Source organism: Triticum aestivum, chromosome 4A (genome assembly GCF_018294505.1).
Source record: "Triticum aestivum cultivar Chinese Spring chromosome 4A, IWGSC CS RefSeq v2.1, whole genome shotgun sequence".
Classification (NCBI taxonomy): Eukaryota; Viridiplantae; Streptophyta; class Magnoliopsida; order Poales; family Poaceae; genus Triticum; species Triticum aestivum.
Window position 1 is genome coordinate 206,046,258 of NC_057803.1, and position 72,089 is coordinate 206,118,346.

The following is a 72,089-nucleotide window of genomic DNA, read 5'->3' on the forward strand; positions in this document are numbered from 1 at the left end:
CTGCCCTTTCGAAGAGGTTGATCCCTTACGTTGATGTCTTCATTTCTTTATTCCAAAGCATCATGATGAAGTTGTCGTCCTTTCTTCAGGGAACTCCATCATACTTAAGAATAGGTAAGGGGCAGCTCTACAATGATAGGATGTTATAAGGGAAATTCATCTGGGGGTATCCCAAGAATGAACTCATGAGTATCTCTCGAGTTGAACAAATGACACACATCGAGAGCAAAGTAAGACAGTGCGATAAGAAGTTTCAAGCGGATAGGCAATCGTTCATTGCCTGAAGCAGAGTGCGAAAGGGGTTCAGAGCAACGGGAATAAGTATTGTGTCCGATACCAGAATAGATCAACAGGTAAGTGGCCCGTGAATTACATACATAGTCAAGCACGAGGAATAACTCTGACAACAGGGTGTACAGGAGAGTCAGGTTTCGATCCTGTGGAACTGTGGGTTATGGGCCCACCATGTGGGTTAAAAATAGGAGCGGTGACATCTCGCACGGTCACAATAGCAAGGCATGTCAGAGGGTAGCCTATCAGTTATGTCGGCACAATGTCGGTACCAGGGGCGAGGGACGAAGAGAACCATTTTCCTGCTCGTTGAACGAGGCGGACCAATAGGCAAAGTTCTCGTCCATCGGTGGTGACCGGAATGCTATCGACAATTTCAACAGGGTCTTACTGACAGAGTTGTACAACGAGGTGTTTACATAAGCAGGAGAATTACCACTGCTCGATTAAGTAGTTTACAAGAAAGTTTGAACAAAACAAGGGGAAGGAAAATGTGCTTAAACACGTATAACAGGGGTATATCCTTCCCAAGGACAAGCAAAGCATGATATCCATGACAGGATATTATGTAGAAAACTCCTTAGGTAGGGGAGAGAAATTTCATGACATTACCCATACAACGGTGCTTGGATAATTGAGCAAGAAACATTTAGCATTGAGCTTCAAATGTTCTTATTGAAAATCGGAGTACCACAGGCATGCTTGGAGATAGCATTGACATGGTCATTAGGTGAAGATCAGACTTTGGGAACACAAAGGATCCATCAGGAACAACTTATAGAATAAGTCTTCCAATTTCCTCACGGAAGAATGACTAACACTGCTATAAGGAAGAACTATAACAATAGGCCCTCCGGGCAGGTGTGTTAGGATGACATCACCTTATCGGGTTAAAGACCAATGAATATGTTCAAACCATCACATCTGACCAAGGTTCAGGTATGATTGGTGTCAGGATACCTCGGGCTCAGGATGCCTGAGAAGAAAGGTGCAACACAAATTGATGGGATAACACTGTAAGATTCTCGGGAAATGAACCATGAAGTGATTTCCGTTAACAAGAGTTCATCATTATCCCAAGGAGATTGACAAGGAGGTGGATGATGAACTCAACGGCAATTCTTCGAGATTTCCAAAAGATGGATTTCCACAATTAGGTGAACAAGGAGATAACATTTGTCAGATCAAATGATATAAGGAAGTAAGCTCGAGGAAAACATACACAATTAAACATTGGTTGAAAGGTGCACCCGAGATATGGGTTGGGTTGCACGACCAATGTGAGAATGGTGATTCAATAATCAACAGTCTAAGAATGAACGACCGACCATTAACTTCAAAGCAATAGGGTTGCTAGAAGTTTTGGGATTACACATCACAGTCTATTTGTCGGTGTTTAGAAATAACACGGTGACCAGGAAAAGAATGGTGATGGTGATAAGTATCACTATACCAAGAATTCTTAAGTGGTGGAGCAATCCTCACAACATTCTTGACATCAAAGATGGTAATACTCCGCGGTAGAACATAACATAATTTGGATAGCAAGGAACTCAAGGTACAGCACAAAACAGGAACAAGTTTTGTGTTGGAGGGAATGCAATAATGTTGTCGATGATAACCCAAATCATCGAGGGCAAAGGATGCTATTTCTCATCAAGAATTAGATAGATATCTTGGAAGACCTCATAAGGTTGATGATGTTCACGACACATTTGTCGAGAGATTTCAAGATATAAACAATCAGCAACGACATCGAGTCAAAGAAATGATGAAGCGGAAGGTCATTGGAACCATGGGTAGGACACAAACTCGAAACCAAGCTTGTTGTTCAAGGCGAAATGATATGACGATGATGATCGACGTAAGGTTAGTTCATCGTCGAAAATTGTGCTCCGGGAAGAAGGACCGGGTAGCACAGTTAAAATTAGCTCGATAATGATATAGACGATCAGGCTAGGAATGACTTGAAGGATTAATAAATTTGTAAGCAGTGATGGATTCAAATACTTGTTGAATCGCAATGCGAACTCGATTCAGTTATCGGTGTCTTTGAGTGTATAATAACTCAGAGCCCGTGAAAAATTGGAATCAATGAGAATGTAGCACTTGATGAATAACTCATAAGAAGTTATGCAGTTCCGTGATAACCTTGAGATACCAGGGGGATAATACTCGACGATAGATCAAAGTAGAGGTTGGACTGGGGTATTGCTCTACAGAAGACAAGTGCTTAAACCCGCACGAGAAATGTAATTTAAAGGAGAACATGGTCGGAACCACGATTGCAAAAGGCCAGATCCCAGATATAAGAACTTATACCAAAGAGGGTTTAAGAGGAGCACCCATGATAAGATTAGCATCGTGTACATGGGCATGAACGCAAGGTTCAAGGTCGACTCCCACTTCTCCAATGCATACCTTTTCATTCACTTCTCATTTTCGACGAAGTCGTAGTGTTGAAATTTTATCTGGTAATCACCCGAAGAATATAACTCGTGAAAACTCTCGGGTTTGCACAGTTTAGGGAAGGCCTTGGTACAACCCATCAGGTATCTTAGGAACATATACTACAAAGTTCAGAAGTAAATAACTCAAGCTCGAAAGCAGAGCAAGGTTGGCCAAGCAGACAATACAATTTACCGAAGGCATTATGTATCCGAGAAAAGGCTCACAAGTTTATTGAATATGAAGGGCGTTGTCAGAGAAAATCCAACAAAGGATCTGGTGGTCCACAAGGGATCTGACGTGAGCATCGGTACTCAACTAGAGTAAGCAGATTATAGAAACAACTGACTAACTCAATTGTCAAATGCAAAGGAATTATGATTTCCAAATCAAGAGATCAGAAGCAATGCTCTGATTAGGGGTGGATAAGTTGAATAGCCGTAGGGTACAATCAAAGACAATTGGATTGGTCGAGAACCAATTCCAGTAAAAAGAATGGCAGCTCAGCCGGAAAAGTAATTTATAAGGATCAATGCTGATTGCGTGTATTCGCAGAATATTGAGTCAACAGACTCAAAATGATAATGACAAGGAATGTCATTAAGACTACGAGACTTATGGGATTAACCATAATGCAAGCAAGCAAGAATTTCAAGAGCCAAAGGCTCTAGAGGATTTTCGGAAGATCGAATATTATTTTGAAGACTTTCGTGAAACACATGAACAACTGGGGATAAGCGGTTACTCGACAAGTGCGAGAATTATCCATAGGGGTATTCAGGTGACAAGGAATTGCAAGACAGTAGGCACAAGATATTCTCGGATCAATGGAGAGAATTTCGGGGTATCTTGTAATAACAAAAATAATGGGGAATGATCGTAAGAATGGCAAGTGTAAGTAGTTATCCATAAGGATTTATCAGGGGTCGGGAATAGCAAAAGTGATGGGCACAAAGTCTCGAAAGAGTTTCGGCGAGTAACTTCGAAATCTTCTGGTGTAGCCGGCGATCACCTGGACTGAAGGGGCTCTCCGGGAGAAAGTATTTTCGAGAACCTAAAGTCAGATTTTAGTAAAAATCGTTTAACCCGAATAGAAGAGATGTCAGAGTCCCAGAGCATAGGTCGAGGAATAAAAGATCCTACTACCACCCAATGGCGACGTGGGCCCGTAAGGCACACAGCCAAGTTAGTAAAAGTTTTGTAATGACTAGTCTCGACTTCGGCCAAGGAGTTGGAAGGGGGATTCCTACAGGCAGTCGGCTCTGATACCAACTTGTGACGCCCCCGATTTAATCGTACACTAATCATGCACGCAAATGTGTACGATCAAGATCAGGGACTCACGGGAAGATATCACAGCACAACTCTAAAACATAAATAAGTCATACAAGCATCATAATACAAGCCAGGGGCCTCGAGGGCTCGAATACAAGTGCTCGATCATAGACGAGTCAGCGGAAGCAACAATATCTGAGTACAGACATAAGTTAAACAAGTCTGCCTTAAGAAGGCTAGCACAAACTGGGATACAGATCGAAAGAGGCGCAGGCCTCCTGCCTGGGATCCTCCTAACTACTCCTGGTCGTCGTCAGCGGGCTGCACGTAGTAGTAGGCACCTCCGGTGTAGTAGGGGGTCGTCGTCGATGGTGGCGTCTGGCTCCATGGCTCCAGCATCTGGTTGCGACAACCAGGTAGAAGGGAAAAGGGAAAAGAGGGAGAAAAGCAACCGTGAGTACTCATCCAAAGTACTCGCAAGCAAGGAGCTACACTACATATGCATGGGTATATGTGTAAGGAGGCCATATCGGTGGACTGAACTGCAGAATGCCAGAATAAGAGGGGGATAGCTAATCCTGTCGAAGACTACGCTTCTAGCAGCCTCCGTCTTGCAACAAGTAGAAGAGAGTAGATTGAAGTCCTCCAAGTAGCATCTCCAAGTAACATCTCCAAATAGCATCTCATAGCATAATCCTACCCGGCGATCCCCTCCTCATATCCCTGAGGTAGAGCGACCACCGGTTGTATCTGGCACTTGGAAGGGTGTGTTTTATTAAGTATCCGGTTCTAGTTGTCATAAGGTCAAGGTACAACTCCAAGTCGTCCTGTTACCGAAGATCACGGCTATTCGAATAGATTAACTTCCCTGCAGGGGTGCACCACATAACCCAACACGCTCGATCCCAATTGGCCGGACACACTTTCCTGGGTCATGCCCGGCCTCGGAAGATCAACACGTCGCAGCCCCACCTAGGCAAAACAGAGAGGCCAGCACGCCGGTCTAAACCTAAGCGCACAGGGGTCTGGGCCCATCGCCCATAGCACACCTGCACGTTGCGTACGCGGCCGAAAGCGGAACTAGCCCCCTTAATACAAGAGCAGGCTTACGTTCCAATCCGGCGCGCGCCGCTCCGTCGCTGACGTCTGAAGTGCTTTGGCTGATACCACGACGTCGGGATACCCATAACTACTCCCACGTAGATGGTTAGTGCGTATAGGCTCGTAGCCGACTCAGATCAAATACCAAGATCTCGTTAAGCATGTTAAGTATCCACGAACGCCGAACAGGGCCAGGCCCACCTGTCTCCTAGGTGGTCTCAACCTGCCCTGTCGCTCCGCCACAAAGTAACAGTCGAGGGCCGTCGGGAACCCAGGCCCACCTCTACCGGGATGGAGCCACCTGTCCTTTCAGCCCCCTCGTCAGAATCACTTGCGGGTACTCAATGAGCTGACCCGACTTTAGTCACCATCTGTATAGTATGTATGTATGTATAGTATATACCCGTGATCACCTCCCAAGTGATCACGGCCCGATAGTATAGCAAGGCAGACTGACAAGAATGTAGGGCCAATGATGATAAACTAGCATCCTATACTAAGTATTTAGGATTGCGGTTAAAGGTATCAACAGTAGTAACAAGGACAGGCTATGCATCAGGATAGGTATAACAGAAAGCAGTAACATGCTACACTACTCTAATGCAAGCAGTATAGAGTAGAATAGGCGATATCTGGTGATCAAAGGGGGGGCTTGCCTGGTTGCTCTGGCAAGAGAGAGGAGTCGTCAACTCCGTAGTCGAACTGGTCAACAGCAGCGTCGGTCTCGTAGTCTACCGGAGAGAAGAGGGGGGAGAAACAGTAAATACATAGCAAGCAAGTGCATAACAGGATAACAGGCAGAGCTAGACGTGTTCTACACGGTAGGAGGTGATACCGGTGAAGGGGGGAAGCATCCGGGAAGTATTCCCGGGGTTCCGTGTTTTCGGGCAGAGGAGCCGGAGGGGGGGAAAGTTGCGAGTTCGATAGGTTAGGGGGGTGTGGCGGACGAACGGGTTGCGTATCCGAAATCGTCTCGTCGTTCTGAGCAACTTTCTTGTACAAAGTATTTTCATCCGACTTATGGTTTATTTTATATGATTTTATTTATGAAGTTTTAAACATTTCTGAAGTCCTGGAATTAAATTTAATCCAAATAAAAAAATGGCTATGGGTACAGAGGAGTGTACCCAGGAATGCGTGCGTGTGCATGACATGTGGGGCTGGAGGGCTCAGTTGACCCAGTCAAGTTTGACTGGTCCACTGATGAATAGTGACAATGGTGCCCAATTGTCATTGTCTTAGTTTAACAGATTAATTAATCTAGCTTAATTAGAGATGGGAGCCACACATCATAGACAACAACTAAACTATTCTAGTTAATTAGATTAATTAGCCTGGGTCCACTTCAAATAGCCTTAGACTAATTAACACCTAATTTAGCCTAAACTAATTAGACCTACTAATTGGGTCGGCCATTGGCAGCGGCACACCCGGGCCTTGGCGGTGCTTGCCATGGCTAGCACGCACGAGGCACAAGCCACGGCGGCCATGGCCAACAGCGGCAGCAGCACAAGGAAAGCAGTAGCAGTGGCCGTGAGCAGCAGCAAACAGAGCAGCAGTGCAGCGACAGCAGTAGCAAGCAGAGCAGAGTAGCGGTATGAGCAGCAACGCATCGCAAGGAGCAGCAGGGGCGCGCTACATGGCCGCGGCCGATGGCCGGCGAGCAGCGGCAGGCAGAGGCGAGGCCAGGGCAGGCGCGCTTCAGCAGCAGTACGCCGCCGCAGGAGACGGTGGTTAAGCAGCAGCAGCTCACGCATGCGCTTACACCAGTACGCGTACGCGTACACGCGACGCGGGCTAGGATGTGCTCGGGGAAGGCAAACGGTGACCGAATCGAGGCGGAGGAAGGGGGATCCGGAGGAGGGCTCACCGGGGAGAACGTAGGCGAGCTCGGGGAATGTCGGGGAGGCGCCGGTGGTGGAGATCGACGGCGTCGTCCGACGGCCGTGGCGGAAGAAGAAGAGATATGCGTCGTCGATGATGCTCCCAAGCCTCAATCTGGTGGTGCAGACGATGAAGTAGACAACGGAGAACCTCATGGACATGGCAAGGTAGCGATGGGGAGTCGGTGGCCGCGGGATCGATGAAGGCGCGGTGACGAACAAGCTCGGGATCGAGGGGATCAAGTGTGGGGAAGGGGAGGATTGAGCTAGGGTTGTCCAGGGCGTCCGGGGTGTCGCCCTTATACTCCAAGGAGACCGGGGGATGGCCGGCACCTGGCCGGGGCGCCATGGATGGCCTCCACGTCCTCTGATTGTCTGATGAACAGAGAAAGGGGATGAGGGGAAGTTGGGCTGGGCCTAATCCACTAATGCACTAGGGCCCAAAACAAATAGTCCTACTTTGTCTATTTTCCTTTTTCTATTCCGTTTTCTTTTATTTCTAAAACGGTTATAGTTTTCTAAAATACACAAATGGTTCCTAAATTAGTATTACTATATTTACTACTGCCACATCAATTTGGGTAACTAAATAAAATAGTTTTGTAATTATTTATTATTTAAAGGTATTTAAATAATAGTTTTTACTATTGCTTTATTATCATTTGAATATTTAAACATTTTATTAAAGTGTGGTTTCTCCATTATAATTACCTATGCATTATTTGGATCACTCAGAACATTTTAGTTTTAACATTTGAAAACTTTTATTGTTTGCTTTATTTTGAATTTGAATTTGAATGGGTTTCGAACTATCTCGAGATTAGCAACTATAATTGAGGTGACATGGCATCATTAATGTGGGGTTACTATAGCCTAATTATCCGGGCGTCACACTCTCCCAAGCACACACCCGTCGCGGCCATCATCGCACCTTCATCGTCCCCATGGAGTCCAAGGCGTCGAGAAGAACCCCCGGGCTCGTCGTCGTCGTCTACAGCACCTAGATCGTCATCAGGAACCCCTACAGCGCCACCATCACCTTGTTCCCCTCCACCTCGGCCGTCGTCGATCCCCGGTGAACACCACCGCTCCGGTCCTCCCCGAGCCTACCTCGAGCTCCTCGGGTATCCTCGGGCCTTCTCGTCAATGCTGTGAGGACCAGCGCACACTCCCCCTGCTTCCCCCTCCATTTTACTATCGTGGCTAGCCCCGCCAAGTTCAAAAATTTCAGACGAATTGTGGATTTACTAGCATTTAGAAAATAGGTATCTCAACGTTTTGCCGGCAATCAACAGTGCCCTCGTGTTTGAGAATCATTCCCATTTCTTGCATGGGACCTAAGCATGCACCCAAGGACATAGATTTTACTGTTCAACCAATTTATATGCCCTGGAGCATGTGCATGTATTTCAAATTTGAATTATGCACATAAAATGCATAGAAAACCCAGTTAATGTATAAAAATGTCCAAACGAACCCCGAAAAATTCCAAAACTTAACACAACTCTCATGTTGTTCTATGTTGGCACTATAATTTTTTTGAAAGCAATAAGAGGCAACGGATATCGTTTCGTCCCCAAAGGTGGCACATTCCGTACCGAAACCATCAGGCCTGTTGTGACAAGCTCTGGTCTGTCAGAAGCTTATACCCAAACCTGCCCCCAAACGGGACAATTTTTTTTACCATGGCATGTTGATGCCATTCCATGATACCATGCAAAGTTTCATGAATTTCAGACGCGTTATGGATTTACTAGAATTTAAAAAAGAGGTATGTCAAAGTTTTGCTGCCAATCAACAGTGCCCTGGTGTTTGAAATTCATTCCCATTTCTTGCATGGGACATAAGCATGCAGCCAAGGACACCGATTTGAATTTTCAACCAATTTATATGAAATGGATGATGCACATGTATTTCAAATTTGAATTATGCACATAAAATGCCTAGAAATCTCAGTTAATGTATAAAAATGTCCGAACGAACCCCAAAAAATTCTAAAACTTAGCACAACACTCATGTTGTTCATTGTTGGTGCTAGAAAATTCTGAAAGAAATAAGAGGCAACGAATATCGTTTCGTCCCCAAAGGTGGCACGTTCCGTATTGAAACCATCAGGGTTGTTGTGAGAAGTCTGATTTGTGAGAAGCTTAGACCCAAACCTGCCCCAAACGGCACAAATTTTTTACCACGGCATGTTGATGCCGCTCCATGATACCATGCCATGTTTCATGAATTTCATTCGAGTTCTGGATTTACTAGAATTAAAAAACAGGTATCTCAATGTTTTGCCAGCAATCAACAGTGCCCTGGTGTTTGAAATTCATTCCCATTTCTTGCATGGGACCTAAGCATGCACCCAAGGACACAGATTTGACTTTTCAACCAATTTGTAAGCACTGGAGCATCTGCATGTATTTCAAATTTGAATTATGCACATAAAATCCCTAAAAACCCAGTTAATATATAAAAATGTCCAAACGAACACTAAAAAATTCCAAAAGTTAACACAACACTCATGTTGTTCTATGTTGGCACAAGAAATTTTTTGAAAGCAATAAGGGGCAATGGATATTGTTTTGTCCCCAAAGGTGGCACGTTCCATACCGAAACCATCAGGGTTGTTGTGGGAAGTTATGGTTTGTGAGAAGCTTATACCCAAACCTGCCCCAAATGGGACAACTTTTTTACCATGACATGTTGATGTCGTTCCATGATACCATGCAAAGTTTCTCTAATTTCAGACGAGTTCTGGATTTACTAGAATTTAAAAGACAGGTATCTCGATGTTTTGCTGGTAATCAACAGTGCCCTTGTGTTTGAAATTCATTCCCATTTCTTGCATGGGACCTAAGCAAGCACCCAAGGACATAGATTTGACTTTTCAATCAATTTATATGCACTGGAGCATGTGCATGTATTTCAAATTTGAATTATGCACATAAAATGCCAAAAACCCAGTTAATGTATAAAAATGTCCAAACGAACCTTGAATAATTCCAAAACATAACACAACACTCATGTTGTTCTATGTTGGCACTAGAAATTTTTTGAAAGCAATGAGAGGAAACGGATATCGTTTCGTCCTCAAAGGTGGCACGTTCCGTATCAAAACCACCAGGCTTGTTGTGAGAAGCTCTGGTTTGTGAGAATCTTATACCCAAATCTGCCCCAAATGGGACAACTTTTTTACCATGACATGTTGATGCCATTCCATGATACCATGAAAATTTCACGAATTTCAGACGAGTTCGGATTTACTAGAATTTAAAAAACAGGTATCTTGATGTTTTGCTGGTAATCAACAGTGCCTTGATGTTTGAAATTCATTCCTATTTCTTGCATGGGACCTAAGCATGCACCCAAGGACATAGAATTCACTTTTCAACCAATTTATATGCACTGGAGCTTGTGCATGTATTTGAAATTTGAATTATGCACATAAAATGCCTAAAAACCCAGTTAATGTATAAAAATGTCCAAATGAACCTCGAATAATTCCAAAACATAACACAACACTCATGTTGTTCTATGTTGGCACAAGAAATTTTTTGAAAGCAATGAGAGGCAACGGATATTGTTTCGTCCCCAAAGGTGGCACGTTCCGTATCAAAACCATCAGGCTTGTTGTGAGAAGCTCTGGTTTGTGAGAAGCTTAGACCCAAACCTGCCCCAAATGGGACAAATTTTATACCATGGCATGTTCATGCTATTCCATGATACCATGCCAAGTTATATGAATTTCAGACGAGTTCTAGAATTACAAGAAATAAAAAACGGTATCTCAATGGTTTGCCGGCAATCAACAGTGCCCTGGTGTTTGAAATTCATTCCCATTGCTTGCATGGGACCTAGGCATGCACCGAAGGACACAAATTTGACTTTCCAACCAATTTATATGCACTGGAGCATGTGCATGTATTTCAAATTTGAATTATGCACATAAAGTGCCTAAAAACCTAGTTAATGTATAAAAATGTCCAAACGAACCCTGAAAATTTCCAAAACTTAACACAACACTCATGTTGTTCTATGTTGGCACTAGAATTTTTTGAAACCAATAAGAGGCAACAGCTATCGTTTCATCCCCAAAGGTGGCACGTTCCATACCGAAATCATCAGGCTTGTTGTGAGAAGCTCTGGTTTGTGAGAAGCTTATACCCAAACCTTTCCCCAAATGGGACAATTTTTTACCACGACATGTTGATGCCGCTCCATGATACCATGGCAAGTTCATGAATTTAAGACTAGTTGTGGATTTACTAGAATTTAAAAAACAGTTATCTCAATGTTTTGCGGGCAATCAACAGCGCCCTGGTGTTTGAAATTCATTTCCCATTTCTTGCATGGGACCTAAGCATGCACCCAAGGACATAGAATTGACTTTTCAACCAATTTATATGCATTGGAGCATGTGCATGTATTTCAAATTTAAAGTATGCACATAAAATGCCTAAAAGCCCAGTTAATGTATAAAAATGTCCAAATGAACCCCGAAAAATTCCAAAACTTAACACAACACTCATGTTGTTCTATGTTGGCACTAGAAATTTTTTGAAAGCATTAAGAGGCAAAGGATCTCGTTTCGTCCCCAAAGGTGGCATGTTCCGTACTGAAACCATCAGGCTTATTGTGAGAAGCTATGGTTTGTGAGAATCTTAAACCCAAACCTTCCCCCAACTGGGACAATTTTTTTACCACGACATGTTGATACCGCTCCATGATACCATGCCAAGTTCATGAATTACAGACGAGTTGTGGATTTTCTAGAATTTAAAAAATAGGTATCTCAATGTTTTGCGGGCAATCAATAGCGCCCTGGTGTTTGAAATTTATTCCCATTTCTTGCATGGGACCTAAGCATTCACCCAAGGACACAGATTTGACTTTTCAACCAATTTATATGCACTGGAGCATGTGCATGTATTTCAAATTTGAATTATGCACATAAAATGCCTAAAAACCGAGTTAATGTATAAGAATGTCTAAACGAACCTCGAATAATTCCAAAACATAACACAACACTGATGTTGTTCTATGTTGGCACAAGAAATTTTCTGAAAGCAATGAGAAGCAACGGATATCATTTCGTCCCCAAAGGTGGGACATTCCGTATCAAAACCATCAGGCTTGTCCTAAGAAGCTCTGGTTTGTGACAAGCTTAGACCAAACCTGCCCCAAATGGAACAGATTTTTTACCATGGCATGTTGATGCCACTCCATGATACCATGCCAAGTTATAGGAATTTCAGACGAGTTCTGGATATACTAGAAATAAAAAAAGGAATCTTAGTGTTTTGCCGGCAATCAACAGTGCCTTGGTGTTTGAAATTCATTCCCATTTCTTGCATGGGACCTCGGCATGCACCCAAGCACATAGATTTGACTTTTCAACCAATTTATATGCACTGGAGCATCTACATGTATTTCAAATTTGAATTACGCACATAAAATGCCTAAAACCCAGTTAATGTATAAAAATGTCCAAACGAACCTCGAAAAATTCGGAAACATAACACAACACTCATGTTGTTCTATGTTGGCACTAGAAATTTTTTGAAAGAAATAAGAGGCAACAGATAACGGTTCATCCCCAAAGGTGGCACGTTCCGTACCGAAATCATCAGGCTTGTTGTGAGAAGCTCTGGTTTGTGAGAAGCTTATACCCAAACATGCCCCAAATGGGACAAATTTTTACCATGGCATATTGATGCTGCTCCATGCTACCACGCCAAGTTTCATGAATTTCAGACGAGTTCTAGATTTACTATAATTAAAAAAAGGTATGTCAATGTTTTGTCGGTAATCAACGGTGCCCTGGTGTTTGAAATTCATTCCCATTTCTTGCATGGGACCTAAGCATGCACCCAAGGACACTGATTTGAATTTTCAACCAATTTATATGCACTGGAGCATGTGCATGTATTTCAAATTTGAATTATGCACATAAAATGCCTAAAAACCTAGTTAATGTATAAAAATGTCCAAACAAACCCCGAAAAATTCCAAAACTTAACACAACACTCATGTTGTTCTATGTTGGCACTAGAAATTTTTTGAAAGCAATAAGAGGCAGCGGATATCGTTTCGTCCCTAAAGGTGGCACGTTCCGTACCGAAATCATCAGGCTTGTTTTGACAAGCTATGGTTTGTGAGAATCTTATACCCAAACCTGCCCCAATGGGACAAATTTTTTACCATGACATGTTGATGCCGCACCGTGATACCATGCCAAGTTGTCGGGGAAACTGGATCCACGAGCAAAGATGTCGGGGAAACTGAATCCACGAACACCTATGGGGCCAGGGGACCGAGCCCCTTTCGGTTCAGCGGGGGGCGGAGATCGCACGAAGAGCAGATCGAGGCGAAGCACACGAGCAGTTTACCCAGCTTCGGAGCTCTCCGGAGAGATAACACTCCTACTGCTGCTTATTTGATTATCTTGTGTTCTTGCTCCAGAGAGGGAGCGTAGTGTTTTTCTGGGTTCCGAACTAGTCGAACTTCGCGAACCAGTCGAACCGAACCTCCTCTACATTGCGCATGGGCCTCCATTTATACGCTAAAGGGGTCACCGACAGGTGGCAACGCAGAGAAGGGTACAAATGTAAAAAGTGAGGTGGTTGGTACAGTTACTTGTACAGTGCACCCTACCTAACCCTGACGGCAGGGGACAAGGGCATTAAATGCCCGTCTGAGTCGCCCAAATAGTGCAGAAAAGGACCGTTAGGGGCACCACCGTACGCCATGATGGCGATCTTGTCAGCTTCACATGCCACTGCGCACCGCTGGCTGCACAGCCTCCCGCCATGCCCGCCTGGAGAGGCCCCCAGGGCGACACATTGGTGGATGCGCTGGAGCGTGGGCACAGAGTGGCCGCCTGCCGCGGCAAGCGCCTTGCCGCTGTTGTTATCTTGTCGGGTCCGGAAGCTTGTCGCTCACCGGGCCTCGAGGTACTTTGGTTGGTCTTCCCGGCAAGCTCCTCTTGTCGGGGCCTTGTTGCCTTGCCGGAGCGCGTGGCACGTCGCAGCAAGTTCCTTGGAGTGCCTTGGTTGGCCTTCCCGGCAAGCTCCTCTTGCCGGGGCCTTGTCTCCTGTGCTTAAATACTTTGTTCTTGAATGGCTCCAAGGGAACAACGGAGGATCTTGGCGTTCGCCCGGCAAGCCTTGCCGCGGGGTGCTGCAACTGCCCGTGCACAAGTTTGGGGTACTAGGGTACCCCTATTCTAGTACACCGACAGGAGCCCCCGGGCCTGGGCCAGACACGGTGCCGAGCGCTGTTGGGTCAGACCCAAGACAGGGCACGGGCACACGCTGAATCTCGCTCCGTATCCACCATGCTCTCCCCTAACGGCACGCGTTGAATGCGGCGTCGTGGGAGAGATCGTGGGTGGTTCTTTATTTTGAAGGGCGAAACGTCCGCCCCGTCCCTCTTTATAAGCAGGGGAAACAGGGGCAGTTCGTTCCCCCTCGCTGGTTGCTACTACTCCATCTTCACATACCTCCGCCGCTCCCCCCCTTCTCCTCGAAGCCAAGAGAGCAGCGCTTCTCCCCCCATTGCCACCAGCATCACCAACGCGGTCGACCTCCGCCACAACCTCCGCCATGGCTCCTAAAGCCGACAAGGGAAAGGGCGTGAAGTCGGCCGAGGCGCAGCGGCTCGCGGCGCTGCGGAAGGAGCGGGCGATCTTCTCCCCCCAGCTCGGCGTGAAGGAGCTGAGGGAGTACTTCTACCTCTTTTGGGCAATGGAGACGCGGGCGCATCCGCGCACGAGGGTACTCCCGGCCGCTGCTTCGGAACTGGCTCCAAATGGGTACCCATTCTTCGCACTGTTCTTCTATTGCGGGCTCTGCCCGCCCTTCTCGGAGTTCTTCTACGATATCATGAACACCTACGGCTTCCGCCTCCTTGATTTCACCCCCAACGCCGTTCTGACCATAGCAGTTTTCGCACATTTGTGCGAAAACTTTGTCGGAGTCCACCCCAATGTTGCCCTTTTCCGCCACTTCTTCATACCTCGGGTAGAGAGAGGAGAGCCCCTTGCCGGAGGATCGCCTGGATCTCGAGAGTCAGCAAGAAGGAGGCGTACTTGGAGGGTGAGCTCCGCAGCAAGTGGGAGGAGTGGAGAGCGGAGTGGTGCTGGATCGTTGAGGAGAATCCACAGCCCTTCACCGCCGTGCGCCAAACTCCAATAGTGCGCGGCAATGACTGGAGCAACGTGGCCCCGGAAGACGAGAGGCTGAAGATCGCCATCACTAGGATCCTTCGTCTCAGGCTTGCCGGGCTCACTGTATGCGCTGTAGGCGCAGATTTCCTCCGCCGCCGCATCGCCCCCTGCAGGAGAGGGGGAGGCCCGCCTGGGAATTCAAGAACTCGGCGGACATCATGAGGCTGCGGCCGGGCCTCAACTACAACTTCACCGTCATGGAGCTGGATGCAATGCTCCTGGATTTGTTCAAACGCGATCCCCAGCACCCATTCACGCTGCCGAGGGGCGTCGTTCCATTGTGCAATAATTCTTCGCTTGACCGGATCCGCGCCATGATGCCGTTGTGCGATTCACACGGAATCGTTCCAACTTGGCAAGAGCCTGCGGATGACGTCGTGCAAGCGTTCTTCGACAACTTGGAAGAAGTGCTGGTCCACGCTGACGAGCAGAAGAGCCTCACCCGTGACACCACCGACGAGGAGCTGCAGCGCATCGCCACTAGGGCGGAAGAGGTTGCGGCCGCAGCTGCCGCGGGCGCATTCGGGTTCACTATGGAGGAGGCGGAGGCGGCAGAGACGGCAAACCTCACTGAACGCGCGGAGTTCATTGGCGAAGAAGAGCCTGCCGGCTCTGAAGCTGAGCCGAGCGAGGCCGGCGAGGAAGAGCCCGAGCCTTCAGAAAACTTGCCGCAGGTGGAGCCCCCGGCCCCGCCAAGAAGGCGTCTTTGCAGGGCCGCGGACGTAGCGGGGCAGCAGCCGGGTCAACAGCCGCCGAGCCGTGCGACACGCTCTACCGCGGCAAGCAATGTTGCCGCGGGAGTGCCTCACGCAGCAGCGGCAACTGGAGCGTGATCTTCCCGGGCCACCGCCACCACCCCCGCCAAGCGGGCAAGGGATCCTACTCCTCCTCCTCGCCGCACCGGAGGGGAGCCGGACTACGATCTTTCCGCGCTCAGCTCTGACGAGGAGGAAGAAGAGTAAGCTTCTTTGGTGCTCTTGTAGTTCTTCAATCTTGCTGTTTTTATCTCGTATCTGACTTGCTTCAATCTGGACTCCTTTCTTTTCAGGACGCTGGCCCAGAGAGCGGCGAAGAGGGCCAAGGCCGCGGTGATTGTCATCGAAGATGACCCCATCGTGTCAGCAGGGGGTGGGTCCGAGACCACCTTGACAGACCCGGCAACCACTCCTCAAAGCAGCCCCCAGCACAACCCCCAGCGTAAGTTCATAGTTAGCTTTCTGCTGTCGGGCGCGCATGAGTGCTTTTTCCTTTGTTGATATCTTGCTTGTTGATTTGTGTAGGAGCAGAGCAGCCACATCAGGAGCGCCCGGAAGCTGGTCCCGAAGTGCCATCTGCTTTGACTATGCCGCCAAGGGAGGAGTTCCCGGTAAGGGAGCGCTCTCCGGCAAGGGGCAGCACTGTCGATCCTGCGGCGGCCGAGACCACAACTGCAGATCTTGGCACAGGTAATTCACTTGTCCAAAAACTTTCCCTTGGGTTCTTCTTCTTCTGATTTTTCATTGATTTTTCTCCCTTCTTCGTTCTTCAGACCCATCTGCGGCTGAGCCAATGGAGACAGAGGGCGCCGGCGAGGAAGGGACCGGTGCTGATGAGACCGCCGGTGAGGAGGCCACCAAGGCTGTCGCCGTAGAAGCCGGCGAGGGGTCGGGCGATCACACTAACGACCCTGAGGCCGTAGGAGCGCCAGGCACTGCGCCGACCGCCGATCCCTCTGCCGCTGCTGCGGAGCCCGGCGCCTACTTGAAGGCCGGCGACGATATCTTCATCAAGCTACCCTAGGCGTCGAGCTCCAAGGCACCGGTCGAGGGGGAAACTTTCGATGAGGAGGTGCTCGCCTCCGCCGGGCTGTCGTTGGTCGACGCGCCCAGCAGCAGCAGTGGCGAGCCTGAGGAGGAGCAGCTGCTGCGGAAGCTGCTGTCACTCTACCGCGCACGGCAAGCCAAGCTGGCTTCCCGGGAAGCGCTTTTCGTGAAGGCGGGAGTTGATATGGAGAAGCGCGCGGAGGAGCTCCGGGGCCACAATCAAGAAGCTCTCCGGTCCCTGGCACAGGAGCTGGAGCGACTCGACGAGGAGCGCACGGCCTTCCTTCTCGAGAAGGCCGAAGCTGAGGAGGAACAAAGGCTGGCCGCCGAGAAGCAGTCCGCGCGAGAAGGCGAATTGGTGCAGCGGAAGGCCTACCTCGACAGCTACGAGGAGGAGCTCGCCGAGCGCGAGCAAGCACTTGGCGGGGCGCTCAAGGAAGCAAAGGATGCTGCCGCGATCGCAGAGGCCGCCAAGAAAGAGCTGGAGGAGAAGGTTGTGCAGCTGGAGGCCAATATCGGGAAGAGCGGCGAGGAGCTTGCCGCGCTCAAGCGTGAGCATGAGAAGGATGCTGCCGCCCATGGTAAGCTGCAAGGTCTTCTCGCTGAGAGGGGCAAGAAGCTCAGCGCCGCCAAGGATTCCAATGCAGACCTGGAGTTGAAGATGGCCACGCTGACGCAGACGCTGGACGCCGCCAAGGTGTCACATCCCTAGCTTCTGGTGCTGCCTGGTGTGTGCATCATGTTTAAATTCTGAAATTTGAACTGAGGGAAATTGGAAGCCTCAAAACCCTAAATAAAAGAGGGGCAAGAAACCCTAAAATTGCAATCAGTAAATCCAAAATGCCCTAGAAATAGCTCTGACAATTTTGGCAAGAGTTATAAATCAAACCAAAATTTTGGGACATTTCTAAGGAATTATTGGGCTCTGATTTTTAAATCAATATTTTATTTGAATTTGGAGTTATATTCATAATATATAATGAATATATTTTCAAATGACCTGAGATATTTTTTGTATATGTGGAGAAGTCCATTAAGTGACTTAAAAATATCCAGGGGAGTTTTGGCACTGTTTTCAAATTCTGTTTGAATTAGAATTCAGTGCCAATTATATAAAACAGGACAGAAATAGGAAAAACAGAGAGAGGGAGAGAAACCTTACCTGGCGCTCACCTGGTAGCCCACCTGGCCCAGCAGCACGGCCAGCCCGCCACCGCTACCCCCCTGTCGTCTTCCTCCCCTCGCACCGAAGCAGCTGCGTGCCTGACGCTCGCCGCGCCACCTCCAGGCTGCCTGCCTATGCCCCGACTCCTCTAAAGACGCCACGCAGCCGCCCGGAGCCGTCCAGCCCTTCCTCTCTTCCCTGGAGCTCTTTCCCCTTCCCTGGCTCTCTCTCCCTCGCTGTTCCCCACCTCGCCGGACCGCGCCGACGCTACCGACGAGCATCACCGCAGCTATCGCCTCCCCCTCGTCCTCTCGAGCGGTCCAGGAGCTCCGCCATGACCTACTCTTCATCTTCGCTGAGACAAACGACACTGGAGCGCCCCGCAGCGCCGTCATCGTTGTTGCCTTCGTCCTCTGCACCGACAGCCGTCGTCGTCGATTCGCAGCAACCCGACCGCCCCCGACCTCGCCGACGACGCCATCGGACGCGCTGTGAGCACCCGCATCGTCTCCCCCTTCTCCCCTGGTCGCGCCCGCTCTCTACGCTGTAGCCCCGCCATGGCCGAGAGCTTCTCGCCGCCGCGCTCGTCACTGCCAGCGCTAGCAAGCCCCGACGACCAAATCGAGCTCGCAGACTTCTTCCATGTGCTGTGTAGATGCAGCTGCGCTGCTCAGCTCCCTCGCCCGCGAGCTCTAGCCCTCTCAGTCGCAACCACCGAACTCCGGCCGCCGCCGCAAGCTCCGCTCCGGCGAGTGCTGACCACTCCGCGTCCTTCCGTCGCCTCCTCCGGATGCGCACGAGCGCTAGGAACCCACAGACCCTCTCCGCGCGGCGTTTGGTCGCCGGAGCAAGAAACCCGAAGGCCTCCGCCGTCTCGGCCTCGCCGGCGTCAAGCCGCCGGCGGGTTAGGCCCTGTTGACCAGGGTTTGACCTCCCCCTGGGTCCATGACAGGTGGGACCAGCCCCTGTTAATTAGTTAGTTTATTTTAGTTTATTTAGCCACTGTTTCACTGCCATGTGGGCCCGAGGCCCTGCTAATTTGGTTTAGGTACTAATTAAATTTTAGCTAACCCACTGACCCGCTGACTGTGGGCCCCAGCCCTTCTAATTACGTTAGTTAAGAATTAACTAAACCCTGATTAGTTCCTGTGTCACTGACGTGTGGCCCCCACACGTCAGGTTTGACCTGGGGCGCCCAGTTGACTCTGCTGACGTCACAGTGACGTGGGGCTGACGCAATAAGTATTTTCTGGATTTAAAAATAATCAGGAAATTCCAGAAAATAGCTAAAACTTCAATAAATCATAGAAATTCAACCGTAACTCCAAATTAAATAATTTATATATGAAAAATTATCAGAAAAATTCAAGGAATCCATCTGTACCATTTTCATGCATGTTAGAACAACTTATCACTACTGTTTAGGACAAATGAAGTGAATGACATTTAAATAACCACATATGGAGTTTGAATTTGAATCTTGGATTCAAACCAACTTCATTTAATCTGGTTTTAGGTGCATTAGCCCAAAACACATTCATATTGCCATGTCATAGCATGCATCATATTGTGCATTGCATTGATCGTGTTTTTTCTGTATTTGCCGGTAATTGTCCCCTCTCGATAGACGTGTACCGACGATGTGATCGATGACACCGATGAAGAGCTATATTATCTTCAGAAGTGCCAGGCAAGAAAAACCCCCTTGTTCATTCCGATAAAATCCCACTCTCTCGCTCCTGCTCTCTTTTACTGCATTAGGACAACAACGACATATTTGATACTTGCTGCGGTAGCTGAACCCTTTATCCTTTGCATGACCTGTCATTGCCATAGTAAATAGATGAAACCCACTAGCATGAGTAGGAGTTGTTTGAGCCCTGATGTGCCTACTCATTCATGCTTGTTTGTCATGCCTGCTACTGCTTAGAGTTGAGTCAGGTCTGATTCATCGGGGATGAATCAGAGGCATGTGAACATGTCCTACTATGGGTGAACTAAGTGTGTGAACACGATTTGGTAAAGGTAGCGGTGAGAGGCCATGTAGGAGTACATGGTGGGTTGTCTCATTGCAGCCGTCCTCAGGAACTGAGTTCTGTGTTTGTGATCCATGACCAGTTACTACCACACATTGGGTTCCGGTAACTCGACCCCTCTCGACTTATTAATCAACATGATCTCTGTCCAGGAGTTGCAACTAGTTTCTGGTGTTTGTAGGTAGTGTTAGTAGTCTACCAAGTGGCACCCGGTACAGGTGGGCTTGGGACAGACTAGGCACAGTGGCCCGGTGTACCAAGTGGCACCCGGTTGGTGGGCTTGGGAACCCTGCACACATCGTTTGGGGCCGTAAGCGACACCCCGGCCGGATCTCCTTGCGGATGGAACCCGAATAGGCGATAAACCTGGACCAGAGACTTGTTCGGTTAGTCAGGTCGTGGCCGACTCCCTCGCCCGGCTTCCGCTTGAAGGTTGCCGAGGTACATGACATGTACAGGGCGGTAAGTGGCGAGAGCGTGTGTGAAGAAGTACACCCCTGCAGGGTTATCATCATCTATTCGAATAGCCGGATTCCTCGGATATGGAAACTTGGACCCCTTGTACAGTTCATAGACAAGTGAAAGTGGATACTCTAAAACACGCAAGATAAGCGTGAGTGCTATGGATGGCGTTCTTGTAGGGAGACGGGAGCGGATCCATAGTGGTGTATTGATATGGTGAATATGTGGACTCGTGTGCGCCACCTCAAAAGAGTTACTTGCAGTCGTAGTTCAGGATAGCCACCGAGTCAAAGCTGGCTTGCTGCAGTTAAACCCCACCATCCCCTTTGTTGATAATGATGCATATGTAGATAGTTCTGATGTAAGTCTTGCTGGGTACATTTGTACTCACGTTTTCCTATTTTATGTTTTTGCAGAGAGACTTTAGTCTCACTAGTAATTCCGCGTGGTCTTCGACGTTTAGCTTGTTACCTCAGCTACGATCTTGTGCCCTCAGCAGGATCTGGTAGATAGTCAGGCTTCTCAGCCTTTTTCATTTATAGTTGTCTGTACTCAGACATGTTAAGCTTCCGCATGTGCTTTGACTTGTATGCTCTGATTGTTGGGTCATGAGACTCATGTTTGTAATATCTCGCTCCTCGGAGCCTATTGAATAAACTACTTGAGTCGTAGAGTCATCTTGTGATGCCATGTTGTATTGCACATATCGAGCATATTGTGTGTATGTTTGAAATGCTTGGTATGTGTGGGATCTGACTATCTAGTTGTTTATCTTTAGTAGCCTCTCTTACCGGGAAATGTCTCCTAGTGTTTCCACCGAGCCATGGTAGCTTGCTACTGCTCCGGAACATTTAGGCTGACCGGCATGTGTCCTTCTTCGTTCCTGTGTCTGTCCCTTCGAGGAAATGTCACGTGATGAATACCGGAGTCCTGTTAGCCCGCTACAGCCCGGTTCTCCGGAGTCCTGCTAGCCCAGTGCTACAGCCTGGATTCACTCGCTGATGACCGACACGTTCGATGCTGGGTCACGGATGTCTGTCCCTGTAAGTTAGTGCCACTTTGGGTTTACGACTAGCCATGTCAGCCCGGGCTCCTTATCATATGGATGCTAGCGACACTATCATATACGTGTGCCAAAAGGCGCAACGGTCCCGGGCAAAGGTAAGGCGACACCCGTGGGAATACCGTGCGTGAGGCCGCAAAGTGATATGAGGTGTTACATGCTAGATCGATGTGGCATTGAGTCGGGGTCCTGACAGCATTGGTATCAGAGCTTGACTGCCTGTAGGATTACCAAGCCAAACTGGTCGGAGTTGAGTCTAGAAACTCTTTAGTTATATAAGGGAATTGATTGTGGGATGGAACGTAAGGCTCTTTTTACTCCTTATACCTTATGCCCTTCTGATCTGAGTCATCTTATCTTTCCTACGGGGATTAAGAACTAGGCTATCTCTTCTTTCTATCAGGATCACGTGTTACTAATCCGTAGACTTATAGATTGTTGGATTTAAGCTTGAATTCAGTTTCTACTACTTCCGTACGTTAACTGTTGATCTCGAAACCTTGATATTGTGCTTCTGAGTGGTTATGCCACCATTTTTGTGAATGTCTCAAATCTTTTCTGAGCATTTACAGCCGTTATGCTGTCCGAGTCATCCCAGGTTTCTAAATAGTCGGATGCATTTGCAAATCCCTTCCTCCTGTTTCCGATGTGCCTTTGGTCAGATTAATCACACAAATCAGTGAGTTGAGGTACTTTATTGCCTTGACATATATGTTGGAGCTAGTATTATGACCCTAGGTGTCTTAGGGGATCATCTTGTAATTTAGCCATGATTTGTGTTCCCAGTGTGATGATTCTGGCCATCATTCTCGAAAGCATCCCGTGATGCTACTTAGTAGTAGGTATTCTATTCCTGGGTTCTTGAACCCGAGATTCACTCTACTTACTTCATGTTGATAGTAATTGCTAGCGCCTTTAGGATATTAGTAACCTTTGCGATAGTCCTTAAGGTCCGTGGTATATCCTTCTTCCAAATACCATGAACCACTTACGGCAAAAGTTTGTTGGATCAAAAGATCACAACAGGAGTGCTCTCGATGGGTTCTCCATTCATAATTGTGACTCTGCCAGTTCTACCTTTCCGCATGGATTGTCCAGAAGAAATATGTTGAACTCGTTCGACATGCTAATCTATGCATTCACAACTCAGAAAATCATATGTTCCTTTGAGTTGTCCCTCTTTAGTTGTTTTCTGGCCCTCGTCTATCAATTGATAGTCAGGAGTAATTGTGCATTCGTGTTATCAATGCTTATTACTCTTGTGGTCCGTCAAGCCATTCTGTCCTGAAAGACTTGGAGAAACAAACTCCAGTACCTCATCCATATTTAGGATTGGGTCAAAGTAGTTGTGTTCCGCAGATCAAGTTACAATCCAGCTTCTGGTCTGCTCTACCCTGAAGTATTACCTTATTTATGACAGGAATTTCATGAGAATTGCACCACCTTTTGTGAATTCTTGACATAGTGATACTTCTCGCCATCCTTTTTCATTCCTCGGTTCCGTGTTGTTGCAGCCGGAGTGCCGACAAGTCACTCATGGTGTGTGAAATCAATTCTCCCAGCAACCTTGTTGCTTGGTAGCTAAAGGATAATAATTTCATTCTTAGCGTGTTGGTTTTTGAATCATCCTTCTAAGACTGATCGTGCTACCTAGTCCTTATTTTGGTGCACCCTTCGATTGATGAGTTAGGATCTTGTCAAGTCCTCACCCATTTGATCATATCGTCTTGCCCTCAAAAGCGAGATTGTTCTCGAGCTTAGTAACATATCGGTGGTTCATGATTTCCGAAGATCTTCTCGGAAGTATTACCAAGTTGTCACCTGACCGCTATGTTGAGCTCGTGATCAAGTTGGTTTCTTGTGAACCACCTTCTCTCCAAGAATCGGTGTTAGATATCCCTGAGCTAGTTGGTTAAGCTAAACGACAACTTGGAGGGTTGGAAGATAAAAGCTTGCCTGACTTAGTTCATGTTAAGGGATATCTTTGTGTGTGTGTGTGTGTGTTGAAGAAAGATGATATCTTTATTGGTTGATCCTCGTGATCAGTTGATGGACCTATTGTCTTATCAATCCTTTGATTTGAGTGTGGGCTATCGTCAAATCAAGTCAGAACCAACGATGTTCGTAATGTTGTCTTACTCGTGGTTGATCCCTCGAGCATACACCATTATATCTTTTGGGTCTGACCAATGCTATCACCGTGTTCACACGATGGTGGAAGTCCAGTGATATGGAAATTCCGATGAGTTGTTGTTGAGTCCATTGACAACATCCTTATCTCCTGCATGATGTTGTTGAACATTAAGTTAGTGTTGGAAACTTTTGAAAGCATTTTCTTCATGCTAGCTCATGAAGTACTTGTTTGATGAAAGGAGTGACTTCCTTTGATTCACGTGCATTTTGATGTAAGTTGCCGTCGTGAATTTGAGAAAGTTTGTTTTTGCTCCTTTGGAATCATCCCAAGTCGGTCATGCACGTGCGAAGAATTCTGTAGTCTGTTAGACTGATCATCTTCATTCCATATGTATATCCTAGCACACCAAGCCACTGATTGACTCGTTCAAGGAAAAGAAGTCTATGCTTGGGATCTAATCCATGGACTTGCGTAAAGACTTCGATATCCTCGATGATGGCTCCCAACCAGAACTCGGTAGTGTTTTATTGTAAGACTACCATGTGGGCATGCTTGTCTGGAACAACGTGTTCACATGTTTGTAGCAGAACCAGCTCATGTTTTGGAGCTTGCTATCGTAGTTCATTTCCTGAGAATCTCGCAACGTCATCTCATCGATTTGTGTTGCAAACTTTCATTTTTCTTCCTAGACTCGATGAGTCTGGAATATCCTGACACCAACCAGATCTGAGTCTCAGGCAGATATGATGGTTGGAATATTTCCCAAGAACTATAATATTGGTCCCTCGATAACCGGTAAAGTGGATGTCGTGGCCAACACACTCAGCCGGAAGACCTATTATTGTAGTATCTTGTTTGAGGAAGTTGGCCACCTCCCCATAAGGATTTCGTAGGATTTACCTCCGTAACTGTTCCTTATGGATTCTATTGCTCCCGAAGTCCGACCTTTACTTGATGTTCTAGTTATCAAACCATATCTATGAATGGGTTACACTAGCACGTCAAGGAGAACATTAGAAGCGGAGTGCTAAATGTCTCTCGGTCGATCATCCAGATTTTGTTTCCTTGGCCTCGCTAGGGTGAAATCTGAGTTGATGTTATCTTCCTATGCATCTGCATCGTCCATCGTTGTTCATCATGGTGGTATGTTGTGTTGCCAGGATCCTGGACACGGATGTTGGTAAAACCTTGATGAATATGGAAATGCTCAAGTTCTTGAGAGCACGCACAAGCGCTAGGTGTTATCATCGGCACTAACTGGGTTTGCTCTCAGTTTCCTCGGCAATGCTATGATCTTTTCAAACAGTGAATTCACTCTCTGTTGTTGGGTTCTTCCCCAGTTACCAGAATCATTCCCAGCATTTGCATTTTGTTCCTAGCTTGCACCGCCAATGTGCCATTCTACCATGGGTCTCTTCCATCTCCGGTGATAAGCAAATTCATCCATTACGTTGTCTTCAACAAGGTAATCCACATCATCCAAGTCCAAGTATGCCATTCTACCGACCCCGCCAATCGATTGCTGTGATTTGCCTTAGGCTGATATAGAGAGTCTCAATGATCTCTATATCAAAGGTAATTCTTTTTGCCACTTAAGATAATAATCTACGAATCACCCTTCTCCAGGATGTTTCGTCGTGGTATCATGGCAATTCAACTCCTCGCTACGTTGACAACCGATCGCCACATTCTTAAGTCTGGAATTGTTGTCTACCTAGTGAACCTCGTCACCTGCTCCACTCCATCCCTCTAGAGGTATGCTTCGTCTCTCAGCTCGAGAGATGTTGCTATGTCACATTCCGGGAGTTAATCCTGAGTTGTTCGACCTTCGAGAAGACCGATCCTTCCAGAGTTTTCCTTTCCTCTTCTTGTCATGATTAGCTGGAGTTCTCAGAGCAAGACGACAAGACAAAGATGGTGTTCAAATCAACGTTCATTTGAAGTGCAACATGGATCGTGAAGATTGTACTAGTTTGCGTTTCCGCTTCATCCTACCCTACGCTTGAATCTCGAGACGAGATTCTTGTTTAGTGGGGGTGAGTTGTCACATCCCTAGCTTCTGGTGCTGCCTGGTGTGTGCATCATGTTTAAATTCTGAAATTTGAACTGAGGGAAATTGGAAGCCTCAAAACCCTAAATAAAAGAGGGGCAAGAAACCCTAAAATTGCAATCAGTAAATCCAAAATGCCCTAGAAATAGCTCTGACAATTTTGGCAAGAGTTATAAATCAAACCAAAATTTTGGGACATTTCTAAGGAATTATTGGGCTCTGATTTTTAAATCAATATTTTATTTGAATTTGGAGTTATATTCATAATATATAATGAATATATTTTCAAATGACCTGAGATATTTTTTGTATATGTGGAGAAGTCCATTAAGTGACTTAAAAATATCCAGGGGAGTTTTGGCACTGTTTTCAAATTCTATTTGAATTAAAATTCAGTGCCAATTATATAAAACAGAACAGAAATAGGAAAAACAGAGAGAGGGAGAGAAACCTTACCTGGCGCTCACCTGGTAGCCCACCTGGCCCAGCAGCACGGCCAGCCCGCCACCGCTACCCCCCCCCCTGTCGTCTTCCTCCCCTCGCACCGAAGCAGCTGCGTGCCTGACGCTCGCCGCGCCACCTCCAGGCTGCCTGCCTGTGCCCCGACTCCTCTGAAGACGCCACGCAGCCGCCCGGAGCCGTCCAGCCCTTCCTCTCTTCCCTGGAGCTCTTTCCCCTTCCCTGGCTCTCTCTCCTTCGCTGTTCCCCACCTCACCGGACCGCGCCGACGCTACCGACGAGCATCACCGCGGCTATCGCCTCCCCCTCGTCCTCTCGAGCGGTCCAGGAGCTCCTCCATGACCTGCTCTTCATCTTCGCTGAGACAAACGACGCCGGAGCGCCCCGCAGCGCCGTCATCGTTTTTGCCTTCGTCCTCTGCACCGATAGCCGTCGTCGTCGATTCGCAGCAACCCGACCGCCCCCGACCTCGCCGACGACGCCATCGGACGCGCTGTGAGCACCCGCATCGTCTCCCCCTTCTCCCCTGGTCGCGCCCGCTCTCTACGCTGTAGCCCCGCCATGGCCGAGAGCTTCTCGCCGCCGCGCTCGTCACTGCCAGCGCTAGCAAGCCCCGACGACGAAATCGAGCTCGCAGACTTCTTCCATGTGCTGTGTAGATGCCGCTGCGCTGCTCAGCTCCCTCGCCCGCGAGCTCTAGCCCTCTCAGCCGCAACCACCGAACTCCGGCCGCCGCCGCAAGCTCCGCTCCGGCGAGTGCTGACCACCCCGCGTCCTTCGTCGCCTCCTCCGGATGCGCACGAGCGCTAGGAACCCACAGAGCCTCTCCGCGCGGCGTTTGGTCGCCGGAGCAAGAAACCTGAAGGCCTCCACCGTCTCGGCCTCGCCGGCGTCAAGCCGCCGACGGGTTAGGCCCTGTTGACCAGGGTTTGACCTCCCCCTGGGTCGATGACAGGTGGGACCAGCCCCTGTTAATTAGTTAGTTTATTTTAGTTTATTTAGCCACTGTTTCACTGCCATGTGGGCCCGAGGCCCTGCTAATTTGGTTTAGGTACTAATTAAATTTTAGCTAACCCACTGACCCGCTGACTGTGGGCCCCAGCCCTTCTAATTACGTTAGTTAAGAATTAACTAAACCCTGATTAGTTCCTGTGTCACTGACGTGTGGCCCCCACATGTCAGGTTTGACCTGGGGCGCCCAGTTGACTCTGTTGACATCACAGTGACGTGGGGCTGACGTAATAAGTATTTTCTGGATTTAAAAATAATCAGGAAATTCCAGAAAATAGCTAAAACTTCAATAAATCATAGAAATTCAACCGTAACTCCAAATTAAATAATTTATATATGAAAAATTATCAGAAAAATTCAAGGAATCCATCTGTACCATTTTCATGCATGTTAGAACAACTTATCACTACTGTTTAGGACAAATGAAGTGAATGACATTTAAATAACCACATATGGAGTTTGAATTTGAATCTTGGATTCAAACCAACTTCATTTAATCTGGTTTTAGGTGCATTAGCCCAAAACACATTCATATTGCCATGTCATATTATGCATCATATTGTGCATTGCATTGATCATGTTTTTTTTGTATTTGCCGGTAATTGTCCCCTCTCGATAGACGTGTACCGACGATGTGATCGATGACACCGATGAAGAGCTATATTATCTTCAGAAGTGCCAGGCAAGGAAAACCCCCTTGTTCATTCCGATAAAATCCCACTCTCTCGCTCCTGCTCTCTTTTACTGCATTAGGACAACAACAACATATTTGATACTTGCTGCGGTAGCTGAACCCTTTATCCTTTGCATGACCTGTCATTGCCACAGTAAATAGATGAGACCCACTAGCATGAGTAGGAGTTGTTTGAGCCCTGATGTGCCTACTCATTCATGCTTGTTTGTCATGCCTGCTACTGCTTAGAGTTGAGTCAGGTCTGATTCATCGGGGATGAATCAGAGGCGTGTGAACATGTCCTACTATGGGTGAACTAAGTGTGTGAACACGATTTGGTAAAGGTAGAGGTGAGAGGCCATGTAGGAGTACATGGTGGGTTGTCTCATTGCAGCCGTCCTCAGGAACTGAGTTCTGTGTTTGTGATCCATGACCAGTTACTACCACACATTGGGTTCCGGTAACTCGACCCCTCTCGACTTATTAATCAACATGATCTCTGTCCAGGAGTTGCAACTAGTTTCTGGTGTTTGTAGGTAGTGTTAGTAGTCTACCAAGTGGCACCCGGTACAGGTGGGCTTGGGACAGACTAGGCACAGTGGCCCGGTGTACCAAGTGGCACCCGGTTGGTGGGCTTGGGAACCCTGCACACATCGTTTGGGGCCGTAAGCGACACCCCGGCCGGATCTCCTTGCGGATGGAACCCGAATAGGCGATAAACCTGGACCAGAGACTTGTTCGGTTAGTCAGGTCGTGGCCGACTCCCTCGCCCGGCTTTCGCTTGAAGGTTGCCGAGGTACATGACGTGTACAGGGCGGTAAGTGGCGAGAGCGTGTGTGAAGAAGTACACCCCTGCAGGGTTATCATCATCTATTCGAATAGCCGGATTCCTCGGATATGGAAACTTGGACCCCTTGTACAGTTCATAGACAAGTGAAAGTGGATACTCTAAAACACGCAAGATAAGCGTGAGTGCTATGGATGGCGTTCTCGTAGGGAGACGGGAGCGGATCCATAGTGGTGTATTGATATGGTGAATATGTGGACTCGTGTGCGCCACCTCAAAAGAGTTACTTGCAGTCGTAGTTCAGGATAGCCACCGAGTCAAAGCTGGCTTGCTGCAGTTAAACCCCACCATCCCCTTTGTTGATAATGATGCATATGTAGATAGTTCTGATGTAAGTCTTGCTGGGTACATTTGTACTCACGTTTTCCTATTTTATGTTTTTCAGAGAGACTTCAGTCTCACTAGTAATTCCGCGTGGTCTTCGACGTTTAGCTTGTTACCTCAGCTACGATCTTGTGCCCTCGGCAGGATCTGGTAGATAGTCAGGCTTCTCAGCCTTTTTCATTTATAGTTGTCTGTACTCAGACATGTTAAGCTTCCGCATGTGCTTTGACTTGTATGCTCTGATTGTTGGGTCATGAGACTCATGTTTGTAATATCTCGCTCCTCGGAGCCTATTGAATAAACTACTTGAGTCGTAGAGTCATCTTGTGATGCCATGTTGTATTGCACATATCGAGCATATTGTGTGTATGTTTGAAATGCTTTGTATGTGTGGGATCTGACTATCTAGTTGTTTATCTTTAGTAGCCTCTCTTACCGGGAAATGTCTCCTAGTGTTTCCACCGAGCCATGGTAGCTTGCTACTGCTCCGGAACATTTAGGCTGGCCGGCATGTGTCCTTCTTCGTTCCTGTGCCTGTCCCTTCGGGGAAATGTCACGCGATGAATACCGGAGTCCTGTTAGCCCGCTACAGCCCGGTTCTCCGGAGTCCTGCTAGCCCAGTGCTACAGCCTGGATTCACTCGCTGATGACCGACATGTTCGATGCTGGGTCACGGATGCCTGTCCCTGTAAGTTAGTGCCACTTTGGGTTTACGACTAGCCATGTCAGCCCGGGCTCCTTATCATATGGATGCTAGCGACACTATCATATACGTGTGCCAAAAGGTGCAACGGTCCCGGGCAAAGGTAAGGCGACACCCGTGGGAATACCGTGCGTGAGGCCGCAAAGTGATATGAGGTGTTACATGCTAGATCGATGTGGCATTGAGTCGGGGTCCTGACAGCGTTGGTATCAGAGCTTGACTGCCTGTAGGATTACCAAGCCAAACTGGTCGGAGTTGAGTCTAGAAACTCTTTAGTTATATAAGGGAATTGATTGTGGGATGGAACGTAAGGCTCTTTTTACTCCTTATACCTTATGCCCTTCTGATCTGAGTCATCTTATCTTTCCTACGGGGATTAAGAACTAGGCTATCTCTTCTTTCTATCAGGATCACGTGTTACTAATCCGTAGACTTATAAATTGTTGGATTTAAGCTTGAATTCAGTTTCTACTACTTCCGTACGTTAACTGTTGATCTCGAAACCTTGATATTGTGCTTCTGAGTGGTTATGCCACCATTTTTGTGAATGTCTCAAATCTTTTCTGAGCATTTACAGCCGTTATGCTGTCCGAGTCATCCCAGGTTTCTAAATAGTCGGATGCATTTGCAAATCCCTTCCTCCTGTTTCTGATGTGCCTTTGGTCAGATTAATCACACAAATTAGTGAGTTGAGGTACTTTATTGCCTTGACATATATGTTGGAGCTAGTATTATGACCCTAGGTGTCTTAGGGGATCATCTAGTAATTTAGCCATGATTTGTGTTCCCAGTGTGATGATTCTGGCCATCATTCTCGAAAGCATCCCGTGATGCTACTTAGTAGTAGGTATTCTATTCCTGGGTTCTTGAACCCGAGATTCACTCTACTTACTTCATGTTGATAGTAATTGCTAGCGCCTTTAGGATATTAGTAACCTTTGCGATAGTCCTTAAGGTCCATGGTATATCCTTCTTCCAAATACCATGAACCACTTACGGCAAAAGTTTGTTGGATCAAAAGATCACAACAGGAGTGCTCTCGATGGGTTCTCCATTCATAATTGTGACTCTGCCAGTTCTACCTTTCCGCATGGATTGTCCTGAAGAAATATGTTGAACTCGTTCGACATGCTAATCTATGCATTCACAACTCAGAAAATCATATGTTCCTTTGAGTTGTCCCTCTTTAGTTGTTTTCTGGCCCTCGTCTATCAATTGATAGTCAGGAGTAATTGTGCATTCATGTTATCAATGCTTATTACTCTTGTGGTCCGTCAAGCCATTCTGTCCTGAATGACTTGGAGAAACAAACTCCAGTACCTCATCCATATTTAGGATTGGGTCAAAGTAGTTGTGTTCCGCAGATCAAGTTACAATCCAGCTTCTGATCTGCTCTACCCTGAAGTATTACCTTATTTATGACAGGAATTTCATGAGAATTGCACCACCTTTTGTGAATTCTTGACATAGTGATACTTCTCGCCATCCTTTTTCATTCCTCGATTCCGTGTTGTTGCAGCCGGAGTGCCGACAAGTCACTCATGGTGTGTGAAATCAATACTCCCAGCAACCTTGTTGCTTGGTAGCTAAAGGATAATAATTTCATTCTTAGCGTGTTGGTTTTTGAATCATCCTTCTAAGACTGATCGTGCTACCTAGTCCTTATTTTGGTGCACCCTTCGATTGATGAGTTAGGATCTTGTCAAGTCCTCACCCATTTGATCATATCGTCTTGCCCTCAAAAGCGAGATTGTTCTCGAGCTTAGTAACATATCGGTGGTTCGTGATTTCCGAAGATCTTCTCGGAAGTATTACCAAGTTGTCACCTAACCGCTATGTTGAGCTCGTGATCAAGTTGGTTTCTTGTGAACCACCTTCTCTCCAAGAATCGGTGTTAGATATCCCTGAGCTAGTTGGTTAAGCTAAACGACAACTTGGAGGGTTGGAAGATAAAAGCTTGCCTGACTTAGTTCATGTTAAGGGATATCTTTTTGTGTGTGTGTGTGTGTGTGTGTTGAAGAAAGATGATATCTTTATTGGTTGATCCTCGTGATCAGTTGCTGGACCTATTGTCTTATCAATCCTTTGATTTGAGTGTGGGCTATCGTCAAATCAAGTCAGAACCAATGATGTTCGTAATGTTGTCTTACTCGTGGTTGATCCCTCGAGCATACACCATTATATCTTTTGGGTCTGACCAATGCTATCACCGTGTTCACACGATGGTGGAAGTCCAGTGATATGGAAGTTCCGATGAGTTGTTGTTGAGTCCATTGACAACATCCTTATCTCCTCCATGATGTTGTTGAACATTAAGTTAGTGTTGGAAACTTTTGAAAGCATTTTCTTCATGCTAGCTCATGAAGTACTTGTTTGATGAAAGGAGTGACTTCCTTTGATTCACGTGCATTTTGATGTAAGTTGCCGTCGTAAATTCGAGAAAGTTTGTTTTTGCTCCTTTGGAATCATCCCAAGTCGGTCATGCACGTGCGAAGAATTCCGTGGTCTGTTAGACTGATCATCTTCATTCCATATGTATATCCTAGCACACCAAGCCACTGATTGACTCGTTCAAGGAAAAGAAGTCTATGCTTGGGATCTAATCCATGGACTTGCGTAAAGACTTCGATATCCTCGATGATGGCTCCCAACCAGAACTCGGTAGTGTTTTATTGTAAGACTACCATGTGGGCATGCTTGTCTGGAACAACGTGTTCACATGTTTGTAGCAGAACCAGCTCATGTTTTGGAGCTTGCTATCGTAGTTCATTTCCTGAGAATCTCGCAACGTCATCTCATCGATTTGTGTTGCAAACTTTCATTTTTCTTCCTAGACTCGATGAGTCTGGAATATCCTGACACCAACCAGATCTGAGTCTCAGGCAAATATGATGGTTGGAATATTTCCCAAGAACTATAATATTGGTCCCTCGATAACCGGTAAAGTGGATGTCGTGGCCAACACACCCAGCCGGAATACCTATTATTGTAGTATCTTGTTTGAGGAAGTTGGCCACCTCCCCATAAGGATTTCGTAGGATTTACCTCCGTAACTGTTCCCTATGGATTCTATTGCTCCCGAAGTCCGACCTTTACTTGATGTTCTAGTTATCAAACCATATCTATGAATGGGTTACACTAGCACGTCAAGGAGAACATTAGAAGCGGAGTGCTAAATGTCTCTCGGTCGATCATCCAGCTTTTGTTTCCTTGGCCTCGCTAGGGTGAAATCTGAGTTGATGTTATCTTCCTATGCATCTGCATCGTCCATCGTTGTTCATCATGGTGGTATGTTGTGTTGCCAGGATCCTGGACACAGATGTTGGTAAAACCTTGATGAATATGGAAATGCTCAAGTTCTTGAGAGCACGCACAAGCGCTAGGTGTTATCATCGGCACTAACTGGGTTTGCTCTCAGTTTCCTCGGCAATGCTATGATCTTTGCAAACAGTGAATTCACTCTCTGTTGTTGGGTTCTTCCCCAGTTACCAGAATCATTCCCAGCATTTGCATTTTGTTCCTAGCTTGCACCGCCAATGTGCCATTCTACCATGGGTCTCTTCCATCTCTGGTGATAAGCAAATTCATCCATTACGTTGTCTCCAACAAGGTAATCCACATCATCCAAGTCCAAGTATGCCATTCTACCGACCCCGCCAATCGATTGCTGTGATTTGCCTTAGGCTGATATAGAGAGTCTCAATGATCTCTATATCAAAGGTAATTCTTTTTGCCACTTAAGATAATAATCTACGAATCACCCTTCTCCAGGATGTTTCGTCGTGGTATCATGGCAATTCAACTCCTCGCTACGTTGACAACCGATCGCCACATTCTTAAGTCTGGAATTGTTGTCTACCTAGTGAACCTCGTCACCTGCTCCACTCCATCCCTCTAGAGGTATGCTTCGTCTCTCAGCTCGAGAGATGTTGCTATGTCACATTCCGGGAGTTAATCCTGAGTTGTTCGACCTTCGAGAAGACCGATCCTTCCAGAGTTTTCCTTTCCTCTTCTTGTCATGATTAGCTAGAGTTCTCAGAGCAAGACGACAAGACAAAGATGGTGTTCAAATCAACGTTCATTTGAAGTGCAACCTGGATCGTGAAGATTGTACTAGTTTGCGTTTCCCCTTCATCCTACCCTACGCTTGAATCTCGAGACGAGATTCTTGTTTAGTGGGGGTGAGTTGTCACATCCCTAGCTTCTGGTGCTGCCTGGTGTGTGCATCATGTTTAAATTCTGAAATTTGAACTGAGGGAAATTGGAAGCCTCAAAACCCTAAATAAAAGAGGGGCAAGAAACCCTAAAATTGCAATCAGTAAATCCAAAATGCCCTAGAAATAGCTCTGACAATTTTGGCAAGAGTTATAAATCAAACCAAAATTTTGGGACATTTCTAAGGAATTATTGGGCTCTGATTTTTAAATCAATATTTTATTTGAATTTGGAGTTATATTCATAATATATAATGAATATATTTTCAAATGACCTGAGATATTTTTTGTATATGTGGAGAAGTCCATTAAGTGACTTAAAAATATCCAGGGGAGTTTTGGCACTGTTTTCAAATTCTGTTTGAATTAAAATTCAGTGCCAATTATATAAAACAGAACAGAAATAGGAAAAACAGAGAGAGGGAGAGAAACCTTACCTGGCGCTCACCTGGTAGCCCACCTGGCCCAGCAGCATGGCCAGCCCGCCACCGCTACCCCCCCTGTCGTCTTCCTCCCCTCGCACCGAAGCAGCTGCGTGCCTGACGCTCGCCGCGCCACCTCCAGGCTGCCTGCCTGTGCCCCGACTCCTCTGAAGATGCCACGCAGCCGCCCGGAGCCGTCCAGCCCTTCCTCTCTTCCCTGGAGCTCTTTCCCCTTCCCTGGCTCTCTCTCCCTCGCTGTTCCCCACCTCACCGGACCGCGTCGACGCTACCGACGAGCATCACCGCGGCTATCGCCTCCCCCTCGTCCTCTCGAGCGGTCCAGGAGCTCCGCCATGACCTGCTCTTCATCTTCGCTGAGACAAACGACGCCGGAGCGCCCCGCAGCGCCGTCATCGTTGTTGCCTTCGTCCTCTGCACCGATAGCCGTCGTCGTCGATTCGCAGCAACCCGACCGCCCCGACCTCGCCGACGACGCCATCAGACGCGCTGTGAGCACCCGCATCGTCTCCCCCTTCTCCCCTGGTCGCGCCCGCTCTCTACGCTATAGCCCCGCCATGGCCGCGAGCTTCTCGCCGCCGCGCTCGTCACTGCCAGCGCTAGCAAGCCCCGACGAAGAAATCGAGCTCGCAGACTTCTTCCATGTGCTGTGTAGATGCTGCTGTGCTGCTCAGCTCCCTCGCCCGCGAGCTCTAGCCCTCTCAGCCGCAACCACCGAACTCCGGCCGCCGCCGCAAGCTCCGCTCCGGCGAGTGCTGACCACCCCGCGTCCTTCCGTCACCTCCTCCGGATGCGCACGAGCGCTAGGAACCCACAGAGCCTCTCCGCGCGGCGTTTGGTCGCCGGAGCAAGAAACCCGAAGGCCTCCGCCGTCTCGGCCTCGCCGGCGTCAAGCCGCCGGCGGGTTAGGCCCTGTTGACCAGGGTTTGACCTCCCCCTGGGTCGATGACAGGTGGGACCAGCCCCTGTTAATTAGTTAGTTTATTTTAGTTTATTTAGCCACTATTTCACTGCCATGTGGGCCCGAGGCCCTGCTAATTTGGTTTAGGTACTAATTAAATTTTAGCTAAGCCACTGACCCGCTGACTGTGGGCCCCAGCCCTTCTAATTACGTTAGTTAAGAATTAACTAAACCCTGATTAGTTCCTGTGTCACTGACGTGTGGCCCCCACACGTCAGGTTTGACCTGGGGCGCCCAGTTGACTCTGCTGACATCACAGTGACGTGGGGCTGACGCAATAAGTATTTTCTGGATTTAAAAATAATCAGGAAATTCCAGAACATAGCTAAAACTTCAATAAATCATAGAAATTCAACCGTAACTCCAAATTAAATAATTTATATATGAAAAATTATCAGAAAAATTCAAGGAATCCATCTGTACCATTTTCATGCATGTTAGAACAACTTATCACTACTGTTTAGGACAAATGAAGTGAATGACATTTAAATAACCACATATGGAGTTTGAATTTGAATCTTGGATTCAAACCAACTTCATTTAATCTGGTTTTAGGTGCATTAGCCCAAAACACATTCATATTGCCATGTCATAGCATGCATCATATTGTGCATTGCATTGATCGTGTTTTTTCTGTATTTGCCGGTAATTGTCCCCTCTCGATAGACGTGTACCGACGATGTGATCGATGACACCGATGAAGAGCTATATTATCTTCAGAAGTGCCAGGCAAGCAAAACCCCTTTGTTCATTCCGAGAAAATCCCACTCTCTCGCTCCTGCGCTCTTTTACTGCATTAGGACAACAACGACATATTTGATACTTGCTGCGGTAGCTGAACCCTTTATCCTTTGCATGACCTGTCATTGCCACAGTAAATAGATGAAACCCACTAGCATGAGTAGGAGTTGTTTGAGCCCTGATGTGCCTACTCATTCATGCTTGTTTGTCATGCCTGCTACTGCTTAGTGTTGAGTCAGGTCTGATTCATAGGGGATGAATCAGAGGCGTGTGAACATGTCCTACTATGGGTGAACTAAGTGTGTGAACACGATTTGGTAAAGGTAGCGGTGAGAGGCCATGTAGGAGTACATGGTGGGTTGTCTCATTGCAGCCGTCCTCAGGAACTGAGTTCTGTGTTTGTGATCCATGACCAGTTACTACCACACATTGGGTTCCGGTAACTCGACCCCTCTCGACTTATTAATCAACATGATCTCTGTCTAGGAGTTGCAACTAGTTTCTAGTGTTTGTAGGTAGTGTTAGTAGTCTACCAAGTGGCACCCGGTACAGGTGGGCTTGGGACAGACTAGGCACAGTGGCCCGGTGTACCAAGTGGCACCCGGTTGGTGGGCTTGGGAACCCTGCACACATCGTTTGGGGCCGTAAGCGACACCCCGGCCGGATCTCCTTGCGGATGGAACCCGAATAGGCGATAAACCTGGACCAGAGACTTGTTCGGTTAGTCAGGTCGTGGCCGACTCCCTCGCCCGGCTTCCGCTTGAAGGTTGCCGATGTACATGACGTGTACAGGGCGGTAAGTGGCGAGAGCGTGTGTGAAGAAGTACACCCCTGCAGGGTTATCATCATCTATTCGAATAGCCGGATTCCTCGGATATGGAAACTTGGACCCCTTGTACAGTTCATATACAAGTGAAAGTGGATACTCTAAAACACGCAAGATAAGCGTGAGTGCTATGGATGGCGTTCTCGTAGGGAGACGGGAGCGAATCCTTAGTGGTGTATTGATATGGTGAATATGTGGACTCGTGTGCGCCACCTCAAAAGAGTTACTTGCAGTCGTAGTTCAGGATAGCCACCGAGTCAAAGCTGGCTTGCTGCAGTTAAACCCCACCACCCCCTTTGTTGATAATGATGCATATGTAGATAGTTCTGATGTAAGTCTTGCTGGGTACATTTGTACTCACGTTTGCCTATTTTATGTTTTTGCAGAGAGACTTCAGTCTCACTAGTAATTCCGCGTGGTCTTCGATGTTTAGCTTGTTACCTCAGCTACGATCTTGTGCCCTCGGCAGGATCTGGTAGATAGTCAGGCTTCTCAGCCTTTTTCATTTATAGTTGTCTGTACTCAGACATGTTAAGCTTCCGCATGTGCTTTGACTTGTATGCTCTGATTGTTGGGTCATGAGACTCATGTTTGTAATATCTCGCTCCTCGGAGCCTATTGAATAAACTACTTGAGTCGTAGAGTCATCTTGTGATGCCATGTTGTATTGCACATATCGAGCATATTGTGTGTATGATTGAAATGCTTGGTATGTGTGGGATCTGACTATCTAGTTGTTTATCTTTAGTAGCCTCTCTTACCGGGAAATGTCTCCTAGTGTTTCCACCGAGCCATGGTAGCTTTCTACTGCTCCGGAACATTTAGGCTGGCCGGCATGTGTCCTTCTTCGTTCCTGTGTCTGTCCCTTCGGGGAAATGTCACGCGATGAATACCGGAGTCCTGTTAGCCCGCTACAGCCCGGTTCTCCGGAGTCCTGCTAGCCCAGTGCTACAGCCTGGATTCACTCGCTAATGACCGACACGTTCGATGCTGGGTCACGGATGCCTGTCCCTGTAAGTTAGTGCCACTTTGGGTTTACGACTAGCCATGTCAGCCCGGGCTCCTTATCATATGGATGCTAGCGACACTATCATATACGTGTGCCAAAAGGCGCAACGGTCCCGGGCAAAGGTAAGGCGACACCCGTGGGAATACCGTGCGTGAGGCCGCAAAGTGATATGAGGTGTTACATGCTAGATCGATGTGGCATTGAGTCGGGGTCCTGACACAAGGAGCGGGAGAAGACCTTGTCGGAGAAGGTCAAGGCTGACAAGGCGCTGCTGGAGAGCATCGTAGTCACCCAGAACTCATTCAGAGATACTGTGGAGCACTGGACCGAGGGTCTGGTGAATATTGCCGCAGTTATCGACGAGGAGCTGGCGCAGCTGGGGATGGAGGACTTTGGGTATCCCTCCGACGAGAATCTCCAACCCAGCGCCAAGCTCAGCCTGTTCTTCAAGGGCATGGCGACGGCACTCCAGCGGCTTCGGGAGAGGATCCCAAAGCAGCTGGCCGACGAGTCGCGCAGAATCTGCGCTAGGGTTCTCCAGATGGTGCTGATGAAGGTGGCCTTCCGCAATCCAGGCCTCAGCTTCACCAACGTCCTCAAGTCCTTGCCGCCAGACACCGATCGTGACGCACTCAAGGCTCTTGTCGCACCCATTGTGGACAAGGTGAGCGAGATCAAGAGGGTTGAGGGCGATCGCATAGATTAGGCCGCCCATTTCTTCTTTTCCCTTGTCACTGCTAATCATGTTATGAAAAACAGTCTGTTAGAGCTGCGACAAGTTATCTTGTAATATAAATTTATTTCTGTTTATCAATTGCTATGTTATTTCCTCTACGAGATTCCTTCCTTTGTATGTTTTTACCCTACGCTTCTAGGGAACTTGTCGGCGCAGGCACCCGAGCCGCGAGCGCTGAGTGCGGAACGTCAGCAGCCTGTTGGCGGCGCTGCTTCCGACAAGAAACCTTGTCGCAACTAGATGCAGCACACTTAAGTTGTTGAGCGGACTCGAAACAAAGTAAGGGCGCAACTAGCCACGAGTTGGTTCCTTCGCGCACAAGTTTTCCATACAAAGCAGGGTCATTCGAGGAAGATAACTCAAAAATTTAAAAACTGATTGCTCAAACTTTGGCAACTTAGCTTTTCTGTCGTTTACTTCCCGGCAAGGCAAAACTTTGCTTGAACGACGCCTGGTCCATACCACAATCTTCTCCTTCCCCCCCGACAAACTTGTGTACGAGGGAACCTTCTTTTCCTTTATTGAAAAAGAAGAAAGAAGAGAAAATAATGATATGGAGCCCTTCGGCTCGTTATTGCTTACCGGATGTAGGTGCTGCACAAAGTGTCAGATAACGCATGCAAGAAAGAAACTAATGCATGAAATGGACAAGTTGTGCGGAGCACATGGGGTTTTGTTTATGCACGGGATCTGCGCCCGGCTTTGTACAAAGGATTACATGCAACAGCGGCAAGACTTGTACAAAAGGTGGTTGCCGGAACGGGTTCCGGCAACCGCGCCCTACGGGAAAAACTTACGAAGATGTTCTATGTTCCAGGAGTTGCTCACCGGAATTGCATCTTCGGTCTCAAGGCAGACAGCGCCGGGCCTTGTGACTCGTTTCACCCGATAAGGGCCTTCCCACTTCGGCGTCAACTTGTTGGAATTCTTGGCGGACTGAACGCACCGAAGAACAAGGTCGCCTTCCTCGAAGCTTCTGGCCTTAACTTTGCGGCTATGGTAGCGGCGCAAAGCTTGCTGGTATCGAGCAGCTCGTACAGCAGCCTGAAGACGATCTTCCTCAAGGAGCAGCGCGTCGTCTTGTCGCAGCTGTTCTTGCTCAAGCTCATCATAAGCGAGCACTCGAGGAGATCCGTATACGAGTTCAGTGGGGAGAACTACCTCTGCTCCATAGACTAGAGCGAAAGGCGTCTGGCTAGTGGCTCTATTTGGCGTCGTTCTGATCGACCAAAGAACCACCGGCAGCTCCTCGATCCTGTTTCTTCCGCACTTGCGCAGCCTGTCGAAAGTTCTAGTCTTGAGCCCGCGCAGCACTTCAGCATTTTCCCTCTCTGCTTGACCGTTGTTTCTCGGATGAGCATCAGAAGCGAAGCAGACCTTGGCGCCAAGGTCTTGGACGTATTGCATGAAGGTGCGGCTCGTGAATTGCGTGCCGTTGTCGGTGATGATCCTGTTAGGGATCCCAAAACGGCAAACAATTGACCTGAAGAACTTGACTGCTGACTGTGCTGTCACCTTCCTCACTGGCTGCACTTCCGGCCACTTTGTGAACTTGTCGATTGCGACGTACAAGTACTCAAAGCCCCCGACAGCTCGGGGGAAAGGGCCAAGGATATCGAGCCCCCAGACCGAAAATGGCCAGGATAAAGGGATCGTCTAGAGAGCTTGAGCTGGCTAGTGTATCTGTTTGGAGTGGAACTGGCACGCTTCACACTTGGTTACTTGTGCAGTTGCATCCTGGAGGGCTGTCGGCCAAAAGAAACCTTGCCAGAAAGCTTTGCCAGCAAGTGCTCTTGCGCCAATGTGGTGGCCACATATGCCTCCATGTATCTCTGCCAACAACTTTTGTCCATCTTCCCAGCAAATACACTTCAATTTCACACCGTTGAGTCTTTTTCTGTACAGTATGCTATCGACAAACTGGTACATACTTGACTGCCGGGCTACTTTTTCCGCTTCTTCTTGCTCTTCGGGAAGTTCTCCTGTCTGAAGGAAATGGACAATCTGTTGTGCCCATGCTGGAGCTTGTGGCTCGACAACAAGGACTAAAGGCACATCTGCTGCTGCGGGAACATACGCTTCTACGACAAGGACTTGCGGCCCTACCGGAGCTTGATGTTCCCCGGCAAGCTTGCAGGAGCAAAACTTGTCGGGAGCGTCTGTTTCAACGGAACAAACCATAAGGCTTGCCGGAGTAGACTGCCCCTCAGCATCCTTGGTGTTGGTCTTGGGGACTTTCTTGGCGGCGGCTTCGGGGAGCTCTGCCGGAAAGTAGTCACCAGAAACCAACTTCTTCTTCTTGCTCTGTATAGTTGATGGTGTTACGGATGGTTCAGTCAACTTGAGCACAAAGATCCCTGGTTCCACAGGTAACTTTAGTGCGGCGCACTTTGACAGGCCATCAGCAATGTCATTCTGAGCTCTTGGGATATGCTCCATCTGTAGGCCGTCAAAGTGCTCTTCTAGCTTCCTCACTTCATCAACATATGCTTCCATCAATGGACTCCGGTAGTTCTTGTTCACTTGGCGGACGACAAGCTGTGAGTCACCCTGACAATGAGCTTCTTGATCCCAAGGTCTGCTGCGATTCTGAGACCGGCAAGCAATCTTTCGTACTCTGCAGTATTGTTGGTTGCTTGCTCCTTGGGAAAGTGCATCTGGAGTATGTACTTGAGGCGCTCTCCGATGGGCGCGACAAGCAGCACGCCCGCACCGGCGCCTTGCAGTGAGAAGGCACCATCAAAGTACATCAGCCACTCTTTGCTTGTCTCTTTGACGGGCATGCTCGTCTCTGGAATTTCTTCATCTGGTGTTGGCGTCCATTCTGCTATGAACTCTGCCAATGCTCTGCTTTGGATAGTTGAAGTGCTCTCAAACTTGAGGCCAAAGCTTGACAGTTCCAGCACCCACTCGACAATCCTCCCTGTCGCTTCTGGATTTTGCAGTATCCTCTTCAGCGGAAAGCGAGTGACGACTGTGATCTCATGTCCTTGGAAGTAATGGCGCAGCTTTCTCGAGGCCATGAGGAGGCCGAAAAGCAACTTATGCACACCAGAGTACCTTGATCTACCCCCCTGTAGAAGGGAACTGACAAAGTAAACTGGACGCTGCACCATTCTTTTCTGCATCTTATCATGCTCCTGCGCAGATCCATCTCTATCGGGACCAGAGCTTGTAGGCGAAGCCCCCTGCTTGTCGCCGGATGCATCTGCCATGGTTGCCGGCTCATCATCTGCCTCCCTCTCCGCCACTAATGCAGCACTAACCACTTGATTGGTTGCCGCTATATACAGCAGCAACTTCTCTTGCGGCTTAGGTGCGACAAGTGTTGGAGTGGAGGACAGGTATCTCTTCAAGTCCTGCAGCGCAGCCTCTGCCTCCGGAGTCCATTTTATTGGACCTGCCTTTTTCAAAATTTTGAAACATGGCAGGGCGCGCTCAGCATATCTAGAGATAAACCTGCTAAGAGCAGCCACGCAACCGGCAAGCCTTCGTACATCCTTGACACGCTTTGGTGCTTCGATCTGCTCAATGGCCTTGATCTTGTCGGGATTGGCTTCAATTCCCCGCTGAGACACGAAGAACCCGAGAAGCTTGCCGGAAGGGACTCCAAACACACACTTCTCGGGGTTAAGCTTGAGGTTGATCTTGCGCAGATTTGCAAATGTCTCGTCTAAATCTTGAATCAGGGTCACCCTGTTCTTGCTTTTGACCACTATGTCATCCATGTAGGCTTCCAAATTTCTGTGTATCTGCGGCTCAAAAGCGTGGTGGACTACCCTTGCAAATGTTGAACCAGCATTCTTCAAACCGAAAGGCATCCGTACAAAGCAGTACGTGCCACACGGGGTGATAAATGCGGTTTTCTCTTCATCTTCTTCTGCCATGAAGATCTGATGGTATCCTGAGTATGCATCAAGAAATGAAAGCAAATCACATCCGGCTGTGGAGTCAACAATCTGGTCAATGCGCGGCGAGGGAAATGGGTCTTTGGGACAAGCTTTATTAACATCAGTAAAGTCAATACAAAGCCTCCATTTCCCGTTAGCCTTGCGCACGACAACAGGATTGGCCAACCACGTGGGATGGAGCACTCCTCTGACAAGGCCTGCTGCTTCCAACTTCTTGATTTCTTCTGCGATGAATTCTTGGCGCTCCACTTCCTGTTTCTTGACTTTCTGCTTGACGGGCCGCGCGTGAGGACAGACAGCAAGGTGGTGCTCAATTACTTTCCTGGGAACACCGGGGATATCAGACGATTGCCACGCAAACACGTCGACATTCGCCCGCAGGGAAGCAACGAGCGCGCTTTCCTATTTGGGGTCAAGAGTGGCGCTGATGGTGAAGGTACCACCAGAGCCGTCCTCCTTGGCGGACACCTTCTTGGTCTCAGGTGGAGCTGTCATTGCCTTCTTACACTTGCCAGTGGAGCTCGATGGTGCGTCCTCGACGGTAGCGCAACACTCCAAAGAGATGCGCTTGCCGGAGTGGGCGTTAGAGCTCTTGCCGGACTTGGTCTTCCTCTTCCCCCCGGGAGCTTCAGCGGCAAGTGTCTTGCGTTCTCCTGCGGCTGCTGCTTCCAGGTAGATCTTGTTGGCACAGATAAGAGCATCCTTCTTGTCACCAGGGACAGAGATGACACTTATCGGGCCTGGCATTTTTAGTACGTTGTACGCACAGTGAGAGGCTGCCATGAACTTGGCGAGTGCCGGACGGCCGAGGATTCCATTGTAAGGTAATGGAATGTCAGCAACATCAAACGTGACCCTCTCAGTCCTGAAGTTCAGCTCGCTGCCAAATGTTACCGGCAATGTGATCTTTCCCTTCGGCTTGCTCCTTCCCGGGTTGATTCCTTGAAATGTACCGGTCTCTTCGAGCTCGCTGTCAGGGATCTGGAGTTTCTGGAGCACCGCGGAGGAGATCAGGTTCAAGCCGGCCCCGTCGTCAACTAGCATCTTAGTGACCTTGTGGTTGCGGATTGTTGGTGAAACCAACATCGGCAAGCACCCTACCGCAGTTATGCGATCAGGGTGGTCCTCAATATCAGAGATGATTGGCGTGCTGGACCATTTCAGAGGCTTGTGTGACTCGACGGGTGGTTCTGGTGCATTAACTTCCCGCACCCACTGCTTGAGCTGACGGTGTGAGGTATGCAGAGAAGCACCACCGTCAACACATAGGACCTCTGTGGCTTTCTGGAACTCCTGCTCATCAGTCTCCTCATCATCCATGTCTTCATCGTCATCGTCATCTTCATCCTTGTCGCGGCCGCGAGGAGGTCTATCTCCTTGCCGCTGCTTGGCCTTGCCGCGGCGTCCTCCTCGGCCGGGACATTTCTTGCTGGATCCCCCAGCACCTTCTTGGCCCTTCTCCTTGTCGTGCCGCTCGTATTCAGCTTTCTGTTGCTCAACAAGCTGCTCGACTTTCTTGCAGCTCCGGAGATCATGGCCCTTGGTGCGGTGGATCTTGCAATACTGCTTGTTGGTGGCGTCCTGCTTGTCGGCGACTGCCACCTCCGTGGCAACCTCCTTGTCGGAGTCACCAGCTTTGGCTTTCTTAGCGCCACCACCGTTGCCGGACTGCTCAACAACTAGCACCTCTTTGCCTTTCTTCTTCCTGTTGTTCCGCCGCTGGTTTTTCCGTGCCGGGGCAGCATCTTCACTATCAAATCCTCCCGCTCCTACATTCTCCCCGGGGAGTCTCCTCCCTTCCTCAGCACGTGCACACTTGTCGGCCAGTGCATATAACTCACTGACGTCCCTGATCTTGCACATCGCCATTTCCTCCCGCATCCTGCGGTTTCGCACATTCTGATGGAACGCGCTGATCACCGCGGCAGGGTGGACGTCTGGGATGTTATGCTGCACACTGCTGAATCTCTGAATGTACTTGCGCAGGGGCTCTCCCTCCTTCTGGGCGAGCAAATGAAGATCACTTTCCTGGCCATGAGGCTTGTGTCCGCCTATGAAGGCGCCGACAAACTGATGGCACAGATCAGCCCAAGAGGATATGGAGTTGTCCGGCAAGTGCATGAGCCAAGATCTGACGTTGGGCTTGAGCACCAGCGGGAAGTAGTTGGCAAGGATCTTGTCATCCCGTCCCCCGACAGCCTGCACCGCAATGGTGTAGATGCTGAGGAACTCCGACGAATGCGTCTTGCCATCGTACTTCTCCGGTACGTCTGGCTTGAAGTTCTTCGTGCTGGGCCACTAGACTTGCCGCAGCTCACGAGTGAACGCAGGGCAACCTACCGCGTACGGAAGATCGCCTGGTTCCCCTGGTGCATGCATGTCAACAGAGGGCCCAACGCGCTTGTCGGATTGACGTCGCGCTTCTCTTCGGCGCTCGATGCGAGTTCGAGCGTCTTCTTGTTGTCGATCATGAAGAACTTGGTGCTGATCGCGACGAGCTCGTGGATCCGACGATGCGGTGGAGTCGCTGTCCAGGTGGATCCGGCGAGTCGGCGATCTTGGCCTTCGAGGTGGTGATTGCATGGTAGTTGCACCTCCACCCGTTTCGTCGCCACCGGCTCGCGCCCGGCAACCCTGCCACGGCGGCGACGCGCTCGGCCGCCTTGGAGTGTCGCCGTTGGCGTAGCTGATGAGACTCTGAATGGTGTCCCTCCATTCGTCGATCTTGTCCGATGTCGGAGGGTAATCTAGGAGCAGTTGAGCTCGCGCCAAAGCTTCTGCAGGAGTGGTGGGTGGCGGTGGCGGACGGCGCGAGGAGCGGGACGTGCTCGGACTTCTAACTATGTTAGAAGGAGCAGTATCCCATCCAGGCGACCGTGCCCCGATCGTGCCAGCATGCTGGCGTGCATGCTGGTCTTGAGCGCCCTGAGATCCACCAGCTTGTTATTGGCCCATCATGCGTATGGCACTGCGAGTGCCATGACGCTGTTGGTCTTGCGCCTCCTGAGAGTGGCACGGAACATGTACAGTCGCCGAGGTTTGTGCAGCCTTGTCCTTGGACCTGGCAGCATCATAAGCTTCCTCGTCGACGTCCATTCTTCCACCGGCCTCCATTCCACCACCCGTTTCCTCCAATGGTGGCGGAAGTGACGTGGACGGAGCGGCTGCCGCTGAAGTCTTCTTCTTCGGTGGCATGTTGATGAAGGGAATGATGATCTAGCTCGTGTGAACGCCGGATCAGGTTCACACAATCTCGACGCCCCCTACCTGGCGCGCCAAAGATGTCGGGGAAAATGAATCCACGAACACCTATGGGGCCGGCGGACCGAGCCCCTTTCGGTTCGGCGGGGGGCGGAGATCGCACGAAGAGCAGCTCGAGGCGAAGCACACAAGCAGTTTACCCAGCTTCGGAGCTCTCCGGAGAGATAACACTCCTACTGCTGCTTGTTTGATTATCTTGTGTTCTTGCTCCAAAGAGGGAGCGTAGTGTTTTTCTGGGTTCCGAACTAGTCAAACTTCGCGAACCAGTCGAACCGAACCTCCTCTACGTTGCACATGGGCCTCCTTTTATACGCTAAAGGGGTCACCGACAGGGGGCAACGCAGAGAAGGGTACAAATGTAAAAAGTGAGGTGGTTGGTACAGTTACTTGTACAGTGCACCCTACCTAACCCTGATGGCAGGGGACAAGGGCATTAAATGCCCGTCTGAGTCGCCCAAACAGTGCAGAAAAGGACCGTTAGGGGCGCCACCGTACGCCACGATGGCGATCTTGTCAGCTTCGCATGCCACTGCGCACCGCTGGCTGCACAGCCTCCCGCCACGCGCGCCTAGAGAGGCCCCCAGGGCGACACGTTGGTGGATGCTCTGGAGCATGGGCACAGAGTGGCCGCCTGCCGCGGCAAGCGCCTTGCCGCTGCTGTTATCTTGTCGGGTCCGGAAGCTTGTCGCTCACCGGGCCTCGAGGTACTTTGGTTGGTCTTCCCGGCAAGCTCCTCTTGTCGAGGCCTTGTTGCCTTGCCGGAGCACGTGGCGCGTCGCGGCAAGTTCCTTGGAGTGCCTTGGTTGGCCTTCCCGGGAAGCTCCTCTTGCCGGGGCATTGTCTCCTGAGCTTAAATACTTTGTTCTTGAATGGCTCCAAGGGAACCATGGAGGATCTTGGCGTTCGCCCGGCAAGCCCTGCCGCGGGGTGCTGCAACTACCCGTGCACAAGTTCGGGGTACTAGGGTACCCCTATTCTAGTACACCGACACAAGTTCATGAATTTCAGACGAGTTGTTGATTTACTAGAATTTTAAAAATAGGTATCTTAATGTTTTGCGGGCAATCATCAGTGCCCTAGTGTTTGAAATTCATTCCCATTTCTTGCATGGGACCTAAGCATGCAACCAAGGACACAAATTTGACTTTTCGACCAATTTATATGCACTGGAGCATGTGCATGTATTTAAAATTTAAATTATGCGCATAAAATGCCTAAAAACCTAGTTAATGTATAAAAATGTCCAAACTAACCCCGAAAAATTCCAAAACTTAACACAACACTCATGTTGTTCTATGTTGGCACTAGAATTTTTTTGAAAGAAATAAGTGGCAACGGATATTGTTTCATCCCCAAAGGTGGCACGTTCCGTACCGAAATCATCAGGCTTGTTGTGAGAAGCTTATACCCAAACCTGCCCCAAATGGGACAAATTTTTTACCACGACATATTGATGCGGCACCATGATACCATGCCAAGTTTCACGAATTTTAGACGAGTTCTAGATTTACTAGAATTAAAAAAAAGTATCTCAATGTTTTGCCGGCAATCGACACAACATAAGACAACACTCAGGTTAATATATAAAAATGTCCAAACGAACCTCAAAAAATTCCAAAACATAACACAACACTCATGTTGTTCTATGTTGGCACTAGAAATTTTGTGAAAGCAATAAGAGGAAACGGATATCGGTTCATCCCCAAAGGTGGCCCGTTCCGTACCAAAATCATCGGGCTCGTTGTGAGAAGCTCTGGTTTGTGAGAAGCTTATACCCAAACATGCCCCAAATGGGACAAATTTTTTACCATTGCATACTGATGCCGCTCCATGCTACCATGCCAAGTTTCATGAATTTCAGACGAGTTCTAGATTTACTAGAATTAAAAAAAAGGTATGTCAATGTTTTGTCGGTAATCAACGGTGCCCTGGTGTTTGAAATTCATTCCCATTTCTTGCATGGGACCTAAGCATGCAGCCAAGGACACTGATTTGAATTTTCAACCAATTTATATGCACTGGAGCATGTGCATGTATTTCAAATTTGAATTATGCACATAAAATGCCTAAAAACCTAGTTAATGTGTAAAAATGTCCAAACGAACCACGAAAAATTCCAAAACTTAACACAACACTCATGTTGTTCTATGTTGGCACTAGAAATTTTTTGAAAGCAATAAGAGGCAGCGGATATCATTTCTTCCCTAAAGGTGGCACGTTCTGTACCGAAATCATCAGGCTTGTTTTGACAAGCTATGGTTTGTGAGAATCTTATACCCAAACCTGCCCCAATGGGACAAATTTTTTACCATGACATGTTGATGCCGCACCATGATACCATGCCAACTTCATGAATTTCAGACGGGTTGTGGATTTACTAGGATTTACAAAATAGGTATCTCAATGTTTTGTGGGCAATCATCAGTGCCCTGGTATTTGAAATTCATTCCCATTTCTTGCATGGGACCTAAACATGCACCCAAGGACACAGATTTGACTTTTCAACCAATTTATATGCACTGGAGCATGAGCATGTATTTCAAATTTGAATTATGCACATAAAAAGCCTAAAAACCTAGTTAATGTATAAAAATGTCCAAACGAACCCCGAAAAATTCCAACACTTAACACAACACTCATGTTGTTCTATGTTGGCACTAGAAATTTTTTGAAAGCAATAATAGGCAATGGATATCGTTTCGTCCTCAAAGGTGGCATGTTCCATACCGAAACCATCAGGCTTGTTGTGACAAGCTATGGTTTGTGAGAATCTTATACCCAAACTTGCCCCAATGGGACAAATTTTTTACCACGACATGTTGATGCCGCTCCATGATACCATGACAAGTTCATGAATTTCAGACGAGTTGTGGATTTACTAGAATTTTAAATAAAGGTATCTCAATGTTTTGCGGGCAGTCATCAGTGCCCTGGTGTTTGAAATTCATTCCCATTTCTTGCATGGGACCTAAGCATGCACCCAAGGACACAAATTTGACTTTTCGACCAATTTATATGCATTGGAGCATGTGCATGTATTTAAAATTTAAATTATGCGCATAAAATGCCTAAAAACCTAGTTAATGTATAAAAATGTCCAAACTAACCCCGAAAAATTCCAAAACTTAACACAACACTCATGTTGTTCTATGTTGGCACTAGAATTTTTTTGAAAGAAATAAGAGGCAACGGATATCGTTTCATCCCCAAAGGTGGCACGTTCCGTACCGAAATCATCAGGCTTGTTGTGAGAAGCTTATACCCAAACCTGCCCCAAATGGGACAAATTTTTTACCACGACATATTGATGCCGCACCATGATACCATGCCAAGTTTCATGAATTTCAGACGAGTTCTAGATTTACTAGAATTAAAAAAACTATCTGAATGTTTTGCCTGCAATCGACACAACATAACACAACACTCATGTTAATATATAAAAATGTCCAAACGAACCTAAAAAATTCCAAAACATACCACAACACTCATGTTGTTCTATGTTGGCACTAGAAATTTTGTGAAAGCAATAAGAGGAAACGGATATCGGTTCATCCCCAAAGGTGGCCCATTCCGTACCAAAATCATCAGCTTGTTGTGAGAAGCTCTGGTTTGTGAGAAGCTTATACCCAAACATGCCCCAAATGGGACAAATTTTTTACCACTGCATACTGATGCCGCTCCATGATACCATGCCAAGTTTCATGAATTTCAGACGAGTTCTAGATTTACTAGAATTTAAAAAAAGGTATCTCAATGTTTTGCCGGCAATCAATAGTGCCCTGGTGTTTGAAATTCATTCCCATTTCTTGCATGGGACCTAAGCATGCACCCAAGGACACTGATTTGTCTTTTCAACCAATTTATATGCACTGGAGCATGTGCATGTATTTCAAATTTGAATTATGCACATAAAATGCCTAAAAACCTAGTTAATGTATAAAAATGTCCAAACGAACCCCAAAAAATTCCAAAACTTAACACAACACACATGTTGTTCTATGTTGGCACTAGAATTTTTTTTCAAAGCAATAAGAGGCAACGGATATCATTTCATCCCCAAAGGTGGCACGTTCTGTACCAAAATCATCAGGCTTGTTCTAAGGAGTTATGGTTTGTGAGAAGCTTATACCCAAACCTGCCCCAAATGGGACAAATTCTTTACCACTACATGTTGATGCCGCTCCATGATACCATGCCAAGTTCATGAATTTCACACGTGTTGTGGATTTCCTAGAGTTAAAAAAATAGGTATCTCAATGTTTTACCGGCAATCGACAGTGCCCTGGATTTTGAAATTCATTCCCATTTCTTCCATGGGACCTAAACATGCACCCAAGGACACATATTTAACTTTTCAATCTATTTATATGCACTGGAGCATGTGCATGTATTTCAAATTTGAATTATGCACATAAAATGCCTAAAAACCCAGTTAATGTATAAAAATGTCCAAACGAACCTCGAAAAATTCCAAAACATAACACAACAGTCATGCTGTTCTATGTTGGCACTAGAATTTTTTTTTGAAAGCAATAAGAGGAAACGGATATCGGTTCATCTCCAAAGGTGGCACGTTCCATACCGAAATCATCAGGCTTGTTGTGAGAAGCTATGGTTTGTGAGAAGCTTATACCCAAACATGCCGCAAATGGGACAAATTTTTTACCACGACATGTTGATGCCGCTCCATGATACCATGCCAAGTTCATGAATTTCACACGAGTTCTGGATTTACTAGAGTTAATAAAAAGGTATCTCAATGTTTTGCTGGCAATCAACAGTGCCCTGGTGTTAGAAATTCATTCCCATTTCTTGCATGGGAACTAAGCATGCACCCAAGGACACATATTTGACTTTTCAACCAATTTATATGCACTAGAGCATGTGCATGTATTTAAAATTTGAATTATGCACATAAAATGCCTAAAACCCAGTTAATGTATAAAAATGTCGAAACGAACCTCGAAAAATTCCAAAATATAACACAACACTCATGTTATTCTATGTTGGCACTAGAAATGTTTTGAAAGCAATAAGAGGAAACGAATATCGGTTCATCCCCAAAGGTCGCACGTTCCATACCGAAATCCTCTGGCTTGTTGTGAGAAGCTCTGGTTTGTGAGAAGCTTATACCCAAACATGTCCCAAAAGGGACAAATTTTACCATGGCATATTGATGCCGCACCATGATACCATGCCTAGTTTCATGAATTTCAGACGAGTTCTGGATTTACTAGAATTAATAAAAGGTATCTCAATGTTTTCCCGGCAATCAACAGTGCCCTGGTGTTTGAAATTCATTCCCATTTCTTGCATGGGTCCTAAGCATGCACCCAAGGACACAAATTTGACTTTTCAACCAATTTATATGCACGGGAGCATGTCCATGTATTTCTAATTTGAATTATGCACATAAAATGCCTAAAAATCTAGTTAATGCATAAAAATGTCCAAACGAACCCCAAAAACTTAACACAAAACTCATGTTGTTCTATGTTGGCACTAGAAATTTTTTGAAAGCAATAAGAGGCAATGGATATTGTTTCGTCCCCAAAGGTGGCATGTTCCATACCGAAACCATCAGGCTTGTTGTGACAAGCTATGGTTTGTGAGAATCTTATACCCAAACTTACCCCAATGGGACAAATTTTTACCATGACATGTTGATGCCGCTCCATGATACCATGCCAAGTTCATGAATTTCAGACGAGTTGTGGATTTACTAGAATTTAAAAAGTAGGTATCTCAATGTTTTGCGGGCAATCATCAGTGCCCTGGTGTTTGAAATTCATTCCCATTTCTTACATGGGACCAAGGCATGCACCCAAGGACACAAATTTGACTTTTCGACCAATTTATATGCACTGGAGCATGTGCATGTATTTAAAATTTGAATTATGCACATAAAATGCCTAAAAACTTAGTTAATGTATAAAAATGTCCAAACTAACCCCGAAAACTTCCAAAAATTAACACGACACTCATGTAGTTCTATGTTGGCACTAGAATTTTTTTAAAGCAATAAGAGGCAACGGATATCATTTCATCCCCAAAGGTGGCACGTTCCGTACCGAAATCATCAGGCTTGTTGTGAGAAGCTTATACCCAAACCTGCCTCAAATGGGACAAATTTTTTACCATGGCATATTGATGCTGCTCCATGATACCATGCCAAGTTTCATGAATTTCAGACGAGTTCTAGATTTACTAGAATTTAAAAAAGGTATCTCAATGTTTTGCCGGCAATCAATAGTGCCCTGGTGTTTGAATTTCATTCCCATTTCTTCCATGGGACCTAAGCATGCACCCAAGGACACAAATTTGACTTTTCAACCAATTTATATGCACTTGAGCATGTCCATGTATTTAAAATTTGAATTAAGCACATAAAATGCCTAAAAACCCAGTTAATGTATAAAAATGTCCAAACGAACCCCGAAAAAATTCCAAAACTTAACACAACACTCATGTTGTTCTATGTTGGCACTAGAATTTTTTTGAAAGCAATAAGAGGCAACGGATATCGTTTCATCCCCAAAGGTGGCACGTTCCGTTCCGTAATCATCAGGCTTGTTGTGAGAAGATTATACCCAAACCTGCCCTAAATGGGACAAATTTTTTACCATGGCATATTATTGCCGCTCCATGATAACATGCCAAGTTTCATGAATTTCAGACGAGTTCTGGATTTACTAGAATTTTAAAAAGGTATCTCAATGTTTTGCCGGCAATCAATAGTGCCCTGGTGTTTGAAATTCATTCCCATTTCTTGCATGGGACCTAAGCATGCACCCAAGGACACATATTTGACTTTTCAACCAATTTATATGCACTGGAGCATGTGCATGTATTTCAAATTTGAATTATGCACATAAAATGCCTAAAAACCTAGTTAATGTATAAAAATGTCCAAACGAACCCCGAAAAATTCCAAAACATAACACAACACTCATGTTGTTCTATGTTGGCACTAGAATTTTTTTAAAGCAATAAGAGGCAACGGATATCGTTTCGTCCCCAAAGGAGGCACGTTACTTACCGAAACCATCAGGCTTGTTGTGAGAAGCTATGGTTTGTGAGAATCTTATACCCAAACCTGCCCCAAATGGGATTTTTTTTACCACGACATGATCATGCCGCTCCATGATACCATGCCAAGTTCATGAAATTCAGACGAGTTGTGGATTTATGAGAATTTCAAAAATAGGGATCTCAATGTTTTGCCGGCAATCAATAGTGCCCTGGTGTTTGAAATTCATTCCCATTTCTTCCATGGGACCTAAGTATGCACCCAAGGAGACAGATTTGACTTTTCAACCAATTTATATTCACTTGAGCATGCGCATGTATTTCAAATTTGAATTACGCACATAAAATGCCCAGAAAACCTAGTTAATGTATAAAAATGTCCAAATGAACCCCAAAAATTTCAAAACGTAACACAACACTCATGTTGTTCTATGTTGGCACCAGAATTTTTTTGAAATCAATAAGAGGCAACGGATATCGTTTCGTCCCCGAAGGTTTCAGATTCCGTACCTCTGACGCCCGGATAATTAAGCTCCAGTGAACCTCTGCTAATGATGCCACATCACCTCGGTTACTGTTGATAGAACTGTGTTAGTTCAAACCGATTCAAATTCAAAATTTAATTAACGGCTAACATCAAAAGTTTTGAAATGTCAAAACGAAAATGTACAAACTGTGGAAAATATTCCATAGGTAATTATGGTGGTGTACCAACATTTTGTAAAGTGCTTTAGTGCACTAAAATAAAATAAATCAGTAAAAGAAAACTAAAAACAAAACAACAAGAACAAAATATAGAAAAGGAGAAAAGGCCTCCCCCTAGGCCTCAGCCAACTTGTCCACTAGGCCGGCCCACCTACCCCACCCTCCTGCTCCTCCCTGTTCACGAGAGGTGGTGGCACGCATCCGACCACCATGGCCGCGGCTGTGAGTGCGTGGCAGCCATCCCACGATTCCCTGTCGTCTATAAGGCGGCCCCGACGCCCACCTCCCTCCCTTGACGAACCATAGCGCCCTACCACTCTATCCTTTCCTCCTCTCGCCGCCACTCTCTCCCGAGCACACACCCGTCGCGGCCATCATCGCACCTTCCTCGTCCCCATGGAGACCGGCCACCGCTAGCCATTCCAAGGCGTCCAGAAGAACCCCCGGGCTCGTTGCCGTCGTCTACAGCACCCGGATCGTCATCGGGAACCCCTACAGCGCCACCATCGCCTTGTTCCCCTCCGCCTCGGCCATCGTCGATCCTCGGTGAACACCACCGCTCCGGTCCTCCTCGAGCTTAGCTCGAGCTCCTCGGGCGTCCTCGGGCCTTCTCGTCAACGCTGTGAGGACCAGCGCATGCTCCCCCTTGCTTCCCCCTCCATTTTACTATGGTGGCTAGCCCCGCCAAGTTCAAGAATTTCAGACGATTTGTGGATTTACTAGAATTTAGAAAACAAGTATCTCAAGGTTTTGCCGGCAATCAAAAGTGCCCTCGTGTTTGAGAATCATTCCCATTTCTTGCATGGGACCTAAGCATGCACCCAAGGACATAGATTTTACTGTTCAACCAATTTATATGCCCTGGAGCATGTGCATGTATTTGGAATTTGAATTATGCACATAAAATGCATAGAAAACCCAGTTAATGTATAAAAATGTCCAAACGAACCCCGAAAAAATCCAAAACTTAACACAACACTCATGTTGTTCTATGTTGGCACTAGAATTTTTTTGAAAGCAATAAGAGGCAGCGGATATCGTTTCATCCCTAAAGGTGGCACGTTCTGTACCGAAATCATTAGGCTTGTTTTGATGCCATTCCATGATACCATGCAACGTTTCATGAATTTCAGATGAGTTATGGATTTACTAGAATTTAAAAAATAGGTATCTCAATGTTTTGCTGGAAATCAACAATGCCCTGGTGTTTGAAATTCATTCCCATTTCTTGCATGGGACCTAAGCATGCAGCCAAGGACACCGATTTGACTTTTCAACCAATTTATATGAACTAGAGCATGTGCATGTATTTAAAATTTGAATTATGCACATAAAATACCTAGAAATCTCAGTAAATATATAAAAATGTCCAAACGAACCCTAAAAAATTCTAAAACTTAGCACAACACTCATGTTGTTCTATGTTGGCGCTAGAAAATTTTGAAAGAAGTAAGAGGCAACGGATATCGTTTCGTCCCTAGAGGTGGCACATTCCGTACCGAAACCATCAAGCTTGTTGTGAGAAGCTCTAATTTGTGAGAAGCTTATACCCAAACATGTCCCAAAAGGGACAAATTTTTTACCACGGCATATTGATGCCGCTCCATGATACCATGCCTAGTTTCATGAATTTCAGACGAGTTTTGGATTTACTAGAATTAATAAAAGGTATCTTAATGTTTTGCCGGCAATCAACAGTGCCCTGGTGTTTGAAATTCATTCCCATTTCTTGCATGGGTCCTAAGCATGCACCCAAGGACACAAATTTGACTTTTCAACCAATTTATATGCACTGGAGCATCTGCATGTATTTCAAATTTGATTTATGCACATAAAATTCCTAAAATCCCAGTTAATGTATAAAAATGTCCAAACAAACCCCGAAAAAAATCCAAAACTTAACACAACACCCATGTTGTTCTATGTTGGCACTAGAAATTTTTTGAAAGCAATAAGAGGCAATGAATATTGTTTCGTCCCCAAAGGTAGCATGTTCCGTATCGAAACCATCAGGGTTGTTGTGAGAAGCTCTGATTTGTGAGAAGCTTAGACCCAAACCTGCCCCAAATGGGACAATTTTTTTACCACGGCATGTTGATGCCGCTCCATGATACCATGCCAAGTTTCATGAATTTCAAACGAGTTCTGGATTTACTAGCATTAAAAAACATGTATCTCAATATTTTGCCGCCAATCAACAGTGCCTTGGTGTTTGAAATTCATTCCCATTTCTTGCATGGGACATAAGCATACACCCAAGGACACAAATTTGACTTTTCAACCAATTTCTAAGCACTGGAGCATCTGCATGTATTTCAAATTTGAATTATGCATATAAAATCCCTGAAAACCCAGTTAATATATAAAAATGTCCAAACGAACCCTAAAAAATTCCAGAAGTTAACACAACACTCATGTTGTTCTATGTTGGCACAAGAAAGTTTTTGAAAGCAATAAGGGGCAACAGATATCGTTTCGTCCCCAGAGGTGGCATGTTCCATACCGAAACCATCAGGCTTGTTGTGAGAAGTTATGGTTTGTGAGAAGCTTATACCCAAACCTGCCCCAAATGGGACAACTTTTTTACCATGACATGTTGATGCCGTTCCATGATACCATGCAAAGTTTCACTAATTTCAGACGAGTTCTGGATTTACTAGAATTTAAAAGACAGGTATCTCGATGTTTTGCTGGTAATCAACAGTGCCCTCGTGTTTGAAATTCATTCCCATTTCTTGCATGGGACCTAAGCAAGCACCCAAGGACATAGATTTGACTTTTCAACCAATTTATATGCACTGGAGCATGTGCATGTATTTCAAATTTGAATTATGCACATAAAATTCCTAGAAACCCAATTAATGTATAAAAATGTCCAAACGAACCTTGAATAATTCCAAAACATAACACAACACTGATGTTGTTCTATGTTGGCACTAGAAATTATTTGAAAGCAATAAGAGGTAACGGATATCGTTTCGTCCCCAAAGGTGGCACGTTCCGTATCAAAACCACCAGCCTTGTTGTGAGAAGCTTTGGTTTGTGAGAATCTTATACCCAAACCTGCCCCAAATGGGACAACTTTTTTACCATGACATGTTGATGCCGTTCCATGATACCATTAAAAGTTTCACGAATTTCAGACGAGTTCGGATTTGTCAGGGAAACTGAATCCACGAACACCTATGGGGCCGGTGGACCGAGCCCCTTTCGGTTCGGCGGGGGGCGGAGATAGCACGAAGAGCAGATCGAGGCGAAGCACACGAGCAGTTTACCCAGCTTCGGAGCTCTCCGGAGAGATAACACTCCTACTGCTGCTTGTTTGATTATTTTGTGTTCTTGCTCCAGAGAGAGAGAGAGCGTAGTGTTTTTCTGGGTTCAGAACGAGTCGAACCTTGTGAACCAGTCGAACCGAACCTCCTTTACGTTGCTCATGGGCCTCCTTTTATACGCTAAAGGGGTCACCGACAGGTGGCAACGCAGAGAAGGGTACAAATGTAAAAAGTGAGGTGGTTGGTACAGTTACTTGTACACTGCACCCTACCTAAACCTGACGGCAGGGGACAAGGGCATTAAATGCCCGTCTGAGTCGCCCAAACAGTGCAGAAAAGGACCGTTAGGGGCGCCACCGTACGCCACGATGGCGATCTTGTCAGCTTTGCATGCCACTGCGCACCGCTGGCTGCACAGCCTCCCGCCACGCGCGCCTAGAGAGGCCCCCAGGGCGACACATTGGTGGGTGCGCTGGAGCGTGGGCACAGAGTGGCAGCCTGCCGCGGCAAGCGCCTTGCCGCTGCTGTTATCTTGTCGGGTCCAGAAGCTTGTCGCTCACCGGGCCTCGAGGTACTTTGGTTGGTCTTCCCGGCAAGCTCCCCTTGCCGGGGCCTTGTTGCCTTGCCGGAGCGCGTGGCGCGTCGCGGCAAGTTCCTTGGAGTGCCTTGGTTGGCCTTCCCGGCAAGCTCCTCTTGCCGGGGCCTTGTCTCCTGAGCTTAAATACTTTGTTCTCGAATGGCTCCAAGGGAACCACGGAGGATCTTGGCGTTCGCCCGGCAAGCCTTGCCGCAGGGTGCTGCAACTGCCTGTGCACAAGTTTGGGGTACTAGGGTACCCCTATTCTAGTACACCGACAGGAGCCCCCGGGCCTGGGCCAGACACGGTGCCGAGCGCTGTTGGGCCAGGCCCAAGATAGGGCACGGGCACACGTGGACTGGGCCACGCCGAATCTCGCTCCATATCCACCGCGCTCTCCCCTAACGGCACGCGTTGAATGCGGCGTCGTGGGAGAGATCGTGGGTGGTTCTTTATTCGGAAAGGCGAAACGTCCGCCCCGTCCCTCTTTATAAGCAGGGGAAACATGGGCAGTTCGTTCCCCCTCGCTGGTTGCTACTACTCCATCTTCACATACCTCCGCCGCTCCCCCCTTCTCCTCGAAGCCAAGAGAGCAGCGCTCCGCCCCCCATTGCCACCAGCATCACCAACGCGGTCGACCTCCGCCACAACCTCCGCCATGGCTCCGAAAGCCGACAAGGGAAAGGGCGTGAAGTTGGACAAGGCGCAGCGGCTCGCGGTGCTGCGGAAGGAGCGGGCGATCTTCTCCCCCCAGCTCGGCGTGAAGGAGCTGAGGGAGTACTTCTACCTCTTTTGGGCGACGGAGACGCGGGCGCATCCGCGCACGAGGGTACTCCCGGCCGCTGCTTTGGAACTGGCTCCAAACGGGTACCCATTCTTCGCGTTGTTCTTCTATTGCGGGCTCTACCCGCCCTTCTCAGAGTTCTTCTGCGATATCATGAACACCTACGGCTTCCGCCTCCTTGATTTCACCCACAACGCCGTTCTGACCATGGCAGTTTTCGTACATTTGTGCGAAAACTTTGTCGGAGTCCACCCCAATGTTGCCCTTTTCCGCCACTTCTTCATACCTCGGGTAGAGAGAGGAGAGCCGCTTGCCGGAGGGATCGCCTGGATCTCGAGAGTCGGCAAGAAGGAGGTGTACTTGGAGGGTGAGCTCCGCAGCAAGTGGGAGGAGTGGAGAGTGGAGTGGTGCTGGATCGTTGAGGAGAATCCGCAGCCCTTCACCGCCGTGCGCCAAACTCCAATAGTGCGCGGCAATGACTGGAGCAACGTGGCCCCGGAAGACGAGAGGCTGAAGATCGCCATCACTAGGATCCTTCGTCTCAGGCTTGCCGGGCTCACTGTAGGCGCTGTAGGCGCAGATTTCCTCCGCCGCCGCATCGCCCCCCTGCAGGAGAGGGGGAGGCCCGCCTGGGAATTCAAGAACTCGGCGGACATCATGAGGCTGTGGCCGGGCCTCAACTACAACTTCACCGTCATGGAGCTGGATGCAATGCTCCTGGAGTTGTTCAAACGCGATCCCCAGCACCCATTCACGCTGCCGAGGGGCGTCGTTCCATTGTGCAATATTTCTTCGCTTGATCGGATCCGCGCCATGATGCCGTTGTGCGATTCACACGGAATCGTTCCAACTTGGCAAGAGCCTGCAGATGACATCGTGCAAGCATTCTTCGACAACTTGGAAGAAGTGTATGTCCGCGCTGACGAGCAGAAGAGCCTCACCCGTGACACCACCAAAGAGGAGCTGCAGCGCATAGCCACTAGGGCGGAAGAGGTTGTGGCCGCAGCTGCCGCGGGCGCGTTCGGGTTCACTGTGGAGGAGGCGGAGGCGGCAGAGGCGGCAAACCTCGCCGAGCGCGCGGAGTTCATTGGCGAAGAAGAGCCTGCCGGCTCTGAAGCTGAGCCGAGCGAGGCCGGCGAGGAAGAGCCCGAGCCTTCAGAAAACTTGCCGCAGGCGGAGCCCCCGGCCCCGCCAAGAAGGCGTCTTCGCAGGGCCGCGGACGTAGCGGGGCAGCAGCCGGGTCAACAGCCGCCGAGCCGTGCGACACGCTCTACCGCGGCAAGCAATGTTGCCGCGGGAGCGCCTCACGCAGCAGCGGCAACTGGAGCGGGATCTTCCCGGGCCACCGCCACCGCCCCCGCCAAGCGGGCAAGGGATCCTACTCCTCCGCCTCGCCGCACCGGAGGGGAGCCGGACTACGATCTTTCCGCGCTCAGCTCCGACGAGGAGGAAGAAGAGTAAGCTTCTTTGGTGCTCTTGTAGTTCTTCAATCTTGCTGTTTTTATCTCGTATCTGACTTGCTTCAATCTGGACTCCTTTCTTTTTAGGATGCTGGCCCAGAGAGCGGCGAAGAGGGCCAAGGCCGCGGTGATTGTCATTGAAGATGACCCCACCGTGTCAGCAGGGGGTGGGTCCAAGACCACCTTGACGGACCCGGCAACCACTCCTCAAAGCAGCCCCCAGCGCAGCCCCCAGCGTAAGCTCATAGTTAGCTTTCTGCTATTGGGCGCGCATGAGTGCTTTTTCCTTTGTTGATATCTTGCTTGTTGATTTGTGTAGGAGCAGAGCAGCCACATCAGGAGCGCCCAGAAGCTGGTCCCGAAGTGCCATCTGCTTCGACTACGCCGCCAAGGGAGGAGTTCCCGGTAAGGGAGCGCTCTCCGGCAAGGGGCAGCACCGTCGATCCTGCGGCGGCTGAGACCGCAACTGCAGGTCTTGGCACAGGTAATTCACTCGTCCAAAAACTTTCCCTTGGGTTCTTCTTCTTCTGATTTTCTTCTCTTGGATTTTTGATTGATTTTTCTCCCTTCTTCGTTCTTCAGACCCATCTGCTGCTGAGCCAATGGAGACAGAGGGCGCCGGCGAGGAAGGGGCCGGTGCTGATGAGACCGCCGGCGAGGAGGCCGCCAAGGCTGCCGCCGCAGAAGCCGGCGAGGGGTCGGGCGATTGCACTGACGACCCTGAGGCCGCAGGAGTGCCAGGCGCTGCGCCGACCGCCGATCCCTCTGCCGCTTCTGCGGAGCCGGGCTCCGAGGAGCCCCAGCCCGGCGCCTACTTGAAGGCCGGTGACGATATCTTCATCAAGATACCCTGGGCGTCGAGCTCCAGGGCGCCGGTCGAGGGGGAAACTTTTGATGAGGAGGTGCTCGCCTCTACTAGACTGTCGTTGGTTGACGCGCCCAGCAGCAGCACTGGCGAGCCTGAGGAGGAGCAGCTGCTGCGGAAGCTGCTGTCACTCTACCGCGCACGGCAAGCCAAGCTGGCTTCCCGGGAAGCGCTTGTCACGAAGGCAGGAGTTGAGATGGAGAAGCGCGCGGAGGAGCTCTGGGGCCACAATCAAGAAGCTCTCCGGTTCCTGGCACAGGAGCGGGAGCGACTCGACGAGGAGCGCACGGCCTTCCTTCTCGAGAAGGCCGAAGCTGAGGAGGAACAAAGGCTGGCCGCCGAGAAGCAGTCCGCGCGAGAAGGCGAATTGGTGCAGCGGAAGGCCAACCTCAACAGCTACGAGGAGGAGCTCGCCGAGGGCGAGCAAGCACTTGGCAGGGCGCTCAAGGAGGCAAAGGACGCTGCCGCAATCGCAGAGGCTGCCAAGAAAGAGCTGGAGGAGAAGGTGGCGCAGCTGGAGGCCAACATTGGGAAGAGCGGCGAGGAGCTTGCTGCGCTCAAGCGTGAGCGTGAGAAGAATGCTGCCGCCCACGGTGAGCTGCAAGGTCTTCTCGCTGGGAGGGGCAAGGAGCTCAGCGCCACCAAGGATTCCAATGCAGACCTGGAGTTGAAGCTGGCCACGCTGACGCAGACGCTGGACGCTGCCAAGGAGCGGGAGAAGACCTTGTCGGAGAAGGTCAAGGCTGACAAGGCGCTGCTGGAGAGCATCGCAGTTACCCAGAACTCATTCAGAGATGCTGTGGAGTACTGGACCGAGGGTCTGGTGAATATTGCCGCAGTCATCAACGAGGAGCTGGCGCAGCTGGGGATGGAGGACTTTGGGTATCCCTCCGACGAGAATCTCCAACCCAGCGCCAAGCTCAGCCTGTTCTTCAAGGGCGTGGCGACGGCACTCCAGCGGCTCCGGGAGAGGATCCCAAAGCAGCTGGCCCGACGAGTCGCGCAGAATCTGCGCTGGGGTTCTCCAGAAGGTGCTGATGAAGGTGGCCTTCCGCAATCCAGGACTCAGCTTCACCAAAGTCCTCAAGTCCTTGCCGCCAGACGCAGATCGTGACACACTCAAGGCTCTTGTCGCACCCATTGTGGACAAGGTGAGCGAGATCAAGAGGGTTGAGGGCGATCACGTAGATTAGGCCGCCCATTTCTTCTTTTCCCTTGTCGCTGCTAATCATGTTATGAAAAACAGTCTGTTAGAGCTGCGACAAGTTATCTTGTAATATAACTTTATTTTTGTTTAACAATTGCTATGTTATTTCCTCTACTAGATTCCTTCCTTTGTATGTTTTTACCCTACGCTTCTAGGGAACTTGTCGGCGCAGGCACCCGAGCCACGAGCGCTGAGTGCGGAACGTCAGCAGCCTGCTGGCGGTGCTGCTTCCGACAAGAAACCTTGTCGCGACTAGATGCAGCACACTTAAGTTGTTGAGCGGACTCGAAACAAAGTAAGGGCGCAACTAGCCACGAGTTGGTTCCTCCGCGCACAGGTTTTCCATACAAAGCAGTTTCGTTCGAGGAAGATAACTCAAAAATTTAAAAACTGATTGTTCAAACTTTGGCAACTTAGCTTTTCTGTCGTTTGCTTCCCGGCAAGGCAAAACTTTGCTTGAACGACGCCTGGTCCATACCACAATCTTCTCCTTCCCCCCGGCAAACTTGTGTGCGAGGGAACCTTCTTTTCCTTTGTTGAAAAAGAAGAAAGAAGAGAAAATAATGATATGGAGCCCTTCGGCTCGTTATTGCTTACCGGATGTAGGTCCTGCACAAAGTGTCAGATAACGCATGCAAGAAAGAAACAAATGCATGAAATGGACAAGCTGTGCGGAGCACATGGGGTTTTACTTATGCACGGGATCTGCGCCCGGCTTTGTACAAAGGATTACATGCAACAGCGGCAAGACTTGTACAAAAGGTGGTTGCCGGAACGGGTTCCGGCAACCGCGCCCTACGGGAAAAACTTATGAAGATGTTCTATGTTCCAGGAGTTGCTCACCGGAATGCCATCTTCGGTCTCAAGGCAGACAGCGCCGGGCCTTGTGACTCGTTTCACCCGATAAGGGCCTTCCCACTTCGGCGTCAACTTGTTGGAATTCTTGGCGGACTGAACGCGCCGAAGAACAAGGTCGCCTTCCTCAAAGCTTCTGGCCTTAACTTTGCGGCTATGGTAGCGGCGCAAAGCTTGCTGGTATCGAGCAGCTCGTACAGCAGCCTGAAGACGATCTTCCTCAAGGAGCAGCGCGTCGTCTTGTCGCAGCTGTTCTTGCTCAAGCTCATCATAAGCGAGCACTCGAGGCGATCCGTATACGAGTTCAGTGGGGAGAACTGCCTCTGCTCCATAGACTAGAGCGAAAGGCGTCTGGCCAGTGGCTCTATTTGGCGTCGTTCTGATCGACCAAAGAACCACCGGCAGCTCCTCGATCCAGTTTCTTCCGCACTTGCGTAGCCTGTCGAAAGTTCTGGTCTTGAGCCCGCGCAGCACTTCAGCATTTGCCCTCTCCGCTTGACCGTTGTTTCTCGGATGAGCAACAGAAGCGAATCAGACCTTGGCGCCAAGGTCTTGGACGTATTGCATGAAGGTGCGGCTCGTGAATTGCGTGCCGTTGTCGGTGATGATCCTGTTAGGGATCCCGAAATGGCAAACAATTGACCTGAAGAACTTGACTGCTAACTGTGCTGTCACCTTCCTCACTGGCTGCACTTCCGGCCACTTTGTGAACTTGTCGATTGCGACGTACAAGTACTCAAAGGCCCCGACAGCTCGGGGGAAAGGGCCGAGGATATCGAGCCCCCAGACCGAAAATGGCCAGGATAAAGGGATCGTCTAGAGAGCTTGAGCTGGCAGGTGTATCTGTTTGGAGTGGAACTGGCACGCTTCACACTTGGTTACCTGTGCAGTTGCATCCTGGAGGGCTGTCGGCCAAAAGAAACCTTGCCGGAAAGCTTTGCCGGCAAGTGCTCTTGCGCCAATGTGGTGGCCACATATGCCTCCATGTATCTCTGCCAACAGCTTTTGTCCATCTTCCCGGCAAATACACTTCAATTTCACACCGTTGAGTCTTTTTCTGTACAGTATGCTATCGACAAACTGGTACATACTTGACTGCCGGGCTACTTTTTCCGCTTCCTCTTGCTCTTCAGGTAGTTCTCCTGTCTGAAGGAAATGGACAGTCTGTTATGCCCATGCTGGAGCTTGTGGCTCGACAACAAGGACTAAAGGCACATCTGCTGCTGCGGGAACATCCGCTTCTACGGCAAGGACTTGCGGCCCTACCGGAGCTTGATGTTCCCCGGCAAGCTTGCCGGAGCAAAACTTGTTGGGAGCGTTTGCTTCAATGGAACAAACCATAAGGCTTGCCGGAGCAGACTGCCCCTCAGGATCCTTGGTGTTGATCTTGGGGACTTTCTTGGCGGCGGCTTCGGGGAGCTCTGCCGGAAAGTAGTCACCAGAAACCAACTTCCTCTTCTTGCTCTGTCCAGTTGATGGTGTTACGGATGGTTGAGTCAACTTGAGCACAAAGATCCCTGGTTCCACAGGAAACTTTAGTGCGGCGCACTTTGACAGGCCATCAGCAATGTCATTCTAAGCTCTTGGGATATGCTCCATCTGTAGGCCGTCAAAGTGCTCTTCTAGCTTCCTCACTTCATCAACATATGCTTCCATCAATGGACTCTGGTAGTTCTTGTTCACTTGGCGGACGACAAGCTGTGAGTCACCCCTGACAATGAGCTTCTTGATCCCAAGGTCTGCTGCGATTCTGAGACCGGCAAGCAATCCTTCATACTCTGTAGTATTGTTGGTTGCTTGCTCCTTGGGAAAGTGCATCTGGACTACGTACTTGAGGTGCTCTCCGGTGGGCGCGACAAGCAGCACGCCCGCACCGGCGCCTTGCAGCGAGAAGGCACCATCAAAGTACATCAGCCACTCTTTGCTTGTCTCTTTGACGGGGATGCTCGTCTCTGGATTTTCTTCATCTGGTGTTGGCGTCCATTCTGCTATGAACTCTGCCAATGCTCTGCTTTGGATAGTTGAAGTGCTCTCAAACTTGAGGCCAAAGCTTGACAGTTCCAGCGCCCACTCGACAATCCTGCCTGTCGCTTCTGGATTTTGCAGTATCCTCTTCAGCAGAAAGCGAGTGACGACTGTGATCTCATGTGCTTGGAAGTAATGATGCAGCTTTCTCGAGGCCATGAGGAGGCCGAAAAGCAACTTCTGCACACCAGAGTACCTTGATCTAGCCCCCTGTAGAAGGGAACTGACAAAGTAAACTGGACGCTGCACCATTCTCTTCTGCATCTTATCATGCTCCTGCGCAGATCCATCTTTGTCGGGACCAGAGCTTGTCGGCGAAGCCCCCTGCTTGTCACCGGATGCATCTGCCGTGGTTGCCGGCTCATCATCTGCCTCCCTCTCTGCCACTAACGTAGCACTAACCACTTGATTGGTTGCCGCTATATACAGCAGCAACTTCTCTTGCGGCTTAGGTGCGACTAGTGTTGGAGTGGAGGACAGGTATCTCTTCAAGTCCTTCAGCGCAGCCTCCGCCTCCGGAGTCCATTTTATTGGACCTGCCTTTTTCAAAATTTTGAAAAATGGCAGGGCGCGCTCAGCAGATCTAGAGATAAACCTGCTGAGAGCAGCCATGCAACCGGCAAGCCTTCGTACATCCTTGACGCGCTTTGGTGCTTCGATCTGCTCAATGGCCTTGATCTTGTCGGGATTGGCTTCAATTCCCCGCTGAGACACGAAGAACCCGAGAAGCTTGCCAGAAGGGACTCCAAACATGCACTTCTCGGGGTTAAGCTTGAGGTTGATCTTGCGCAGATTTGCAAATGTCTCGTCTAAATCTTGAATCAGGGTTGCCCTATTCTTGCTTTTGACCACTATGTCATCCATGTAGGCTTCCAAATTTCTGTGTATCTGCGGCTCAACAGCGTGGTGGACTACCCTTGCAAATGTTGAACCAGTATTCTTCAAACCGAAAGGCATCCGTACAAAGCAGTACGTGCCACACGGGGTGATAAATGCGGTTTTCTCTTCATCTTCTTCTGCCATGAAGATCTGATGGTATCCTGAGTATGAATCGAGAAATGAAAGCAAATCACATCCGGCTGTGGAGTCAACAATCTGGTCAATGCGCGGCAAGGGAAATGGGTCTTTGGGACAAGCTTTATTAACATCAGTAAAGTCAATACAAAGCCTCCATTTCCCGTTAGCCTTGCGCACGACAACAGGATTGGCCAACCACGTGGGATGGAGCACTCCTCTGACAAGGCCTGCTGCTTCCAACTTCTTGATTTCTTCTGCGATGAATTCTTGGCGCTCCACTGCCTGTTTCCTGACTTTCTGCTTGACGGGCCGCGCGTGAGGACAGACGGCAAGGTGGTGCTCAATTACTTTCCTGGGAACACCGGGGATATCAGACGGTTGCCACGCAAACACGTCGACATTCGCCCGCAGGAAAGCAATGAGCGCACTTTCCTATTTGGGGTCAAGAGTGGCGCTGATGGTGAAGGTACCACCAGTGCCGTCCTCCTTGGCAGACACCTTCTTGGTCTCAGGTGGAGCTATCATTGCCTTCTTACACTTGCCGGTGGAGCTCGATGGTGCGTCGTCGACGGTAGCGCAGCACTCCGAAGAGGTGCGCTTGCCGGAGTGGGCATCAAAGCTCTTGCCGGACTTGGTCTTCCTCTTCCCCCTGGGAGCTTCAGCGGCAAGTGTCTTGCATTCTGCTGCGGCTGCTGCTTCCCGGTAGATCTTGTAGGCACAGATAAGAGCATCCTTCTTGTCGCCAGGGACAGAGATGACACTTATTGGGCCTGGCATTTTCAGTACGTTGTACGCATAGTGAGAGGCTGCCATGAACTTGGCGAGTGCCGGACGGCCAAGGATTCCATTGTAAGGTAATGGAAACTCAGCAACATCAAACGTGACCCTCTCAGTCCTGAAGTTCAGCTCGCTGCCAAATGTTACCGGCAATGTGATCTTTCCCTTCGGCTTGCTCCTTCCCGGGTTGATTCCTTGAAATGTACCGGTCTCTTCGAGCTCGCTGTCAGGGATCTGGAGTTTTTGGAGCACCACGGAGGAGATCAGGTTCAAGCCGGCCCCGCCGTCAACTAGCATCTTAGTGACCTTGAGGTTGCGGATTGTTGGTGAAACCAACATCGGCAAGCACCCTACCGCAGTTATGCGATCAGGGTGGTCCTCAATATCAAAGATGATAGGCGTGCTGGACCATTTCAGAGGCTTGCGTGACTCGACGGGTGGTTCTGCTGCATTAACTTCCCGCACCCACTGCTTGACCTGACGGTGTGAGGTATGCAGAGAAGCACCACCGTCAACGCATAGGACCTCTGTGGCTTTCCGGAACTCCCGCTCATCAGTCTCCTCATCATCCATGTCTTCATCGTCATCGTCATCTTCATCCTTGTCGCGGCCGCGAGGAGGTCTGTCTCCTTGCCGCTGCTTGGCCTTGCCGCGGCGTCCTCCTCGGCCGGGACGTTTCTTGCCGGATCCCCCAGCACCTTCCTGGGCCTTCTCCTTGTCGCGCCGCTCGTATTGAGCTTTCTGTTGCTCAACAAGCTGCTCGACTTTCTTGCAGCTCTGGAAATCATGGCCCTTGGTGTGGTGGATCTTGCAATACTGCTTGTGGGTGCCGTCCTGCTTGTCGGTGACTGCCACCTCCGTGGCAACCTCCTTGTCGGAGTCACCAGCTTTGGCTTTCTTAGCGCCACCACCATTGCCGGACTGCTCAACAACTAGCACCTCTTTGCCTTTCTTCTTTCTGTTGTTACGCCGCCGGGGCAGCATCTTCACTGTCAGATCCTCCCACTCCTACATTCTCTCCGGGGAGTCTCCTCCCTTCCTCAGCACATGCACACTTGTCGACCAGTGCATATAACTCACTGACGTCCCTGATCTTGCACATCGCCATTTCCTCTCGCATCCTACGGTTTTGCACGTTCTGATGGAACGCGCTGATCACCGCGGCAGGGTGGACGTCTGGGATGTTGTGCTGCACACTGCTGAATCTCTGAATGTACTTGCGCAGGGGCTCTCCCTCCTTCTGGGCGAGCAAATGAAGATCACTTTCCTGGCCATGAGGCTTGTGTCCGCCTGTGAAGGCGCCGACAAACTGATGGCACAGATCAGCCCAAGAGTATATGGAGTTGTCCGGCAAGTGCATGAGCCAGGATCTGACGTTGGGCTTGAGCACCACCGGGAAGTAGTTGGCGAGGATCTTGTCATCCCATCCCCCGGTAGCCTTCACTGCAATGGTGTAGATGCTGAGGAACTCCGACAGATGCGTCTTGCCGTCGTACTTCTCCGATACGTCTGGCTTGATGTTCTTCGTGCTGGGCCACTGGACTTGCCGCAGCTCATGAGTGAACGCAGGGCAACCTACCGCGTACGGCAGAACGCCTGGTTCCCCTGGCGCATGCATGTCAACAAAGGGCCCAGCGTGCTTGTCGGATTGACGTCGCGCTTCTCTTCGGCGCTCGATGCGAGTTCGAGCGTCTTCTTGTTGTCGATCATGAAGAACTTGGCAGTGATCGCGACAAGCTCGTGGATCCGACGATGCGGTGGAGTCGCTCTCGAGGTGGATCCGGCGAGTCGGTGATCTTGGCCTTCGGGGCGGTGATTGCATGGTAGTTGCACCTCCACCCGTTTCGTCGCCACCGGCTCGCGCCTGGCAACCCTGCCACGGCGACGACGCGCTCGGCCGCCGTGGAGTGTCGCCGTTGGCGTAGCCGATGAGACTCTAAATGGTGGCCCTCCATTCGTCGATCTTGTCCGACGTCGGAGGGTAATCTAGGAGTAGTTGAGCTCGCGCCAAAGCTTCTGCTGGAGTGGTGGGTGGTAGTGGCGGACGGCGCGAGGAGCGGGACGTGCTCGGACTTCTAACTATGTTAGCAGGAGCAGTATCCCGTCCAGGCGACCGTGCCCCGCTCGTGCCAGCATGCTGGCGTGCATGCTGGTCTTGAGCGCCCCGAGATCCACCAGCTTGGTCTTGGCCTATCACGCGTATGGCACTGCGAGTGCCATTACGCTGTTGGTCTTGCGCCTCTTGAGAGTGGCGCGGAACATGTACAGTCGCCTTAGGTTTGTGCAGCCTTGTCCTTGGACCTGGCAGCATCAGAAGCTTCCTCGTCGACGTCCATTCTTCCGCCGGCGTCCATTCCACCTCCCGTTTGCTCCAACGTTGGTGGAAGTGACGTGGACGGAGCGGCTGCCGCCGAAGTCTTCTTCTTCGGTGGCCTGTTGATGAAGGGAATGAAGATCTAGCTCGTGTGAACGCTGGATCAAGTTCACACAATCTCGACGCCCCCTACCTGGCGCGCCAAAGATGTCGGGGAAACTGAATCCACGAACACCTATGGGGCCGGTGGACCGAGCCCCTTTCGGTTCGGCGGGGGGCGGAGATCGCACGAAGAGCGGATCGAGGCAAAGCACATGAGTAGTTTACCCAGCTTCGGAGCTCTCTGGAGAGATAACACTCCTACTGCTGCTTGTTTGATTATTTTGTGTTCTTGCTCCAGAGAGAGAGAGCGTAGTGTTTTTCTGGGTTCCGAACTAGTCGAACCTTGCGAACCAGTCGAACCGAACCTCCTCTACGTTGCGCATGGGCCTCCTTTTATACGCTAAAGGGGTCACCGACAGGTGGCAACGCAGAGAAGGGTACAAATGTAAAAAGTGAGGTGGTTGGTACAGTTACTTGTATAGTGCACCCTACCTAACCCTGACAGCAGGGGACAAGGGCATTAAATGCCCGTCTGAGTTGCCCAAACAGTGCAGAAAAGGACCGTTAGGGGCGCCACCGTACGCCACGATGGCGATCTTGTCAGCTTCGCATGCCACTGTGCACCGCTGGCTGCACAGCCTCCCGCCACGCGCGCCTGGAGAGGCCCCCAGGGCGACACGTTGGTGGATGCGCTAGAGCGTGGGCACAGAGTGGCCGCCTGCCGCGGCAAGCGCCTTGCCGCTGCTGTTATCTTGTCGGGTCCGGAAGCTTGTCGCTCACCGGGCCTCGAGGTACTTTGGTTGGTCTTCCCGGCAAGCTCCTCTTGCCGGGGCCTTGTTGCCTTGCCGGAGCGCGTGGCGCGTCGCGGCAAGTTCCTTGGAGTGCCTTGGTTGGCCTTCCCGGCAAGCTCCTCTTGCTGGGGCCTTGTCTCCTGAGCTTAAATACTTTGTTCTTGAATGGCTCCATGGGAACCATGGAGGATCTTGGCCTTCGCCCGGAAAGCCTTGCCGCGGGTTGCTGCAACTGCCCATGCACAAGTTCGGGGTACTAGGGTACCCCTATTCTAGTACACCGACAAGATTTACTAGAATTTAAAAAACAGGTATCTTGATGTTTTGCTGGTAATCAACAGTGCCCTGGTGTTTTGAATTCATTCCCATTTCTTGCATGGGACCTAAACATGCACCCAAGGACATATATTTGACTTTTCAACCAATCTATATTCACTGGAGCTTGTGCATGTATTTCAAATTTGAATTATGCACATAAAATGCCTAAAAACCCAGTTAATGTATAAAAATGTCCAAACGAACCTCGAATAATTCCAAAACATAACACAACACTCATGTTGTTCTATGTTGGCACTAGAAATTTCTTGAAAGCATTGAGAGGCAACGAATATCATTTCGTCCCCAAAGGTGGCATGTTCCGTATCAAAACCATCAAGCTTGTTGTGAGAAGCTTAGACCCAAACCTGCCCCAAATGGGACAAATTTTATACCATGGCATGTTCATGCCGTTCCATGATACCATGCCAAGTTATATGAATTTCAGATGAGTTCTGGATTTACTAGAAATAAAAAACGGTAACTCAATGGTTTGCCGGCAATCAATAGTGCCCTGGTGTTTGAAATTCATTCCCATTGCTTGCATGGGACCTAAGCATGCACCCAAGGACACAGATTTGACATTTCAACCAATTTATATGTGCTGGAGCATGTGCATGTATTTCAAATTTAAATTATGTACATAAAATGCCTAAAAACCCAGTTAGTGTATAAAAATGTCCAAACGAACTCCGTAAAATTCCAAAACTTAACACAACACTCATGTTGTTCTATGTTGGCACTAGAAATTTTTTGAAAGCAATAAGAGGCAACGGATATCGTTTCGTCCCCAAAGGTGGCATGTAACTTACCGAAACCATCAGGCTTGTTGTGAGAAGCTATGATTTGTGAGAATCTTATAACCAAACCTGCCCCAAATGGGACAATTTTTTTACCACGACATGTTCATGCCGCTCCATGATACCGTGCCAAGTTCATGAATTTCAGACGAGCTGTGGATTTACTAGAATTTAAAAAATTGGTATCTCAATGTTTTGCCGGCAATCAACAGTGCTCTGGTGATTGAAATTCATTCCCATTTCTTGCATGGGACCTAAGCATGCACCCAAGGAAACAGATTTGACTTCTCAACCAATTTTTATTCACTTGAGCATGTGCATGTATTTCAAATTTGAATTATGCACATAAAATGCCTAGAAAATCCCGTTAATGTATAAAAATGTCCAAACGAACCCCGAAAAATTCCAAAACTTAACACAACACTCATGTTGTTCTATGTTGGCACTAAAATAAAATAAATAAGTAAAACAAAACTAAAAGCAAAACAACAACAACAAAATATAGAAATAGGAGAAAAGGCCTCCCCCTAGGCCTCAACCCACTTGTCCACTAGGCCGGCCCATAGAACCCACCCTCCTGCTCCTCCCTGTTCACGAGAGGTGGTGGCATGCATCCGACCACCATGGCCGCTGCTGTGAGTGCGTGGTGGCCATCCTGCGATTCCCTATCGTCTATAAGGCGGCCCCGACGCCCACCTGCCTCCCTTGACGAACCCTAGCGCCCTACTCCTCTCTCCTTTCCTCCTCTTGCAACCACTCTCTCCCGAACGCACAACCGTCGCGGCCATCGTCGCACCTTCCTCGGTCACCGCTAGCCATTCGAAGGCGTCCAGAAGGCGTCCAGAAGAACCCTCGGGCTCGTCGCCGTCGTCTACAGCAACCGGATCGTCATCAGGAACCCCTACAGCGCCACCATCGCCTTATTCCCCTCCGCCTCGGCCGTTGTTGATCCCCGGTGAACACCACCGCTCTGGTCCTTCCCGAGCCCACCTCGAGCTTCTCGGGCGTCCCCGGGCCTTCTCGTCAATGTTGTGAGCACAAGCGCACGCTCCCCTCTGCTTCCCCCTCCGTTTTACTATCAAGGCTAGCCCCGCCGTCGCGCAAGCGAGCTTGCTGCGGCCACTCGTTTCGCCACCGTTAGCCCCGC